Source organism: Haemaphysalis longicornis, unplaced genomic scaffold, assembly GCF_048455015.1.
Source record: "Haemaphysalis longicornis isolate Haplotype H1 unplaced genomic scaffold, Haemaphysalis longicornis Haplotype H1 scaffold_5, whole genome shotgun sequence".
NCBI classification, from domain to species: domain Eukaryota; kingdom Metazoa; phylum Arthropoda; class Arachnida; order Ixodida; family Ixodidae; genus Haemaphysalis; species Haemaphysalis longicornis.
In genome coordinates, this window is record NW_027526385.1 from 50,734,849 (window position 1) to 50,806,937 (window position 72,089).

At 47.7% G+C, this 72,089-nt stretch overlaps 1 protein-coding gene across 1 annotated transcript; it reads left to right on the forward strand.

Moving 5' to 3' along the window:
• Positions 1-4,429: 4,429 nt before the first annotated feature.
• On the forward strand, positions 4,430-59,876 carry LOC144139227 (uncharacterized). The gene is made up of 7 exons (XM_077671649.1): positions 4,430-4,523; positions 10,028-10,190; positions 24,843-24,967; positions 28,207-28,351; positions 41,439-41,609; positions 46,777-46,956; positions 59,484-59,876. The coding sequence occupies exons 2-7, from the start codon at positions 10,107-10,109 to the stop codon at positions 59,673-59,675; spliced, it is 897 nt and encodes a 298-aa protein (XP_077527775.1). The 5' UTR covers positions 4,430-4,523; positions 10,028-10,106; the 3' UTR covers positions 59,676-59,876.
• Positions 59,877-72,089: the final 12,213 nt, after the last annotated feature.

Sequence of the window (72,089 nt, forward strand, 5' to 3'; positions counted from 1 at the left end):
TGGCCTTGCGGTGCGCCAAAACCGATGAAGGGGGTGTCGCGAAGTTCCCCGGAACCTTGCGGATCCCATGGCGCTGGTCAATCAAGCGGTAGATTGTTTTAGCAGCTAAACCGAAGGGTTGAACACTGAGCTTTTGTCACACGCATTTGCATCCGTTGGCCCCATAGGGGCCTTCAGCCTTGTAGACCCACTACTCCACGAGCATTCCCAGCGGAACGTGGAAGCTATCTAGTGGGACGTTTCAATGCTGTGGTGGTTAGATTTTTTAAATGCCACCAGGTACCATGCGAAACTCAGGCGATGGTTTCGTGCAGTTGATGTAGGACTTCATTTGCTATCGCGAAAACCAAGCGTATAGAACTTTTCATTCCAGGAGTACTGCAAATATCACTCATGTATTGATTTTGTGCTTCATATTTGCGTAATTGCTTGTTCTCGTTCAAGAATGTTGACGACTATGAACAATAACACCAGACGTAGACGTTTAGAACGGGCTGTGTGTATATAGTACTATTGCGGCGTTTCTGTTGAACTTTGGCACGGTGGCTGAATTGTGTGGCACGACACAGACTTATAGAAAAACGAAAATTTCTGCATTTAAATAGCCCAAGAAAGACTATCGTTTTTAAAAGGAATATTTCGTGGCACAGTAAAGATTGCGCCCGCTTAGTCAAAATCGCGGGTTACAATGCCGACAGGGTGTTGCGTTTTCTTTTTTTCTGCCATCTAAGTGGTTCGCGAATCTCGTTTTGAATCTAAGACCAAACGTTTTGGTTGAACTATGGAAGTATCACATTCAACGTGAATGCATCATTTTGGTCATAGCCAGGATTTGTTCAGTTTTAAACACGTGCTTTGTACATGTAAAAAGGCATTTGTACCTTCCGATGACGAAATACTGGTGTGTATATTTTGAAAAATTGGTACGCCTTTACCGAGAGTAAAGATAGTTGCCTCCCAATCTACTTAAACAAGACACAAGGTAGACCGGTGGGGGAGGGGGTGATGGAAGGAATATAGGGCGGCGGCCGGCAACCAAACTTCCACATACCCCAACTGGCAGCATTGAGCACGTAAATTATGAACGAATAGCTGTTATAGCGAGAACATGGGCTCCAAGCCATCAGAAGAAAAAGCGATGGTGAAAAAATTTTGTATTTGTCTTTGAACGTTTTTTTGGGGGGCTAGACGAAGTCATGGAGTAGTTTATAAACGCAGGGTCGCGTAGAAGTTTTCCAAAAAGTAGGAGTTGAAGGCAGAAATGAAATGCAGAACGCCGTCTCAAAAAAGCCACTGCGCTGTACGGCGCAACCCTTCTGCTGCTTTTTGTTGTAGTCATAAATTTTTAGAGCTGATGGGAATAACGGAATGGAGCACTAAACTGCCTGTGTACCCGAGTGCATGGATGTCACCACAACACGACCGAGGTCGACGTTGGCGTGAACGGGCACCAATTAAGTAATATAGAAACCGACGTCAATTCTTAACGCATGTACGTGCTCACGCTAAAGCCTTTCGAGGCGATTTTTAATCCTTCGCTCACATACTTCATACCCCTACATGTATTAGAACATGGCGTGGACCCGAACGCGTGGTGAGAGGGTCGTCCTCTTTTCGCGTGATCTTTCGGCGTGGTAACCAAGCGTAAAAGTCTCGCCCCATTCATTCCATCAGCTTTTGCAGCACTGAGCAGAGTGCAGGATTCCTAAGCAAAATGATAAAATATGGCCGATGCTGTGGCGCATTGTCTCGCCATAGCAGATGCGCCCCAACCGGATTTTCTCCCAGACGTCAACAAGAAGCGAGGCATCATGGGCAGTCATGCTCGCTTTGGGAGGAGGTGGACGAAACAAGGGAAAATTGCGGCGCGGGCGAAAATGACACATCTAGATTTCCAATAACTGCGATACCTTTAATTGCAATACAATTTGCAATACTCGTCGCTGAGACGAGGTGATGACTGAGACATTGATTTACATGAATATGATAACACCCATGTATCGGCGAAACCTCTTCTGGTGTCACAAACAACCACTCTCATCCCATTAGGCGTGAATCTCAGTATTCGTCGGCTTTATGCATTCCCTGACGTACAACAATTTCCTCTAAGACGCAATAGATTTGTTGGAGCTCGAGATCTTCAAAAAATTCGAGTCATTAGAATCACGAAGCACGGCAGGGGATCGAAACCAGCATACTACAAGGCATATGGTATGTATATTCAGATGAGTGTTTTGCCACTGGCAGCAGAAACATTCGTCCTTGTATCCGGGTCCGTGCCCTACTGCTCAGTCCCAAGAAAACTCATTCCGGCACTGTTAAAACATAGCTACATTATTTTGCTATCATTTCACTTGATTTTAGACCTTGGTTGTTGTAGCAGGAGCCGAGCCGATTGCTTTCAGGAACAGTCTTTATTCCGAGGCGCACACTGGCAGACTCAATGCAACGATTCCCAGCCGCGTACAATGCATGAGCTTATCTACACATGAAGCACCACTGACGCATGCGCATCAGAACCATTACGTCGGCGCTTCCAGCCATAGCATATTGATAACACGGTGCGACCGCGTGAACGCGACATGACATTCCCTCCCACTTATTTAGGAAAAATCTTAATCCCAACAGTCTGGAGGTCGCCTATTCCGGGCACTCCGTCGTACAGCTTGTGCCCGGTCTCGGGGCTCAACTTTGGTCGCAGGTGTGTCCCCTTCAGGTTGAGCATCCGGCGTGGAAAGCGGGGTTGCCGGGAACAGAACCTCCAATGCATGTGGCAAGTCAATTTCTGGAATAACTTCCTTCTCATGTGGCTGATCTAGGCAAGAACGTCGCAATTGGTCTGGGTGCACATACCGTACTTTGTTGCCAACATACACCAAATACGTGCATAAAAACTTCCTTTACGTCACTTTACAAGGGAACCATTTCACAACTTTCCCCTCACAGAACGCACAAGCACTCGATCACCAACTGCAAACGACCATGGCCCTGCTGTGCGCTTATCGACAGACATTTTCAATCTTTCCGCCTTTTGCGACATAGCGCGCGACACATTTGAGCGTACTAATGATAACCGAGTTCTCAGTTTCCGGCGCAGAAACAGTTCTGCGCGCGTTTTCCCTGTGAACGTATGGGACGTTGTTCGATAACAAAACATGAAATTATCGATCCTATGTTCAAAGACCTCATAGTTGCTTTTTCTTTCTCTTCAAGTAACTGTTTGAGCCTCGCCTTTTTTGTTGTTTGTACAGCGCGCTCGGCGGCCCCATTCAATTGCGGGTGGTAAGGAGGCGTAAGCAGATGATTGGCCCCATTTGCCTTTAAGAAAGTTTCAAATTCTACCACGCGGAACTGAGGCCCGTTATCAGTTACTACAGAAACTGGCAAACCATGTGCTGCAAACAAAGAACGTACAGCTTCAGCAGTTTTTGTGGCTGTTGTGGAGGTCATGATTTTCACTTCTAAACACTTTGAGTAGGCGTCAGTTGCAATAAGCAACATCCGACCTTCCCTCTCTGCAAAAACCAAATGCACCCTCTGCCACGGGTGCTCACACGACTGCCAAGGTGAAAGTGGTGCTGGTTGTGCCACAGAAAGCACACTCTGGCATATTTTGCACTTGCGCACTGTCTGCTCGAGAGCTTCATCCATCTTTGGCCACCACACCATTGAACGGCTAGCGCTTTCATCCTGGTTATTCCCAGGTGTCGTTCGTGCAACAGGTCGAGCACCACATTACGCATACACTCCGGAATCTCAACTCTGTTTGTCCTTACAACATATCCATCATCGACGGAAAGTTCAAACCGTCGAACTCAAAACGGTTTTAGTTTATGTGTCACAGTCTTGGGTTAACGATGCCGTATAGTATCCCGGACCACTCTTAACAGCTTGTCTTTGCCTGTTTCACGATCAATGTCTTTAGCTGTCAGCGGCAGCTCAGAAAGTGGAGAAAAATAAAAATAATGTCTTCCACCTGCTCTTTAGAATCCGCCAGAGGCAGTCGCGAAAAAGCATGAGCATAGCTAAAGGCTGTTACAGGCTTGACTTATCTTGTACTGGTAATTCGCCAGGAATTCCAACCAGCCGGGTATTCTGCCTGTAGCAACAGCGCTGGCTTGAAGCTTTGGATCGAACAGGCTAGTTAGTGGCTCGGGGGTCCGTTAATAATTGAAATGTTTGGCCGCAGAAATAGTTGTGAAATTTGTTTACCGTGAACACAATGCTTAACGCTTCTTTCTCAATCTGAGGCGAAAAGTAAAAATGCCCGTGTGGACGAGATTTCGGCGCACGTTAGAAATCCCCAGGTGGTCAAAATTAATCCGGAGCCCTTCACTACGGCGCGCCTCATCGCCTGCGTTGCGTCGGTGCGTTAAACCCTACAATCAATCAAATTTTTCTCAATCTGCCCGTAGTTTCGCTCCGCCCTCGAAAGGGATCGAGATGCGGACGCAATCGGTTTTTCTTCACTATCTACTCTGTGCGTGAGCACCGCTCCCAGTCCATATTCTGACGCATGACAAGTAAGCTGTATTTCTTTTTTCACATCGTACAGCTGCAGAACACTCTTATTCGCCAGCAACGTTTTGCATTTTTCGAATGCCTCGTCGCAGCGACGTTACCAGTTCCATGCCGTTTCTTTGCGAAGCAACTGATGCAAGGGTTCTAGTACAGTGGCTACATCATTGGGCAAAAAATTTCGCATATAACTTAACTAAGCCCAAACAAATTAGCGCCAATCCACCCTGTGAATGTAGTTGGAAAGCAAAGCTTAAACGGCACCCAAAACGATTACCCATGTGACGTCACTTAACTGCACGCGTGTCGTTCTACAAATAGTCAAAGCAGAGAGAAGGGAAATGCACTTAACCACACCCTCTATTACTTCAAAGAGATATTCTTCGTAAGGTCAAATTAATGCGCGATGCATGAACGGTGGTTGGTTCAGTTCTGTTGATGTAGCACATCAGTGGACACGCTTTTTTTATAAAATTAAAGCCCAAACCCAGTGTTAGACGATCTCACTTCTTCGTCTCTGCCGTGACGGACGGAGGCGACGAGATCGGCGGCAGAGACAGCGGACGAGGAGAAGGTAATACTTATATTCAGATTTCTGAACGGCCCAGAGTGCGGCCGAGGGGAGTGGTTCCTTCTTCACTGTAGCCCATATTCAGCCCGCGCCGCCTGTGCTCTGTCCACCAGCTGAAGCTGGGTAGGCAGAGAGGGGCTGGACAGCAGCATGTCCCATTGTTCTTGTTCGGTAGTTGACGGAATGAGAGGAGGGTACTCAGTGCTAAAGTCGCACACGCCGATTATGTGGCAGATTGTTCCTACTTCTGAGCAAAATTTACATTCAGCGTCGTAACGAATCGGCTGCATTAAGTGAAGACGCGTCGTGTGTGGGAAGGAGCCGGATTATATGCGCCGAAGGGTAGTTTGTTGTTCTATGGAAAGGTCAGGGTAAGGCGGAGGTAGGGTCTGTAGCAAAAAGCAATAATGATGGGTTATGTCCCTGAACGAGACAAGAGGGTGACTGTCATCGTACAGCTCCGTAGCACGGGGGATAAAAGTGCAGGCTTGGTGGGCGTATTCGTTGCCCTCCATGAAAGCGTGAGCGGGTGTCCAGATGATCTGAATGGAACCATCTGCTGAGTGGTTTTTAACACATGCAGTGCAGGTCGGGACACCGAACCCGACTGGTAATTCCGATAGGCTTGATGGGAATCGGTGACTAGCTTACGAACCCCTGCTTGAGTGAGAGCCAAGACGATGGCTGCCACTTCTGCTGCCGTGATGTCTTTGGTCTTGAGTGAGGCACAAGCAAGGAGGTTGGCTCTGGAGGTAGCCACCATGATGGCGTGCTGCTGCCCTTGGTGTTGGGAGCCGTCTGTGTAGATAACTGCATGATCCCCACCGTGGACGGTGTTGAGCGCTTGAGCCCGTGCTTGTTGCGACTCTCTTCGTGTGAGGGTTTCATATTTCAAAGGAAAGGGATCATCTTTATTCTTGTCACCAAAAGTCGAGGAGTAGATCAAGCGGAGTGATATTTTGTGCTGTCTAGCCAATCTGGTGAAGGATGCGCCGACCCGCCGCAGTTATGCTCATTCGGAGCTTCTGGACAGAAAGATGGCCCTCTATCACCTCTTCCACCGTGTTGTAGAGCCCCGTGCTAAAAGTCTCTCTCTGGACGCACTCATGGCAAGACCAATGGCTCGCTGAACCACCTTTCTAATCATCATATAAAGCATCTTTATGTCCTTTTTGCCGAAAAGAAGACAGGGGTTGACGTAAGTGATTCTTGGGAGGACAAAAGCTTGAACTAATCGAAAGGTATCGGATTCATTGAGGCCTCGCTCCTTGGTTGCAAGTCGCCTGATCATATGTATGATTTTATTTATGCTTTGTTTGAGGCGCTGCAAGGATACGTCAGTCTTGGTGTTGGCCTGAACATGCAGGCCCTGGATCTTGATTCTGGATCTCGGAGTGATGGCCGGGCCATCAAGGAGTATTTAAATGTATTCCTTGAGGTGTCGTTTGGCTTGAGGGCAGACGACAAGGAGCTGGGATTTTTAAGTCAATACTGGAAGCTACAGGCTTCCGCACATTGGCGTACTAGAAGTGAGATGCCATGGGTTGGTGTGAGCTTCCTTTATTCGCTATCGCGTGGCATAAAAGTGAGAATGCAGGGGTTTAACCCGTAGATGTGCTTGGTAAGAGCACCACTTGTCTTCCCCGTGTCAGCGTGGGCTTGTAGCTAAATCGGTAAGACAACGGGCTCTGGCTTTGTCACTATATTAGTTCCAGGTTCGATTCCTGGCGGTGCAAATAAATTCTTTTATTTGTTCGTGGAGTTTTCTGTTGACACCAACGGTCGCGACAGAACCCTTGAGGGTAGAGGTAAAAAGCTTTGCTTTAAAAAGCTTTTGGTTGAGTCCTATTTCCTGGCTTTGCCGCGTTCTTGGTAGCCAACACTTTCTCTGAAGTGTGGTGTAAACCATTTTTACCAATTTTTTTCGTGCCCCAAGCACGTTACTTTTCGCTGGAACAGCCTGTATTTTTCGGTGTTCACCATAATACCGTGCGTACTGAGGCGCATCAGCACTTGCTCCGCTCTTTCTTTGCACTCTGTGCGTTTTGCCTGCAATTATCACGTCATCTAGATAGCAGGCTGCACCTGGCATTCCGTGCAGGATCTGATCCATCACGGCCTGGAAAACAGAAAAAGCACTCTCTACACCATAAGGCAATCATCGCAACCTGAAAAGGTGCAGAGGCTTGTTGACAGTCAGCAATTCCTGTGCTCGCTCGTCCAGTTCTAGCTGCAAGAACGCCTGGCATAGGTCATGACTGAGAACACGGTTCCGCCTTGCAGTGGTGCGAAAATATTCTCGGGCACAGGCAGAGCATAATAGTCCAATTCGGTAATCCCGTTCACTGTGCAACTGTAGTCGCCACAAATCCTCAGACCTATGCTGTCTTGTTTAGGTACGATCACAAGTGGTGTGGCCGAAGAACTGTGCATGACGCTATTGATAATTCCCACGTTTTCCAGCTTAGCTAGTTCCTGTTCAACCCATTCGCGGAGAGCGTACGGCACTGGGCGCGCCTTACAGAAGACGGGACACGCTCCTTCTTTGAGTATAATGCTAGCTTTGAATCCTCTCCATACCCCGGTGCAAATATATCCCGATATTTCTCGGTCAGGGGCACTTTAGCGTCAACCGCTTCCACTCGCACCACTTCCTGCCATGCTACCTTTATCTTCTCAAGCCAATTACGCCAGAACAAAGAAGGAATTCAGTTTCTTTTGCAATAAGCAGGGTCAGGCGCAAGCTTTGGTAATGGTACTGCACTGTTACGTCCGCAATACCCTTTATCGGTAGTGTAGGTTACGAGCTTCACATTAGCTTTCCGGATACGTACTTTTGGAAAATGCTTCATGCATTCGGCTTCCGACATCACAGACATAGCTGCGCCAATGTCAAGCTCCATACCTATTTCTTTCTTGTCTATGCATATGGTGACTACAATGGCAGGCCTTCCCAAGGTGCGGTCTGTGTGACCAATCCTTAGCAATTATTTATCAGAGCCCTCGTTTAGCAGCTGGTTCGCTTCTTTCGTTTTACACATTTTTGGAACATGTGCTTTCTTGTCACACCTAAAGCCACTACTGTTCAAAACGGGCAACTTACGGGGGCATGGGGACCTCCACACCGGTGCCATAATTTCTCCCCGGGATGAAAAGTCTTTGGCTTTCCTTTTTTCCGCATGCCGGCTTGGGGGGGGGGGGGGGGGGCATTGCTCGGTTTAACGGTGCTTTACTGGCCGCCGGCCGCGATGTCGTGGCTTGTCGTTCCCTCTGCACTTCGGTGCTGCCAGGTGCATGTCCAGCGATGTTAACAGTGACCATTTCCTTCGTGTCTTGCGCAGCGGTTTTCATGGCTGTAGAAATTCTGCAGGCCCGGCCCCACGCTAGTTCGGCATCCGTCATGGCCAGTAGTCGGCAGCGTATGTAATCCGCCCGTAGCCCGGCATTCAGACGGTCTCGAAGAGCGTCCTCCAGGAACACGCTGAAATCGCATGTGGCCGCCAATTTCTTTAGCTCGACCAGGAACTCCGTCCAGCTCTAATGTGCCTCTTTCTTACGTTTTTTGAACCTGTATCTTTCCGTACCCATGAACATTTTGGAGCGTAGTGCTTTTTAAGCCCGCTGGTAACTTCGAAACTTACCTTTTTTGGCGTTTTTGACAGGAACAGATCGGGGAAGGTAGCGGGAACAGATCGCGGAAGGTGGCTTGGCTTTTTCCCTTATGGCTGCAGGAATAGCTGCAGCTTCTTTACGCGATGTCGTTGGTGGTGACGAACAGCTAGGAACTCTCGAGGTAAACATCGATGTTTCCGCTGTCCGGTTGGAACTCCGGTAGCTTGCCGAAGTCAGAAGCCATTGTCGCGGCCGAAGCTGTGGCCATCTTCACGGCTCGGTAGCGGATCCAATCTATGTCACCAGTTTGCTGTAGCCGGAGCTGAGCCGGTTGCTATCAGGAACAGTATTTAGTTCGTTGCGCACACTGGCAGCCTCAACACAACAATCCCCAGCCTAGTACAATGCATGGGCTTATCACACATGAGCCACCAGTGACGCATGCGCATCAGAACCAGGACGTCGGTGCTTCCAGCCATAACATATACATAACGCGGCGCGAGCGTGTGAAAGCGAAATGACAGTGTAACATGCGTAAAACCGGGTAGCATCGTTGTTGCGGCCACAACACGTACGCTGTACAGGTCTGCCTTCACTCTGCGTGCTGGCTGTCAAGGTACTCGATGTCTGGCAACAACACAGTCCTGTCATCCTCCATTTTTCTACATTTGATGCTCGTGTCGCAAATCTAGTAGAGCCGCTTTATCAAGTTGACACTTTACACGTTGCGTGCCACTACTCAGATTAGTTTGTTAACGACAGAAGTGTCGGCAATTCTTATGAACTATTGTGTATTTGAGGGCCATTTTTTGTGGCTAATGGGAAGGGATCACTTCGCATGGCCTGTATGTATCTGTAAGTATCCACTACGGCTAACCTCTATTTCGTAGTAGGTACGTTATTGCCAAGTTGTCTTTTAAGACCAGGCACGATGTAACAATATGCATTGGTTGATTGCAACTGGCCGCTTTCAAGATGTTTTGGTTTAAGATAAGCATCATCTGTCACATCCTTTGAAGGTCTCTTGTATAGCGGTACATAACAGAGGAGGACGCGCTATAAAATGAGACTTTGGGAAAGTGGTCATGTAAAAGAGAAAGCCGCAGGCGCAACGCGAAACCCTAAATATACGCGTATACGAAAAAAAAAACACAATAAAAATAAAACAACAAACGGGCTATTGGACGGCTAACTGAGCAAAGTGGACTTAGTAGATTATATCTCGTACTTTTGAAGTGTTTCCTTCAGCAACCAGTGGTTCTGCGAGGAGGTCTATTGTTTTATATCAATGATAACATCCCGTTTTTTCCTCCTATCTCTTTGCAGGGTCATACAGTTTGCAGTTGAGGTAGCGCAAGAAACTCTCCGCAAGGCCCTCCGAGAGGATTACGGCGCCCGCCTGTCCATGAGAAACTTCTCAGGCTTCGCCATAATTAACACTCCTCTACGCGAGTCCCGCCTGGCCATGATCAGCAAGGAATTTAGACTTGTGAGCTACACCCCCTCCTCATATCGCCTGCTGCTAAGGCTTTCGATGTCGCCTCTTGCCTGGTTCGGTGTAACATAAAGAAAGGGTTAGGGCTTAACACTGGTAAACCTGGTAATCATGCGCTAAGGATTTGCTTGTAGTGGTTTTAGTGGCTATGCACGCACTGCTCCGCGAAAGTTCGCTTTTTCTTGACACCTCGCCGTGTGCCGTTTAGCTATATCTACTGCTTGATTGGACTCAGCCTGCGGACTGGCTGAAGGGTGTGCACAGATGTCCAAGCTAGTGCGCCATCTGTCGGGAGACTGCACAACCAAACCCTTTCAAAGCAGCCGTTAAACCCTAGTCCGGGCACGTGGTATCACAGCGTCGAAGCTACAAGCCAGCGAAATCGCGACCTTTCTCCGCCGCGTATCACGTGGGGTGACGTCACAGATGCCGTACGTGCGCTCGGGTGGCCTAAAGTTATTGCGATGCGATGAATGAAATTGCGAGACGTTGCGTATTACAGATTTAGCTCCAAGGCAGATGAAAGCTAGGGTTAGCTCGTATTGTAAACTTTTATTTCGCATCCATACGTCGCCGATAAGCTATACCTTCTCGTGTAAATTTTGTCCAACTCCTTTTTTATTCGAATTATCACCGTTACTCTCAGGTGTCCCGTGTTTTTTTACTTTTATATCTTGAAACAGCGGAGAATTCTACCGATTTCCCCAAACGGAGGTGGAGGGGGGTCGGAAATCGATGCCGAGCTTTCGCACGAAGCAGAGTTGAGAAAAAGAGGAGGGTCAGCCAATCGACCAGAAAAGAACTTCTACGAGGGAGCTAGGTGAAGCGGAATGTGTCGCTAAATTTACCCTAGCCCCAAAACGAAACAAAACTTGCGTGATCGCCATCGTACAAAAACTAAAACAAACAAAAATTAGAAATCTTCGCACTATTTACACCGCTGAAAACAACTGGACATAACCAAGACATCAAACTTTAGAGAGACATGAATACAAAGTTCAAGTTGGTACAAAGTGAAGGAACTATAGTGTAGACACTCGCTCAGTTTTATTGCAGCCACAAAACATTTTAATAAGAGAGCAAGAGCAATTAAGAAATATTTTAATATGAGGATACAGTGATGCAATATAGGCCAGGGTGACGTAATAGGGGCGTACCCTACAACATAGATATCAGTGCGTAAACTGCAAGTTAGCATTTAGGTGATGCGATCAAATGGAACTAAATGCCCACTAGAAGCACCCATGCAGTGAAGTTTCGTGGAGGTGACTGAGGTCGGCAGCTGCCATCAGCGAAAACAAGTTCCTGTGATGTCATAGATGTATTGCCGGGAAGGGTGAGGAGCCCTACTTATATTTCGTTCAATATCTCAATTTTGTGTTTGAAGTTTGCGTTGAAATTTTACTAGTGCCGCCGTTAAAAAGCCGTTTTTTAATTAATAACTTGTCTTGATCACATCTTTAACGGAACGGAACTGTCTTCTCTACCAGCTATTGGGAAAAGGTTTAAAATGTCTTTTAAAATGAAAACGAATCTACATGGGAGTGACTGCGAGCCGCGAGTTTTCATAATCGTTTCGATATGTAAGTGCAGAGGCAGCAGCGCTCGTAGTCGTCCGCATATTGATTCCCATTACTACCAGACGGCAGAGGCCCCGGAGTTTTTGAGCATGCATAGATAATTCCTTAGAATCTGAAGTTGACGTTTTTCCTTTTTTATAACGGTAGTCCTAATTAGAAACCAAGCTACTTAAATATGCATCTTGTTTTATATCCTTTCTCGTTTTTACAAAGGTATTATATTACCGATAACCATGCATTGGGTTTGTTAATTTATGGTTTGTTTTTACTGCAGAGCTGTGGCCGGCTGTGCTATCTGTGTCTCAAGTGAAGTTCATGTTCCTAGCTTTATTTTTATGCCGCACAGGTTATCTCATTCTGATGAGGAGAGTGTTTCGCCATAACGTCACTGGCCTGGAATAATCTTCCTTGATCTACAATGTTCTGGATGTAACTCAACGGTTCGAGAAACACTCGCGCCCAACGATAAAAGCCTGCAGAGCAGACACTGTGGTATTCGACTAGCCAACGCGCACCTACCCACGTCACTTTGTTGACTGCTGCTTCGCCACCTGTGCGCTTTTTGAGTTGTTAGGGGAGCACAAGTTTGCTCCAACCAACTTGTTTTTCTTTTAAGACTACTGTGCCTTCTTTGGCCTCGTGACATCTGCTGGAGGTGCTGTGTACGCACCGTTTATGCTCCCGGCTCCTTGAGGAAACCGATAAGCCAGCCCAAGCCGACCAAGCCGCCGACTTCAAGGTTCACGAGTCGAGTCTGGACTTCTACTGCAAAAAAATAAGAGTAGGTAAGCCGCACCCGACAAGATGCTGCACGAGGCCAGTCCCCTCGTCGTCTTGCAACAGCATCCGGAACCACCATCATTCCCCGGATCTCCCGGTGGAGACCCTGAGAACTGGCTGGAGAAAGTGGAGTGCGTCGGGATCTTTAACAGGTGGGATGAAGAAGAAACCTTTCGGCATGTGTTCTTTTAGTTCGAGGTTGCAGCTCGAACCTGGTTCGGGAACAACGAAAGCTCCCTGACTGACTGGACGCTCTTTATGGGCGAGTTTCTGAAAACATTTACCACCGTCGTGCGGAAAAAGCGCGCGAAACAATTGCTATAAACGGGAACGCAACACCCCAACCAAGGGGTAGTGATCTTTGTTGAGGGAATGAAGAGCTTTTTGCACCATTCGGACCCGGAAATGACCGAACAAATTAAGGTTTCTGATGCGGGGAGTAAAGCACGAGCTTTTTAGTTGCCTTGTCCGTAACCTTCCTAAGACGGTGGCCGAATTCATGTCTGATGAGGACGCGATGGAGAAGACGCTTGGAGTTCGAAAGAAGCAGTTGTACGGCTACTTTCAGTCAGTGCGTGGTTTCGGAGACGATGGGTGCCGGGAGTACTAGCTCCGACACACTGCGCGAGAACATTCGTACAGTGCTGAGGGAGAAGCTGCGGAAACTTTTCCCGACGACGCCACAACCCTAAGTTGCTTTATTGTATTATGTGATGCGGGAACTAGTTCAACAGACTTTGGGGCCTTCCACGCCTTCCGAAGCACCTGGCGAGACAGAAGCTACGGCATACTCGGCAGCTGTTCGTAGACCCCGCCCAGCCCCAATAAGTTGTGAAGAGGCACCGCCGTACCGCCGCCCACTGTCGCCCGCCCGAAACCCCGTTGTCCAAAACCGGACGCCGAGGAACATGGACTTATACGCGAACGCCCGATAATCGTCCGCTGAACAACAACTGCGGAGACGCCGACCACATCTACAACCGCTGCCCCTACAAGAGGCTCTGTTTGCGAGGGTTCTCCATCGACGCACCCACCCAGACCCGGCTAGCGGACATCGAAAAAATTATACCTGTCCAACACCACCATGGACCAGCCTGTTTTAACCATTCGCCGTCGCCGTACCCATACCAGTCGGCTAAACGCCGTAGCAATGGTGAATTCGGACTTGGAAGGTCCCCCAGCCCACGCGGGGAAACTAAAAGCAGCAACTTCTGGAGGCCAAGTCGCACAACGGGGGAAAAACAAAAACCCGTCAAATACGCAAGGACGCACCAAACACCGTGATACGCGGCATGACCTTAGCCCGACGACCCTATCGAACCCTGACATGACTCCCGAACACGACGACAGCCACATGGCGCGACACATACCCGACATAACCAAGCCTGCCGCTGAGAAGACGACGATAATGACAACGCATAGTGCTCAACCGGCAAGACGCACAAGCCGAAATACGACAACCCCACGCACCCGGAACTCGAGGAAAGCGGCGTCCCACGTCCAGTTGTCGATCGATGGCTTTAATGTAGTCTACCTCTTAGACACGGGAGCGGACTACTCGGTGATAAGTGGATCATTCTTTTCTAAGCTGAAGAAAGTTAAGACAAGATGGGATTCTCCGCACAAACGTACAGCAGGAGGCTATGTCGTTACGCCTGAGGAACGTGCACATCACGCGTCATCATAAACGGCATGGCGTACCCTGCTAGATTCGTTATTTTGCCTAACTGCTCCCATGACGTAATGAATCGATCTGCAGACCAAGAGGATAACTTTTCCCCCCGATCACTCCATGACGTCGGAACCGAACTCCGAACACCGTGCTGCCGTAAGGTTCGCGAATGATGATGTCACCCTGCTACCTCGCGCAAGCTTGATGATCACGATCTACTGTGAAGATGCGGCTCCTGACGTCGACGCTATCGTAGAGAGCGACCAAAGGTTCCTTCTCGACCGCGGTGTCTCCATCACAAGAGCCATTGCGCGCTTTAGGCAACGCCAATACCACGTTTCGGTCACTAATTTCACAGTATAGTATCACGAATTAAACAAGGGAGCTGAAATAGCGTTCCTCGGAGAAACGCAAGACGCAAGTGACATGATCAGGGTCACCCACTTTCAATGCGCATTCGAACATCTCTTCTAGCTTCCGCATATTATCGCCGTGAACCCGGCGGTACCCTAAAAAAACGAAGAAAATTATTGACTTTTCTGCGTCGCTACAGCGAGTGTTTTTCGTCGAACTCAAAATTGCGGCAGACACCGCTAGCGAAGCATCGAATAATAACCGAAACTGGATCCCGACCTACCCGACAGTCACCTTACCGCGTGTCTTCGCACGCGCAGAAAGCCATTCGGACACATCTGGAAGGCATGCTCAGCGATGACACTATATAGCGCCACTGAAAAACACCTAGGCTGCGCCGGTCGTACTGGTGAAAAAAATTGGACATTAAGGTTTTAGTTGACTTCTGGCGACTGAACAAAATCCCCAAAATAACATATACCGCCTGACCCGAATCGACGACGCCCTCGAAAACCTCTGCCAAGCGAAGTACGTCTCCACGATGGATCGAAACACAGGCTATTAGCAAATACAAGTGGACGAGACAGACCGAGAGAAGACTGCATTCATAACGCCGGACCACCTTTACCAGTTCCAGGTGATGCCGTTCGGGCTGTGCCTGGCACCAGCAGCCTTTCAAAGAGTCATTGACACCGTGCTAGCTGCCCTGAAGTGGCACACCACTCTCGTATATCTCGACGACGTTGTGGTATTCGCACGAAATTTCGATGAACACCTTGCATGATTGGAGGATTGGAGTCTTTACTCGATGCCTTTCTCACGTCGGGGTTAATGCTGAAGCCTGAAAAGGGCATTTTGCGTACGACGAACTCAATTTTGGGCCACGTCGTCAACGCCGCGGGAGTCCTGCTTTACCCAGCGAAGACTTCAGCCATAGCGAACTTCCCAAGACCGACCGACAAGAAGGGCGTCTGGAGATTTTTCCGACTGAGCGCACACTGCGGGTGCTTCGTTTCAAATTTTGCACGTATTGCAGAACCACTAGCACGTTTGACAAAAGATAGCACCCCTTTCAGCCTGGAAAAAATGCCCCAAAAAGCATTCTGTGATCTACAATAACCACTGCAAAACCCGCCCATGCTCGCTTATTTCGACGAAAACGGCGAAACGGAGATGCACACGGACGCCAGGGATGTGGGGTTGACTGCCGTCCTCATCCAAAAGCAAAGCGGTTGCCAAAAAGTAATCACCTTTAGCAGCCGTGGCCTGTCGAAGGAGGAGAAAAACTACTCAATGTACGAGAAACAGTGCCTCGCAATTATATGGGCAATTTAAAATTTTCGACCGTACGTGTATGGTAGACCATTCAACGTTATGACAGACCTCCATGCGCTGTGTTTGCTCGCCAATTTGAAGGACCCCTCTGGACGTCTTGAGTGTTGGAGCTTGCGCCTGCAAGAGTTTGACGTTATTATAGTCATTAAATCAGGCAGGAAACACTCTGACGCCGGTTGCTTGACCCGGCCCCTCCCCCTCCGACCCACCACCACAAGACTCCGATGAAGAGAGCGCGTTCTTAGGAATCGTGACGGAGGGCGACCTTGCCGCCCAGTAGCGTGCCGACCCAAACTTAGGCGTCATAACGGACTACCTCGAAGGACGCAACGTCGTCGTGCCTAAAGCGTTAAAACGCAACTTACCAGCATTGAGCCTGACAAAACTCCGTCCTCATGAAGGAGAATTTCAGCCCGGGAACAAAGACAAATTACATTCTTGTCATCCCCGCGTACCTTCGTGGCGAAATTCTGGAAACGTGCCACGACGACCTGTTTTCCGGACATTTCGGCACACGTCGCACCATTGGCAAAATCAAGGCGGGGTACTACTGGCCCCGCCTTACCACTGACGTCACCCACTACGTCCGGAGCTACCGTGACTGCCAGGAAAAAAAAACGCCGCCGACGAGAATGGCCGGACTTCCGCAGCCAATCACAGTCCCATCGAGGCTTTCCCCGCAGATTGCAATGTACCTTCTGTCGTAGACAGAAGTGGATTGTCGTAGCGACGGACTACATGACGCGCTACGCGTAGACGGCCGCTATTCCAAGGGGGACTGCACAAGAAGTCGCGAAGTTCTTCATAAACGAAGTTTTGCTGGGACATGGAACCCCTGAAGTCCTAATCACGGACCGTAGAATGGCCTTCACTGCGGAGCTTATGCAATGTATGTTACGATACACTAACACAGATCACCGAAGAACGACTGCGTAACACCCCCAAACGGACGAACTAATGGAGCGTTTGAACAAGACGATCGCGGATATGCTGTCGATGTACGTCAACGTTTAACAAAACTTGGGACGAGGTCCTTCCGTATATCACGTTTGCGTACAACACAGCGACCCTAGAAACTACGCAGATGACACCGTTCGACGTCCAAGGCTTTGTTCAATGTTGGGAGGATACCCGCCATCTCGCTCGAGTCCGTATAACTGACCAGCAGGTGGTAGAGGCCGGACACTACAATCTCCAACGCCGAGACGACGATTACCACTCTGGGGATCGTGTGTGGGTGTAGGCTACAATCCGACGACGCGGACCCAGTCAGAAGCTTCTGCGACAGTATTTCGGACCCTACCGGATTTTACGACGTGATGGCCAACTAACCCACGAGGGGGTCCCCGATGGTGATTCCGGTAAATCACTACGACGCACGCTGCCAGAAGTCGTCGACGTGGTTCGCCTCAAACCTTACTGCACAAGATGATGGACGTTTTTTGTTATAGTTTGTTCAGACGGTCATTTTATTTTCGCATCGGGTCGATGCACTCTTAGAGGGGGTGGTAAGGCCGCGAACCATGCATCGGGTTTGTTGTTTTGTGGAAGCGAAAACGCCCGTGTGTACGAGATTTCGGCGCACGTTAAAGATACCCAGGTTGTCAAAATTATTCCGGAGCCCTCCACTACGGCGCGCCTCATCGCCTTCGTTGCGTCGGTGCGTTAAACCCTAAAATCAATCAATTGTTGTTTTATGGTTTGATTTTACTGCCCCGCTGCGCCCGCGCTGTGTTATCTGTGTCCCAAGCAAAGCGCGTGTTCAAATATTTATTTTTATGCCGCACGGGTTACTCATTCGGGTAAGGAGAGCATTCCGTCCTAACGCACTGGCCTGGAATAATCGTTGATCTACAATGTTTTGTACGTAAATCAACGGATCGAGAAACGCTGGCGCCGAAAGATAAAAGCATGCAGACCAGACGCCGCGGTATTCAACCCGCCGACGCTCGCCTACACACGTCACTTTGTTGACTGCGGCTTCACCGCCTGTGTACTTTTTGATTTGGTAGGGGAGCACACGTTCGCTCCAATAAACGTCTTTTTCCTTCAAGACTAGTGTATCATCTTTGACTTCGTGACATCTGGTCGAGGTGCTCTCTACGCGCTGTTAACGCTCCCTGCTCCTGCTCGAAACCGACAAGCTTGCTCGGAAAAGTTTCAGACATAATAAAAATATGCATACGAAACATCAACAAAAATCGAAGAATGAACAAAAAATTGGCGAAGCTTGCAGTAAGCCGCTCAAGGTTTGCACAATATTGACACTGAAGGACACACCTCCACGCAATGCATTAGTTTTAAAATTGCTTATATACATGGTCCATCGTCGCTTCTCAGTGTGGTGGTAGTAATCGTCATATCCATCGACATCCCCGTGTCGCTCATGCATGAATGGCGGGATCGGATCGTTTTGTCATCAGGCTTTCGCATTTCTCGCAAAGTGGAACGCGTCAACACGTGGTAGAACCGGCAAGAACCGGATTTGCGAACTAGGCGTCTGTAGCGCGAGCTGTCTTGCGCTGCCTCTTGGGGCGCGGAAGCACGTAAACTGTTTTCTTGATATTTTAACACGAAAGTGTTTTATTCCGGGATACACAAACATTTGAGTGACGTCAATTTCGTCACGGAAATGCGCGAGTACAACGAAGCAAGCGCCCTTTAAAGGGTGCACTCCTACACACAGGGTCTTCTAACAGGGAAGCAACCTTTAGAACCAAAAAGTACGGTATACTTTAGGTTGTGCGCATTCGGGTTTGAGATTTTGAGACCGCCGCCGAGAGGCAAATCGCGCTCCGCTGCAGATTTCGCAGCACATTCCACTTCCGTGTTTTGCCGATTTCTATGACACAGGAATGGTGGTAAATGGTGGCAGTACGCGGTAAATGGTGGCAGTAACTATAGCCGAGTTTTATTAATGCACCGCACACCGTACACATTATGGCCAGCAACTACAGCTTCGCTGTTACAATAGCGGGAACGGGTGAACCCTCTGACGACCTCCACTACCACAAAAAGGCACATCTGGTAAAAAGTAGTACCTTTACGGTTAATATTGTATAAATAGAGACAATTGTAGGGGAGACTTTTGAAAAAACCGGAAAGTAGAAATAAAATAAAAATTTGACAAAATCTCCAACAAAAACAAAAACATGTCTTATACATTTCCCGCGAAAACCGAAGAAATAGAAAGCCCTTTAAAGAACACAGGAAACACTGTGAAAAATACAGTACACGGGACAACTCTGCCCTACGCATTGCATCTCCGAAAAAAACATAATTAGTGAAGTGAAGGCCCTTATCGCCATCAATGATTCACAAAAAAAGTAAAAAACGTAGGCCAAAATTTTCCAACTTTTTCGCTATCTCATAGCCATATTTGGGTGTAGCAAACTCCAACTCCAGATAAAACGCGTAGAAATGCTCCGTACTAGCTCACCATTCCGTGATTTTCTGCCGATTTTGTGGCCTTTATTTTAATGAGAATGAAGTGCATACGTCTCAACAAACCGTAGGTATCTTGGGAAAAAAAGCATATTAAAGCTGGTCGCTAAGATGACGAGTTCACTTATGGCGGCCGTGAGTTGTCCAATTTTATTTTAATTTTTGTGATTTGTGAAGAGTGAAGTTCAAACGTTACAGCATTTTTTCAGGTGTCAATACATTGAGGTCTACAGAGGGAAGAGGGTTACCAAATATCGATGCAACTCTTCTTCTATCGAAACTGCTGCAATAAAAACAAGGAAAATGACCCCCAGATGACTTCAACATTCCGCCGAGTTCCACATACTTTTTCATACTTGCGTACTTCATAGTGAACTTGTAAATATCTGGAATTCCCGTCGGCTGTGAATGCATGGCGTTCAGCGGGAGGCAAGCAGACTTACTGCGTTTCTCCGCTATAATACAAACTATAGTCCGGCCAAGTATCGTTCCGCTAATTACATAGGAAGAGGAATACGTAAATTCGTCAAGCAAGGGCACCTATTAAAAGCAGCAACAACGTTTCGGGGCTTACTAGGCTCCTTTATCAGGGGTGACTGTGTAAGACAGGAAACAGCAGTTATTTAAGGTGTCTTCTCATTTCATTTTGGGGCGTCGCACTTTGGCGGCCATCTGTGGGCTGAACCTGATCTGCGGAACCGAGTGAAAAATGGCAAGACCAGCGAGAGAAAGAAAAAAAATATTAGCAATGGCTCAGCTCGGCTGTGCCGGGTTATATGTAGCGTGAGCTGAGGTTCAGTAGGTTATTCTTAACTTCCCTGGCTATCTAAGATTAGTTTGATTATTATGCTAACAGCTGCTGCAATGACACAAACTCAGTTTACGCATTATGTGACACATGAATAGATATTTATCAAGCGGCTCCGGCGCAGCGTAACCCATAGCAGCAGAGGTAAGCTGGTTCCACAGGCGCACGCCGGTGTTCCTGCGACGCACGAGCCATCGGGTGCACACCGGGCCACCCTTCGCCTGATCATCAAGTGATTGATTCATTGATTGATTGTGGGGTTTAACGCGCCTACGCAGCGCAGGCGATGAGGCCCGCCGAAGTGGAGGGCTCCAAATTAATTTTGACCACTAGGGACTTTTAACGTGCCCCAAAATCTCGTACACACGGGCGTTATCGCTTTTCGCCTCCACCAGAAAAGCGGCGGCCGCTGCGGGAATCGAACCCGCGACCTCGTGCTCAGCAGCGCAACGCCTTACCCACTGAGCCACCGCGGCGGGTATGAGCATCAAGTGAAGCGGGCCGCCGATTGCAGAACTGAGTCCAGCGAAGACGCTGGACGCGAGCGGTGTGGGTCCACAGGCGCACGCTGGTGTTGCTGTTACGCACGAGTCATCGGTTCCACACCCGGCCAGTCCTCGCATGATCACCAAGTGGACCGGGAGGCCACGTGGAGAACGGAGGTGGGCAAAGGCGCTGGGTTCGTGGGGTGTGTGAGAGACGCCAGGCAGCGAGCAACGTTCTGCGCGCCGTGTGGCGCCACAGCTCCTTACTGATGCGGAGCACCGCTCTCCAGCAGCCACGCGAAACTGCTCAACCTCGGGCAGTGTAGCTCACGCTACAAAAGGGAACGACGAAAGAAGGCAAAGGAGGAGAGTGGCGAAATTGTGAGGGGAGGCTTGTTCGCCCTAACGGCGCGAGCCAGCGCTCTCCCAAAGTGCGCCCGCGCGACGCTGGTGAGAACGTGAGAGCGGCGTGCGCATGGCAGTTTTCCTGAGACGCATTTCCCGCCGCCGATGGACAGGCTCATCATCACTGCCGTCGCGAGAACCAGCGATAGAGAACAGTGCTGCGTCAGTGCACCGATGCTGTGCCCTAAAATTGCATTAGGAGTGCCGCAATCGCCCGCCGATTTTCTTTTCTTTTCACTCGAATCTTGCCCTTGCGCGGCGGAGACCGTGGACATAGATGCTGGGAAGACCTCCCAGGGGTCTATTCCGGTATTCCCGGTTCCCTTGTATGTGCCTTGACTCAAAGAGAATTGATTCTGAGAAATTGATTTTTGTGCCAATCACCTACGCGCCGTCCAAATCAATCTTTTGGTCAGCTTTTTCAGAAAAATCTGTAATCGCCGACGTGAAGACAAATGAATACACGGGCAACTTCATATGGCGTGTCAAAAGTCATCGGTCCGAATCGGGCTGCAACCATAAAAATTACGCTCTGTTGACGTGGCCAGTCAACCCCTCTTTTGCCTTGGCCGTCTGCCCCACCACTCTCTCCGTCCGACGACCCACCCACATTTCCTTCACTTATGTTAAAGAACGAGTTAAAAATTATGCCGCATTCTTCGGCAGGAAGGCAATGTCGTCACCCAAAAGCCAGCGTCGATGCTTAGACGGCTGAGGGCCTGACCGAAAGAGTGTCCGCCCAAAGAAAATCCCAAACGGTTGTCTACAAAATTACTTACGAACAATGCCACGCTAGTTACGTTGGCGTAACCAGGACGCCTACGACAACATAAAATCAACGTTCACAAGTCGGACATTCCGCGCAGAGCATTAGCCGAACGCTTTGATATGGCTAACGCCAAGATTGACCTGGACAGCGCGCAGGTGATTGGCAGCGCCACCAATTACACGGGAGAAATACTCCTCGATCCTGGCAGATAAAAGCGAACTGGCAAGGCCTCAATAGATCCCTAGGAACCATTACCAGTACCTACGCCCGCAACCTCCGATGCGCAAGGGCAAGCTGCAAATAAAACAGGAAAAGAAAAAGAGAAAAAGAAAGAAAAGACACCGTATATAACAGGCGCTTCTTGTCTTACACAGTCACCCCTGATGAAGGAGCAGAGTACGCTCGGAAACGTTGGTACCGCTTTCAATAACGGCCTTGGTTGCTGTATTTGCCTCTACCTCAAGTTTAATCCAACTAGAAAGAGTTCTGTCAGAGATGTTGACATACAAATTACCTAGGAAATATGATCAAATCCCAGTTACATATAATGTATTTCACTCCTAAAATTCTTGGAGTGCTCTCAGTACCACCGGTAATGCTTCTTCCGAGAGAGGAATCGCGCTGCGATTTTTTAAAACGTCAGTCCTGGTTGTACTACATAAACGCCAAAGCACTGGACTGTATCTCTGCGTGTCCCGTGATTGAGCCGCCTTCCTAAAACTTATTAGAATTTTAGAACGAGACGTTTATGCCGGCAGAACATTTCCAGACAATAAAATGAGCCAGCACACGCCCTACCTCTCAACACTGGTCAGCGAAAAGAAAACGTTTGGCATATTTTAGGATAGGTTTAAAGGGTCGTGCAACACGTTTAGATGCGAAGCATCTGATGGTCGGGGCTATGTCCCTCCCTTGTCGTTGTTGTTGCGCCGTCCACATCCTCACTGCGCATGCTCGGCTTGCTGAAAGCCCTGTGGTGTCTTACCCTTTAATGGCTCCTGGAGCGACATTGTTGCCGGTGTCTTCCTGGGCCGGCACGACACGAGCCCGCTTCCCCTTTAAGGGCTCCTGGAGCGACAGTGTTGCCGGTGTTTTCCTGGGCCGGAACGAGACCAGCATGCTTCACGCGCCTTCGACGTTTCATCGTCGTCGGCAGCGGCGTGCGTTGGCGAGCCTCGGCAGGCCGTCATTACAAGCAGCCCACAACCATCCGGGGAACGTGCATCGACCTTATCTTCAGTAACTTTAGGGTTCATCCACTACAACACCCCTTGCTTTACAATTCACAGACCATAATCGGTCATAATCAAAGCGGAACGCCAACTACAGCTCTACGTCACCTACGTTGAGCATGATGATGATAATTATTAAATAAAAAAAACGATACAACGTACAACGTCTCTCTCTTTATCTCTTTAATGCCTCTCCACTCAAACACCCCCCCCTGCCTCCAATAAAATTACACCATCGTCCCGTAGGGGAATCCTGAGTAGTATGCGAAACACCCATGGGGTCAACGCAATTTCCCATTCCCTAGTTCCAGCGAGTGAAAAGTGTGGTAGGTACAATGGAAACCAAACGGTAAATATAACGGTAGCTACGCACCTCAACCTAACGGAAACGACGAACTGAAAACTAATGGGCACTTGAATCTACCCCATGGATGCTTCGCATACTACTAAGGTTGCCATTCGGGAAGACGGTGTAATTTTTTTCAACTTGTTTTGAAATAATAGATGCTTGCAGAACGTAGTCATCCAACACCAGCAGCACGTAGATTAGAGGGTCGAAAAGTACCTAGCCAATGTAGAGTCGCTCAAAAGATTCTTCTGTCTTTCATGGCCTTGACGTTCTTCTACGGCTCGAATTACGTCAGTATGACCACATGGCGCCACATGACCACATGAACGATTTTCTAGTACCTTAAAAAAACGCCATAAAACAAAGCAGAATGGAAGGCGTATCTGGTGCGACAAGCAAATCACACCGTGTCGTTCCGTGCTGGCGATAGTTTTCGCAGCGGTTTATGACGCGAACAAAAGAGTAAAAGCGCTTATCGAAAGTGTTGCAGGCCCCTTTCAATAATTAAATGACACTACCGTTGCTCTATTAGCTAAAAATATTCGCTTCCGGAAGTTCAGTGATAAAACAAAATCACTTTAAAACAATATTCTGACCCCGAAATAACCAAGAGGCCCGCGCTGAACAGTGGAGCTAAGGGCTTGTGCTCCACGCCAAACTGTAATAAAATGTACGAACAGATGGCGTGCCAATGCTGCAAACGCGTAAAATTGAATGCAGTTTAACAAACCACCATTGAGCTTATCTTTTGAGGACGAAGACAGGAGGGGAGCAGCGTGAGAGAAGTCGAGGGTAAAAGAAAAGGCATAGTCATCATTCGACGAAATTTGCAACGAAGCGAGCTGATACACGTCAAGGGTTTTGTGAACTTGCATTTAACACTGCGAAACGCAATGAGAAAGATGAAAAGCGATTCCTACAGGCACTTTTTAACTATATTAAGGGGATGAATTTCATATAAATGCAGCATATACCGACGCAACAAAACCGAAAAATTTGAAGATGCTGTACAGAATAGCGCATCTTGTCGCGGATGATAATGCCATAGTGCGCTCGCAAACCTTCAGTATTACTCATTCATTTTTTCCTGAGTGCGCACTTGGGTAATATTCCAACGAAGCTGTCTTGCGTTAGGTACGCACCGTAAGTCCGTGCGTCTGCACCGTTGTGGAAACTATCGCTGTATATCTTGGAAAAACTCTCCCAGAAATTACTCCATAAGAGAGGGCTATGATTACACCGAGGTGCATTTACTAGTCCTAACTAGTTAGTTCACTGTGATGTAGAAATAGTCACCGAATTCCCTTGTGTGGCCAATGGGGAGGCTATGGTTGCTGAAAACGGTCGTAACCCTTGTTTTATAGAAACTACCAAAATCAAGTTACGATATAAAATTTTAGATTGTTTAATTGATTGATTTATTTATTGCGCAGATATTCCGGCAGCATAAACACGGCGCTCCAGCGCTTCATCCGAGCTGGATATATATGCATACAGCGTCTATATACCTGCCTTTAGGGTCGGCGTCGGAGGATGAAAACGTCAGGGACATATACGGGTAAGTCAACTATCGTGTGTATCAAAAGCATAATGGGTGAGGTGATAACATTTCACGAGCTAGGAAGCTTGCTCGCCCTCAAAAAAACTCATAAATATAACACGCAGCAATTTAGTGCGCATGTCCCTCCCCATTTTACAAAGCGCCTGCGGAACATGCAGAAATACTACCTCTAGTGATTGCTCCAGAAAATCGAAGCATAAACGTCGTTTCAGACGTGTGTGAGGCAAAGAGCGTGACGCATGGTTCTTTTCACTTATTGATTACTGCAGTAGTTGCTATGCGAGACTCAGTCGCACAAATGCTACTTATAAGCATCCCCATGGAACCTTGGAGTATGGAACACATGTAAACACTGTTTATAAACTTCTTCTAACCCCCTTACAGCGCAGAGAGCCCCGTCATAAATGTGCTGCGTATTATCGCAGTGGTTCCACTAGCACGCCCTATGTTGAGTTTTTTTTTAATTTTCCGTGTAGCTATTTAGAACGGGATTGAGGATCTATTCCTCGCGAACCTGCTTCGACAATAAAATTGTATGATTGTACATCCACACACAGAGAGAGCACAACCTGTGGTAAAAGAGCACCGTTCAGTTGCCCAGAAATATTTATTATAATACCGCATACACAGCCGTAGGAAATACAGTAAAAGCCCTTTAATTGAAACTCAGTTAACTCGACTTTCCTGTTAATTCGATCTTGGGCCCTGGTCCCGGAACAGGCCGGTATCCAGAACGGTTATTGCGAACTGGGATCCCTTGGTTTCCATCCTCGCAGAACGAGTTTGTCCAGCGTGGTTACAATGCGTTGCAAATACATACCAAACCAAATTTACTAGAAATTCAACTGCAAAAGCTTATCTCGGCTCGATAGAGGGCGCCAGGCCACCGGCGCCAGTTGTCTGGCGCATGCCATAGTTATTTACAAAACAATATTTACGACACCAGCTGCCACAAACGTGTAGTAGCACCTGATTCGCGATAACGACTCCAGAGGTGGCTACTTTGTGTTCTGCCCTTGCAGTTTTGCGGAATTTCTATTCATCCTAGCCCCACCCGTAATTCGAACTTCACCTAATACGGTCAACTTAATGGTCCCCTTTGAGTTCGAATTAGCGAGCTTTTACTGTAATTACTCTTGGAACATAAGAAATACTGTCATATTTTAACTACTGTGGCAGTGACCGTTGCAATAATTTTTGTCAAACATTTACTGTTTGCCTTGGCATATTTTACACGAGAAATCTATGGATGGCGTTAAGCTGTCCACTGCACGTAAGCACAGATAATTTGCGTGAAGACCCCTAATATATCGCCAAACCCGAAAAGTGACCTCCGTTGTGGTCCGCCTACACCAACGGTTCAAAAATACCCGCCGCTGCGGTCAGAAAACGCCGAAAACCCATTTCGGGTGGAATCTGAACCACCAGGGTTGCCAGGGCGGGAGCTAGGAGCGTTAGCACTGCGCTAACCCAATGTACCGGCCGGAATGAAACAGAAATTAGCCTCATGTACACCCCGTGAGGGCTGAACGTGACGGCGCATGAGTATAACTGGTCATGAGGAGGCGAGCTCTGATGGTAGGGTTAGCTGCTGCGTCAATACCGACCAGTGTTCCTGTCGGAGAAATTCGCAGAAAAACGCAAGAACGAAAGCGAAGAAGTGAACCCAGACACAATGAAGCAGAAAAGAACTCTGGGAACCACTAGGCTTTTCGCTCAAAGCAGGTAACGAGACTCAAGAGTTCGCCAACGTTGCCGATGATGTCGCGAGGGAAAGACGTCCGATGCTTATAGTGAAACGCTTTCGGCAGTCGATGTGCTCCGCCAATGCTTCTTCGATTTTGGAGAACGCAGACTCGTACTGCTGCAAACAATGTTTCGTGCAGGGAATGCTATGCTAGTTGTAGCTACCAAAACGAAAGTGAAAACAAAAATCACCGCTTTTTTTTTCAAAATAGGCAGTTGAGGAAGAAAGAAGCTTTATTAATTGCAATAGATGGATTATTTTGGGTATGGTTAATGGCTACTTTACTGTGTTCGTTTCTCCATGCGGGGATGGGGGAGTTGAGGAGGGGAGAGGGAGGGCGCTACCGCGCAATGCGAACTCGTAACAATAAGCTCGTTATAGGCGGGTTCGGCTATATTGAACCATTGGATATATCGAACAAATCACGGTGCATATTGCAGTTCACTATAAACGGGTTTGACTGTACAGTTTTTGTCGTCTGCTTTAGCGACGGCTGTTTTGCGCCTGTTTTGGCTTAGCTTCGCGTCCATTGCGATCTTCCATCGCACGGCTTGATTAACTTGTTCTACCGCATCTCCAGGGTAACCCGCACCTGACGGAATTAAAAGGTCGCACGGCAAACATACATTGGAGATTGGTTTGCTGTACAGGAAAGCAAAATGCACTGACCACATAAAGGCGTCGGGCCGCTAGCAGAACGCTACTTTTTGGACACTGCTTGCCACTAATGAAACTCCGTTTTCTCATTTGATGAATACAATTTCGGTTTAGTTTTAAGATGCATTACAAAAAGCGAAGGTACCAACTAATTCTGGCAAATAGCGATTATGAAAGTTCCCTCAGCTTTCTCGCTATTCTCAAACTTACAAAACTATCTTCTTTTATTTTGCATACACTATAATCACTGAGCACACATGCTGAATTGTTTCGGTGTAAGCGCTTGTGTCGCCGGGTGGTGTAACGCACAGCTAGCAGATCAGCATGGCTAGGTTTCGCTGTCGCACCGTTCGAAAGACGCTCCTCACCGTTTTCTTGTTCCTGCGGCATCGGCGTCCGCCATTCTACACCGGCCATGGCCGACCTCCTGCGTCAGGGACGCCGCCCCGCGAATTCCAGACAACGGCTGGCAGAATATGTGATTTCGCTCTTTGTTGAGCCACGTGCGTTGAATCAAGTGTCGTCGCATGGGCAATTGTTGTGAATGTCGTTGAAAGCTTTCTTTTCCAACCACCATCACAGCGTGGATTGGCGTCAAAAAATTAAGTTAGTTTTGGGTGGGTAACTTTTTACTTCAGGCAAAAGCAACATCCGCGCAGGCATGCATCCCAGAAGAAAAAGAAAAAAAAAGGTCGCGCTGTTGGCATGTCACCCCGTGAACATGATTCTTATCGTCAATAAAACTGGGACAGACACCGCATTTGCTAGACTGTAGACTGTAGACTGTAGACGGCGTAGACTTCAGCCACTTCCCGCTCATTCTCTCACGCAGAGACGCAGACATCGTGGGCATCAGCACGCACAACAGCACTGACGAGCCCAACTCGCTGCTCTTTTCGTGCGACCCTTACTGCGTGCACAAGCGTGCTTCACCGCCCAACCCTATACATCCCGCCCACCCGCACGTCCGAGGGATGGTAAGAATTCTTGCCTTATTCACGCATGGTCACCTTGCGTAGCCCACACCACTCCGAGTGGCAAAACACGGATTTCATCCTGGTGCGCCACGCTTACAGTCATAGCGAAATAATTGAACAATGCAACGCTACTACGGGAGTCAATAGTTCGGATTCAGAACAGGGACTAGGGTAAACTTCAGAAGTCAGATGATAAGGCCGTATCAGCTACAGTACGGTAGTGTCAATATTTGTGCGTAACATTTTTTGCCGAGCAACATCATTGCCAGGACCGTGCGAAGACCTGCATTTACACAAATATAGATAACTAGCGGTATTCCCCTGCAACGCCCGGGTGGGCCATTGTACTAATAAAAATAATTATTTTAACACCTCTTGAGTTATTTTTAAGGTGTCTTAATTGGCTAGTCCACCTTGAAATTGCGCAAATTTACAAAACCCAGCCTTCTATCAAAACATGGGCCTTTATAGGAGGCGTGTGTTGTGAGAAATGGATGGAACTAGTATGTTTTATTAAAAGTCTGCGGTAACAAACAGTACCATCATGGTGCTTTGAAACGACCACTTACCCATAGGACAACTTACGACCACGATCATAAGACCACATGCGACCACTTACACGTAGTGTTATGTCGGTAGGTATGAAGGATACTCATCACTCACTGCTTCATCATAGAAACAATGGGCTCCTACAGGAGGCACGTGGTTTGAGAAAGTCCCAACTGACGGCGAGCGCTGTGCGAATGCGGGAAAGTCTAACGTAACTCTTCTTCGGGAGGGGTGTTATAAAAAAATCGAGCTTGCCGGTTTTTACTGATCTTAGGACAACATCGGGAAATTAGTTTTTGTAGTTTCATGGCCAGCATGCATTTAGAGGCAAAAACATATCGCATATATCGACGGGCTGAATGGTTACAGAGGAATGTGCATTCTGGCGGTATTCTGGCCAAACCGTCATAGTTTTGTCCTGTGATGAATACATTTTGTAAAATAGTTGTTAAACATGTGTGGAGTACCTACAGGAACAACAACCTGTTAGATGTCTCAACAGGTGTACAATTAATATTTTTTTCGAAAAATCATTCTTGTAATTTTTATTCTCACGTAGGAGTATGTTTTTCTGAAAATTACAGCAACATTTGAAAGCACAGCTTTCTAGCTCCGCCAGCAAATGGTTCTTTCGTGGCGTGCGGGACAACAAACTCTAACGCGGTGGAGGCGGCGTCGGGGGAACAGGGGGCGGGGGGTTCCACTCATCGAGCACACATTGGATGGCGCGGCAAGTTTAGCGCACCGGCGACAGCCTTGGAGGTGTGGCTTTGTCCAGGGCTTTAGCGACGGATTTTTTTTGGCCTGATTTGGCGCAGCTTCGCGTCCATTGCGCGGTGCCTTCGCACGGCTTGATTAACTTGTTTGACCGGACCTCCAGGATAATTCGCATCTGATGGAATGAAGCAGTCCAACGGCAAACATACCTTAGGATTGGTTTACATGGCTGGTAAACAAAATGTACAAACACATACAAACATCTGGCCTCTAGAGAAACGCCACTTTTTTGCGCAATGCTTGCCACGAGTTGGATTATGTTTTCTAAGTTAGTGAATACCTATTCGGTTGCGTTTTAAGAGGTATTAGAAGGGGAAGTAGCTACTGGTTCTCATAAATAGCGATTTTGAAAGTTTCCTCAGCTTTCTCGCAATTCTCAAACTTACTAAACTAACTAGTTTACATCGGTGCAAATGGGAATCACAAAGCGCACATGCCGAATTGCTTCGTTGTCTGCGCTTGTGTCAGGCGGTGGTGTAGCCCCAAGCTAGCACATCAGGATTGCTAGGTTCCGCTGTCTCAGCCCCCGAAAGACGCTCCTCTACGTTTTGTTTCTCCGGACTGACGGCCTGACTACAGCGATAGCGTCCGCCGCTCTAGCTCGGCCGTGGCCGACGCTCCTGCGTTCGGAACGCCGCCCCGGGAATTCCAAATAACGGCTTGTAGAAACTGCGGTTTCATACTCTGTTGAGCCACGTGTGTGCATTCAAGTGACGTCGCATGAGCAGCAATTGTTTTGGGTGTCTTTAAAAGCTTTGCTTTCTAACCAACATTGTGTCGTTTTGTGCACAACGCCAAAGATAACACGCCGGTGCAATGGGGGAAAAGAACCATGTTTATTGCAAACGTACTGCATATATAGTGTTTAGAACGGGGCGGGTACCATGGTTGGCTGGGCACAGGGGGCATTAGTAAAGCTTTTGTGGCTGGCTGTACGCACATGTTTTGCAGATAGAACTCGTCTGGACGAACGATTCTACGTCCGAATGTATTCCCGGCCAAAACACAAGGTGTAGGGATTTCGCTTTGCTCTTGATACTTCCGGGGTGTCCTTGGTGAATCCTTTTCAGTGTCTCACGTTTCATGCTAGTTGGAATAACCAATTTGCAGTCTCTCAGCAATACTCGTTTCCCCTACGATAGCTCTCCAATGTTTTCCATGGTCCCTACAACGGCTTTTCAGCTTAAATCACTCAGAACATGTTTCAGCTGTTCGTTTAGCACCGTTCTTGTCGCAAGCTGCCTCTAAGTGTCCTCACTTACGAGGGAAGAAATTATACTTACCGCATGTACCTCTACATCATTGCTATCGAAGTCGCACGCTGTGGTCTAGGTTATGGCACATGACAGCATGTTGGGCAGGAGGAGCTGCTTACCTGGAAAAAATTTGAGCTCAACGTCATTAAGCACCAATCTCAGAAAAAATCTCGGCAACCTCGGAGGCATGTCGCCAATTTCCTTCTGGGAGATAGCGATCAAAGGGCGGTGGTCTGTATAAGCTGTGAACTGTCGGCCGTAGACGAAGTGATTACACATTTCGTAGCCCAAGACAACGGCCATCACCTCCTTTTCAAATTGAGAGTATCCCTTCTGTGTTTCGGTAAGTACCCGCAACGCATATGCAACAGGCTTCCTTGTGTCGTTGTGACACTGCAACAACGCGGGACCAATCCAGTCCCGTGATGCATCGCAAGACACTTCTGTAGCTTTGGGAGGATCGAATATCGACAGCAACTGCTGTTTGAATAGGCAGCGAAGACCTGTGGTAACTGCGAAGTCCTGTGGTTCTGGTTGTTGTTGTGCTGGTAGGGGGGCACAAGATAAGGCGTCCGCGGCTTTTTTGCTGGTGCCCTTCTTTTATTACTTCTGCAGGTTTACCGCCAAGCGTGCAAAGCTACCGTGAGGGTTCTAGAGCCTTGACAAAGATGACAGCGCTTGGTGGTCAGTCTGTATCGTGAAATCTGCGCCATCCAAGTACATCTTGAACTTTTTGTGGGTGAACACTATGGCAAGACACCATTTTCCTGTCACTGAATATTTCTGTGCGATCGCTGACACAGTGCGGCTGGCGAACGCCGCTATGCTCCTGTACCAAAATGGCCCCTATGCCATATTCACTTGCACAGGTTTGGACAACAAATGGGCGGTTGAGATATTGCAACCGCATACTTGCGGTGTTGGCGATGGCTGTTCATAGTGCCTGAAACACCTGCTCCTCTGAAGCCGTTCATGACCACCTGGCGTCCTTCCTTAGCAGCTGATGGAGGGGCCATGCCAAGTCCGCACTGTTTGGTATGAAGTTCCTGTAGAAGCCGACCATACCCAGCAAGCGCTGCAGACTTTTGACGTTCTCTGCTTTCGGGAACTGCATAATCGCCTTGAGCTTCTATTCGTTTGGCGGACGGAACCTTGATCCACAACGAAGCTCATGAGCTGGATCCTGCTGGCAGCCAGTTGTACCTTGTGAGCGTTTACTGTGAGGCCTGAGTTTTGCATGCGCTGCAACACAGTCTAGGCATCGCGTAACTGAACTTCGCGTCCACCAGCACGATGTCCATCACGCGCTGGAAAGTTGCAGGAGAATTTGACAAATCAAAAGGCAGCCTCACGAATTCAAACAGCCCTCTGGTTTAAGTGAACGCTCTTTCATTGATATCCCTTTCTGTACAAGGATCTGTAGGAAACCTCTACTACAGTCGAGTGTGGTAAAAACCCTTGCTCAGCCAATCGCGTACATCGAATTATCAATGAACGCGCTTGATGGATGGAAAGGGGCACGAGTCTCTCGTGGTTATCGCGTTTAGGCGTCTGTAGTCTGCCCATATACGTACACTACCATCTTTCTTATCCGCCAGCACACTCGGAAATGCCCTAGGGCTTTTGATGGCCTCACCGGTCCTAATTGACCATCTCATGCAGAACACCATCCAGCTGTGGATGTTTGTTGATGCTCAAATGCCTGGGGTTGAACTACAGTGGACGCGCATCTACCGTCTAGATGTGGTGTTCCAAAATGTTCACTGTACCCGGGGCTTCCGTGAACATTGCTGCAAGGGGTTGAAGTGCAGATGCGAGCCGTGCTTGTTGCTCCAGTGGTCCTGCAAACGACAGAAAGATTGTTTGCAAACCGTTTTCACCCTTTCCGGTGATTGTGTCCCCTGTCAGCAACTCTGAAAGCGATTCTGATGGTCTTGCTGCAAATCTGTTTAGCGCGTTCCAGGGCAATGGTGGTAGTTTCTGGCCTTCATGTCAAGCATAATCCTTGTCCTGGCCATAAAATCGCTCCCCAGAATGGCTGGACAGGAAAGATCGGGAAGGGAGAAAACGCGGTTAATATGTTTGCGGCCATCAGTGATTACTTTCAGCCTCGCTGCCGATGTTATCGGCACCACCATGTCAGAAGTTGTTCTGATACTGTTGCCCACAATCCGGAATTTGATCTTCCTCGGAGAGCACCATTCTCTCACAGTCTCCATACACAAAAACTGTTGCTAAAGTATCTAGTAAGGCAGGTATAATCAGGCACGCTTCCTTAACGTTAGCGAAGGGTGCATTGTCCATACTTGTAGCTTGTCCTCGAAGGGCCCAGGGCCAACAGCTCACCCTGTGCTGATCGTTCCTTGCTGCACGCCCTTCGTGTGCCTTCTGCACCTAGTTCCCAGCTTCCAATTCGGCCTTGTAGGGTGCGGCATGCTCGAAGGCAGTTGGTGTATTTTGGCTCTGCTCCTGCACCCGCCATCCTCGCTGAGCTTTCCACAGGCGTTTCGGCCGCTTTGGCAGCAGTGGATCTTCACATCGCTGCGTCTGCAGGTTTGTGCCCTACTGTGAGCAAGCGCTGCAACTATTTCCCAGGTGGGCGCCCAACCGCTGGGGTGAGTCAGCGCTTCAACCATTTCCCAAAGGGGGGCGCCGCACCGCTGAGGTGAGTCAGCGCTGCAACCATTCCCCACGGGGGTGGCGCATCGCTGGGGTGAGTCAGCACTGTAACATTTCCCTCGGGGGTGTGGTAGTTGGTAGGGTTAAGTAGCCATCGGGGAAGCTTGTATGGCTGTGGCCTCCTTGGCGAGGTCATCAAAGTCGGATAACTGCCGAGGCCGCAAGTATGTCCGGAACCTCGGGTGGCATTTTCGGATGGCCCGGAAAAACTTTTCCGCCTCGGGTGCCGCCAGTTCAGCTCTCTCATACAGGCTCTCCAGAGAACGCACATATCCACGAAGGATTCCTTCCTCTCCCGGTGTTTGCGCACGGAGCTCGTCTTTGATTCGGTACACATACCACGGTGGCAGAAACTCCAGTTTAAATCGTTTCTTGAAGTCCGCCATGTCCTCAAATGGCTTCTGGTGACGTCTCCAAGCACTGGCTGCTGCCCGCAGAGAACTGGCAAGGTCCTGCTAATCAGCACGCTATCTGAAATTGCCATGGCTTGTTGGTAGTCCGACAATTCATAAAGAAAGTCGAAAACAGACATCTTGTCGGTGTAACCTGTGTACGTTGGCACGGCTAAGTTTAACTGCAACGACGCGCTGCAGTGACAGTTTCATTGAGTATCTTGTGGCGCCCCATCACCCAATAATTTCTCAGTGTTAAGCTTGCTAGCCTGAAGCGCCAACAGTAGCTTTTCAAACTCGTCCTTCGATTGTATCAGTTGGACTATCAAGTCAAGAATTGGCTTTGTGTTGCCTGATAGCGTATCAATCTTGCAGTACTATTCGAGAGAAGTACGGATGCATTTTCGCTTAACGCAGCAAGAGCCTTCTCGACCGTCGACATAGTTGTAGCTGCAAATTACTGTCCACCCGGTGAAGAAATAAAAAAAAGTGCTTCGAAATGGGCACGCACGGTCAATGAGCGGTTACACTTTGTCGATAAGCGCAAATTTTATGCCGAATCACTCGCAGAATTTGTTGCGCAGCTTTCGGCTGCTCCTTTCCACGCCAGCTACTAGGTTGAGCGTTGGCTTGTGGTCGACGATTGGAAGCATTGTCCGCCGGCTGAGTGATGCTCGCAAGTAGGCACGGCCGGCTTTTGGGGTGCGTAATTCGGCGGTCACTGCTGCCTAAAAAAGGTTAGCGACCCGTACAAAGCATACTGTCATGTGGTAAAAAGAACTCATACCCGAAGGGGGACTGGCCCGAGAAGAAGACTAGGGAAGAAAAGACAAAGAGAAAGAAGAATCACAATACGAGATGCGAGAAGGATTTGGAAGGGGCCAATGAAGAACATACACGGAGCGATTAGGGAGAAGAGGAGGTTATCTGACCAGCAAATGGGAGCCTAACACGATAGAATGCGAGGCGAAGAGGAGGACGGCGAAGATGGAGTGGGCAGAGTGGAACGAGGTCTTGGAGGAACGGTGGCAAGTTCGGGCCGTGCCCCACAACGCACCAGCAGCATCGCACCGTTTGGCAGCGGGCAGCTCGAATTCACCTATTACCAGCAACTTCGCTCTGCTGGCCTCCTGCTGACCGGCGGCATCTCACCGCCGGCGACCCGTCGGGCCGTGCCCCACGACGCACCAGCGGCATCGCAACGTCTGGCAGCGGGCAGCTCGGGACCACCAATGACCAGCATCTTCGGACAGGAACGCAAGGCGAGATCGCTCAAGACGGCTTGGACACTAACACTGTTACCGAGGCCTCCATTTCTCAATTAAAGGGGAAAACACAACTATACCGTATTTTTGCGATTCTAAACAACATCTACTACTTTCAGGGAAGGAATTGGGAAAAACTTTGCATGCGAATCTAAGCACCGAATTTTCTAAGCAACCATCGCAAGGTGGATATCAGACGCGTGAAAGCGGGCCCGAGTTGGCATTGTGCCAAGGAATTTAGTAAGGTTTCTATTACTTACCACTTTTAAGGAACAGAAAACGACCTGATGGGGGATGCTGAGAGCTATGGCACAAGAGGCACAACGGGCTCCAATGGCAGTGAGGGTGACTGAGTATCAGACGTCAGCGGTGGGTACACTGTCTCCCACTCACTTTGGGCCTCGCGATTGTGAAAAAGGGGGTGCCTAGAATCGAGTAAATGCGGTCGGTAGGGGAAACATATTGCGTGTTTATCGGTATATAAAGAAGAGCCACTATATTACATTCCTAGGGGACTCGATATTGCATGACCCACGGGCTTTAAAATATTCGTGTTGCGACACGAAAAGCTTTAAAGCTTCATGATCAGGCTCGTCATGGCCGAAGTTCCTCATTCCATAAGTATATCGTTTCTGTACTGAACTAAATAAGTAAAATAATCGTTCGATATACACGAGCTCCACATAGTTCAAGCTGGGTAACGAGAATATGTTTTTACGGTTATTTTTGTTCATAAATGATATATTTCTCAAAAAAGCGGACCAGGCCATTCAGGATCTTTTCATGAACCTTTAAATGTGCTGGTATTCGTGCACGACAGTTTTGAGGCCCGTGGGACATGAATGAAAACGTTCCATAGTCTCCTGGAATTTCCCGTGAACTCAGAATATTTTTTTGTGTAGATGAAACGTGTGCAATGCGTGATGGGTGCCGGCATAGCTTTTACAAAACAGCGTGTATTTTGCCTCTAACTTTTAAAAGATTACCCCTAAACTACCCTTTCTAATATTGCACAGATGAGGTCGAGGCTGCCAAGAAAAAAAAAACCTTTGAAGTTTTAACGTAGCGTGAACATCCGAAAGCGATCGAGGTATTTGGGATCCGAATGCAAGAACATGGTGTGTGTTGAACTGAGCACAACCACACAATTTTTCTCGTTATTATTTATTTCCTTATTGCTTCTGGTAACAGAATATAGCTACCTGTTTTATGATACCTTGTAAGCTGTGTTCAATGTTATCCCCTTCGCAGCCGTCACCGCCAATACGCTATCGTCTGCTGTGATGTTACAAGAAGTTTATGCCGTGGCAACCCTAAAAGAAGGCCGTCAGTATCTCTTCTCGCACTAAATAACAGAGAGTTTTATTATGTCGTACGGAGGACTACGTTAGGGTATCGCGGAGGCTGTTTTCTTGCATCGCTGCACTGCGCATGCCCAGAAAGCCACGTTATTTTTGCGCTTAGCGTACGTTCGCTATACGTACATTATTTGCGAAAAATAACGAGCGTACGTTGAGGCGCTTGCATGCCGTTTTCGCGAGATCACCGAGAGCGATACCCACTTCAAAACGCAACATGACGTCGGAAGCGGAGCAAGCGCAGCGCCTTCGAGTTTGGACAGACGACGAAGTGAACTTTTTGACAGAGGTGTGAAGCGCAAAACTTTCTACGACACCATCGAAGTGGCCAACGATTTGCGCACACGTACAGGTGGCGACAAAGAAACCGTTCATCAAGCGCGGTCTGCGCGGGTGTGTTGAGGTGTAGCCGCGCGCCAAGTGCTTCGCCTTTTTTATTGCAGATGGCGCCACGATACTTAACGAGCTGTTGCGAAGCGTGCAAGTTCCCTTTTACTAAAACTTCTAAAACTCCTTTCGCGCATAGCGCCGCTGAGTTCCACTATTTGCTTACGTTACGTGTACGGTAACGCCCGTACGCTATAGGTACCGGGAGGTGGACGGGTAACACCCACCACCTGGCGCTCCGCTCGTTAGTACAAGGAGCCGGTCCAATGCAATAGTGGAACTCAGCCTCCGTGGCATTTGGTGTTTGCTTCGGTGCTTTGAATGTTTTGCTGGTGCTGTGAGCGGATATGTTGTGCAAGGAAACGAAGTCTAGAAATAAGTGTTGGGTTCAATAACCGCTACATAAACTCGTCGGACGCTTCTAAAGTTGCGTATGGGCTGCAATGACATGAGCGGTTTTTGCAGCGATCTGCGCTTGGTTCCACTCGATCTGAGTACGAATAAAACTACTATTATAAGTATTCACTTTTCATAAATGCACTAATGGCAACGTAAACTTATCGGATGCTTCTAAGGTCTGGAATGCGCTACATTGACGTAAGCGTTTTTTCCAGCACCCTACGCCTGGCTCCCAGCGGAGTGGGAATAGAACTAATATTTTTAGTACTCATTTCTGCCACTTTAAATTATCTTCACTGGTTTCAATGAGTACGGTTTCGAATCCAGCCATAACGATAGGATACCTCGATGCATATGCTTTGAAGAGAAAGGACCATATGTACGAGATCGATTACCGACATTAAACACTTTTAGCATACCGGTACCGTGTTTGCGTTACCGTTTCCCGTGTGAGTGCACAGCGCGAGAGTTACTGCGATAGGTAACTTACCGGCACAGGCTTCACCGTCGCCAGCGGCTTCCGTTAACACGGTAAACGGTAACGCAAACACCGTAACAATATGCTAAAACTGCCTATTACCGAGATTACCGTGAGGTTCGTGCCTTCAGTTTTAGTGACTGACACTGACAGCATGGGGGTGTGAGAGACGAAGCTGAACTCTCGCGTTTCTAGTGGTAATATTATCAAGAGCCAAAGTTATTCAATCCCCAAGCAGCCCAATCTACGAACCAGCCCCCTCCGCTTGACATTTTAACACCTGCTTGGAATAAAGGCTGGCACCGATAGTTAAAAGTGCGGCAGTGTTAATGTCAGCGTGTGGTTTTTAATGCTTAAGCATTCTTTGCCGAGTATCTAAAAATTGTGTAATGGCTTGTGAAGAAACCGAAAACGCGCGACTAGTTATCTCAAAAAGGGTGCATCTGCCCGCGTTCTCCAGCACAGACGCATGTCCGGCACGCTGGGAGAGGTTAGGACTTGGAGAGGAGGTAGAGAATAAGCGTGTTTCTGTGAAATTAAACATGTTTCTACATTAGTAAAGAAGTTACGGAGCGTCGTTCATCACAGTTTCTGTTTGGGGTAAATCTTAGAAGGCACCCCCACTTTGTCTTTCGCTTGTGCACGACGCCGTTTCGTCATCAACTGCCAAAAGTCTGCGCCGCAGCATTCCTGGATCGGCTGTACACACAGGCTTTGTAGGAGTATTTAGCTGCATTATATTCATCGATAAGCCAAACTTCTTGGAGGCAGGAAAAATTTGCACAAAGGAACAGACTCGCACTTCGGGCTTGACTTCGAGCTTGACAAATTGATCGTCGTCTGCTATTTGTAATAACAAGGTATGGGCGTAAATAACATACATGGCATACTTCGTAAAGTTTGCCTCTGCTTTCAAGATTTACTGATCTGAAAATTGTCTGTGTGGTTATCTACGCTTTCCAAGCCGCACCACAGCAGAACGAGCGAAAGCCATGCACAAGTGCGCTGCGCTTACCGCCACCGGCATTCCACTAACGAGTGGTTCGCCATGGGCGGCTCTGTTCTTTAAAGCGACGGTGCGGCCATAGAACGGCCTCCGGTCCCTATACTAAAACTCTCTAACGATAGCCAAGCGTACGCATGATAATCAAAAATCACACTGATTCCTTATTGACTGATTAACTTAGTTTGAACTCCACCAGCGGAATAATTGGCAAAACATTAATTAAACATTGAATTTTTTATTGTTTTTGATCTATTTGTAAATCAGAGGATTCCTTGTCAGACGAATAGCTACTATTATATGTTAGTTCGCTAAAATTAAACGCGGTCGTTAATTTTATGCTGCGTTAATTGTGACCTAAAGGTAGTGAAAACTATTATTTCTGTAACGAGCAAATAGTTGTAAACTGCACCTTATGCGAAACTGCGCCTGTGTGAAATTCCAGAAACTTTCATGACGTCCAAGAAACGTGAAATCTTTTGCTAGATTTCGAGGCGATCGCAACCGCCATTTGCAACCTCTTACGAGAAACCAAGTGACTTTGAGGCCGCCTTAATTTACCTGTTTGTGAAGTTCACGTTGCCGCCAACTGTTCCTAAAATGTCCCTTCTTTTCTACCGAGCAAGACCCTTCAAGCCATATTTTCGTTGTATAGCAGAAACACACATCCGCTGCCATTTGTTAATGAACGTGTAATCTAGTTGTCTCATCGACTGTTATTGGTAGCACTTCAAGTTAAACGCCGGCGACGATGGTTCGCATATGAGCAACCCCAGATCATACTTAGTTTGAACGGGAAATAGATTCCCATTGTCAATCGAGCACGCATCCTCGGCTTGCCTATACAGCGAAATTGGGAAAGCGGATACAGAGTTCAACGAATCACACAATCGGCAGCCCAAATAATGAGACTGATTGGCCGAATTACAGACAATCATGTCGTGTGTCACGTCCTGCATTTCCACAAGAATGCAGATTTGGCGGAAGTTGCACCTGTAATCGTTATAATAGCAAAATGGATACGATGGATGGAACAGAATTTTTCGCATCTCTTCGCTCGCTGGGAGCATCGCCGCTGCGGTGCCACATAATAGGCAATGGGGAAACGACTGCTTCGCCTACGCTTTACGCTTGCTCAGTGTAGGCGGCGCCATCTTTGTGGGTGCTGCTCCGCAAGTGAACCACGTTACTATGCGACGATTTAAAGGCTCGTTCGCCGCCACTTGGTCCCTTGGTCTCGCCAAAGATAAGGTGGTGACTGGGCTGTCTGTCGTTTCCCTAAGCCAAGAGAAAGTCCGAATCCAATCATCCAGTAGATAAAGGTTGTACTCACTGGCGAGGCATTCATGCCGGCAACAATGAGTGATGCATTGTCACTGGTACGTCAGGCTCCGCAGGATGGCGGTACGTGTTCGTTCTAAGCACATGACGTGTTGTACATTCCAAATTCTATCGCACAGAGCGCGAAGTAATGCTTCGACTACAATCTGAGTTCGATTATTAACATCTCTGCTGACCCCGTCGTTGAGAATCTCGTTGAAACGACGCAGAAGACGCAATCCGGTGTTTTTTCTGCTGCGGGCGGGCGCTGTGGCACTAGGCTCGCCATGTCCGTTGCCGTTTCCAGTTTTGCCAAGCGAGAAAATTGACAGCAAATTTTTGAGTGAATATCATCTATGGCTAGATGGCAGGCTGTGAAATAGCGAGTGCAGGAAAACTTTAAGGGAATATGGTTCGTATATTCATTGGTCCTGCTCGTCATAACTAGTTTCAGAAGGGTTTAACCCGAACCACTTTCGATAATGGTGTTTGGGATGGCTTTTACTTTAAGATGCCCTAACCGCATGTTTGGAAATTGATGCGGAAAGCAAAAAATATTGATACCAGGTAAAGCAGTATTTAAAAGGGTATATCAGCCATACTCTTTTCGAGGCCGGTTAATTTATACAGGGGTGTTTCAACCATATTCTTGTAGAGGCTAGTTAGTATACAACACTTGGTGGAAGCATTTCGAAACATGAAACATGAAAGGAAGCACTTAGAGTGACAATCTACACCCAAAAACCGCACGCCGAAAAGCTGGAACAATCGGCCCGAAAGCAATTCCCACAAGTGTGCCACAGTGCAGAAAGGCGTGGTACAAATGAGCCCGAATTCCGCGCTCTTTTATGGAACTTGAGCGTCGTCACCCAGAAGAGACACAACTCACACCGCTGCGAATAGGCAGCGACCCACACGCTTGCCGCACCTGTCTCAATTGCTGTGGCTATGGGTGGTTCAGTACATCTACGGTGCGGAGCAGCAGCTTCTGCCCTGCTCCCATGCGATGGGAAAACTGCGTATCCGCCTGTACCACCAGCATACATTCCGATACGAAGAACGTTGCCCGCGGCTTAAAATATTTAATATATTTATAGTACATAGCTGGTGAGGCCATCAATGCCACAGATGAAGGGGTGAAGCTGCTTTGAAACACGCATTCAATTTTTGTGACTGCTCGCAGTGCCAGTCTTATCATTTCTTTTCTCCTCCCTTGTCACTCAGCTCGACATAGTGCGCGAGATTCCCCGCTGGAAGAAGGTTTTGGGCAAAACTCGCATGTGCGTGTCGGTGACGTCAGCCATCAACTTCGCCACAAGCAAGGCCGCTGAAATTGATTTTGTGCATGACATCGGTGGACTGCCGGAGGCAGTTCAGCGCTACACACGGCGTCGGGTGAGTGCGGCGACACTTTTATTCTTCTTCTTCTCCTTCTTCTTATTCTTCTTCTTCATGATCAGCATCATTATAATAATTGGTCTGGTTGTGTCCACTGCAGGACACACTGGAAGCCTTTCCCAAAGACATACAGCCACACCTGTGAAGTGCTAGCTGAGGTCATGCTTTCCCTGAACATTTTTCAGCTCTACGCCCCATCGAGTCCTCGGGCGACCCCTATTGCGTTTGCGGTATATTGGCAGCGCTATCTATTGCAGCGCAACCGTCGTATCCCAGGTCTCCTCTGGGCTCTGGACCGAGAACAGAGGCGACTCGGGCTCCGCCGGCGGCGCCTGTCACCGGGCTTTCCGTTTAGGAGATTGTTAGGGGGGTACAGTTTCAGTACCGCAGGACCCGCCCGTATGGCCAGAGCCCTGAGAACCGTATGGATGTACTTGTTGAAACAGAGCAGTGTTGATTACCGGCTCGATTCGTCGGGGGTAAAATTGTCGGTCTGCATGGGGGAAACTGCCTGGGGTGTGTTTTACATTGGACCAGGATGCGTAGGGTTGACAAAGCTGGCTGTATAAGGTAGGGTGCATTCGGTTGTACAGTGCTGGGGAAATGATGGTGTTTGTCTCGGTTGGACATAACAAGCTTAGTATCGAGTGGGTGAGGCGTTCGGATGTGGGTAAATGCGTTTAGTGTCTTTGTAGTTGGTTACGTTATCTTAAAAAAAAGGTTGAGTGCTTAGAGAGGAAGAGTGGCAGGGTGACCTGATGCGTGGTTAGTGAGCTCGCAGGCCATTTCATGAGCTACTTCGTTCTCCTCCAGGGGCGCGTGGGTGGCGTTCCAAAGGAGACGTATGGGCGGTTAGCGCGGCGTCTCGGGTTGGTACGTAGTATGCCTGCAGTTGGGGGCTAAACTTGTCGTTAGGGATGTTACGCTGTGCTTTTTCAGCTTGAGTTTCATCCACGCCTGGCGTCGCTCAAGTCGGCGTAGGAAATGGGAGAGAATAAAAATGACAGGTCAAGAAGTGCGAGGGGCAGTGATGAGAAGGCAAGGAGTTGGGAGGGCGAGCCTTAAGAAAAAACTTTTCCGTCGTTGAAAGAAAACCTAAGTCTCTCGCGTTACGAAACAGCCGCGTCCCCAATCGCACTATCGTCACATTCGGAGTGCTCAGCGTTCTCTTTGGGTGTGTGGCGCAGGAGTTCTTTTCGGACGTTGGCTGAGTTGAAGTCGACTCTGCCTTCTGGATTGGGCAGTTCGACTTTTAGACATCAGGAAAGTGAATTGTGCACTTTGGTTTCACTCAGCTGTCATGAAGAAAGCTTCGCTTTTTAAAGAGAAGCCGTTTAATCGTGAAGTGCGGCCGTGCCGAGAATCGCTCAAAACTCGTCGCAGTAATGTGTAAAGGAGAAAAATGATAGCGTAAGAAGTGTAAGGGGAAGAAGGGTAGAGGCAGGAAGACGACGAGCAACTGGAAACACTGTGAATTGGCTTTGAATTGGATGATACTCTGAATTGGTTGAATACTGTGAATTGGCTGTGAATACTGAGGACGTAAGCTCTGACGTGCAGGTTTTCTCCTAGTTGACATAGACTATATACACTCGCGGAATCAGTGTCCGGTAAACGGTAAAACGGATTAGCCAAGTTATAGGTAGTGGAGACCACCCGTTTCGCTGTTCCCTCAGTCTTCGCATCTCAATTGCGAAAGTGGCCCAATTTTTGCCCTTCGTCACACACCGGGCCGTTTCCGAAGAGAGAGATAACCTACAAGCTTTCGACATCCTCAAGCCTACGTTCATGCGAAAATACGCCGAAATATTCACCCACTACCAGCAGAGACCTGGAAAATACCTAGCACTCAACCGATGCTTATCCAGAACCGAAACTAAAACATTCCGACGACTTCAACCTCTTACCCCTATGTCCTACCCCATGCAATGTAACCCACCCTCTACCCGGCCTCTTGCAAATACTACTCCCAACCTGGCACCCTATACCATCTTGTATGGGGGTGTCAACAAATCCCATCCCTTGTTGGTATCCCCAACTGACATAGGAGCACTGCTGACCCGCTACGACCTCTCCTCCCTTCGTAGCCTGGTGGAAAAGGCCTGGGAGACCAGCGCACGCCAGGGTATCTCGAGCTAGAGGAAACCCCCCAACCAGGCGCGTGGCCCGACATCAACACCTATTGCTCGCCTAAATCAAGTTTTTGGCTCCTTATCCTCGTCGTCAGGTTCCCACTAGCCAACAACACGCGGGGGAGGGACACGCATAAAGCATACATTTTGTCCTGCTTTATGGTATTTTCGACACAAACGGAAGGATTCAGTGTAACGTATCCGAGCGGAAAAGGCACAAGGGGAACGTAAACCCTCAACGAACTGCAGACAGTCGACGTGGGCATTGAAAGAGCTGCAGCTTTTACCACAACATTCTATCTTGAGCTACATCAACACCAAAATTTTGGTCTGTCTGTCCGTCCATCTGTGTGTCTGAACATTGACTCAACTACTTGAGCAAAGGGTAAATGAGTTATTGAATGAGAAGTTTTATAAGTAAAGCACTTGCTAACCAGAAATCATGGTACCCTGCTGCATCCATGTCGGCATTGTCGACCACAAGTAAAATATTAGGCATACTTAAGGGAAAGCATGAATTCATAGCTGGCGGTGGTCAGTGATCTTTTAATTTATGTTATATGTGGGCTTAATATTTTAGATAGCCAATAAGATAGGCTTTAGGACTATATTTTGACCCTGAACCTACGCAAAGGTGTTCAGATAGGCCCTGTTCTTTGTGGTGGCATTCCAAGCTCTACAATGACGAATGGCAACGCGTTAATGTGGGCTAGTTGGTTTGAACTGTGAAACATGGTTAAGTAGCGTGGTAAGGACGGGACAAAAGTAGAAACCACCCAGGACTAGCGCTAGAGATTTAGCACTAGTCCTGTGTGGTATCTTGTCCCATCCTTACCGCGCTACTTAACCATGTTTCACAATGACGAACGGTTCCAGTAGATGACACTAAGCGGTGGTACACTTAAACGCTGTCGAGGCGACAAAAGTAAGATTAGGTTGAGATGGGAATGTTTCCTAGGACCGCTACCACCTGTAACTGAAAAAATAATTTTTTCGCGCCTAAGAAGTTTTTTGTGGCTGCGCTACGTGCGGCGCCTGTATAAAGGAAGAATATAAAACCTAGGCATAATAGATTTTGGTAAGATGACTCGTCATCCCCCCGCCACAAAGGGGACACCAATAGCAATAATCATCATCACAAACAGAAATTTTAATTACCTTCCACTGGTCCAACGTGTTTGTTCTGGAAGGAGCGAGGTGGTAGGAGAAAGTGCGAGGAAGAACGCCTGACCGCCGAGCCGACCTTTTCGCGTTTGCTTAGCCCAAACGGCCCTAACGCTCGTTTTGTCATGGAGTCCGCAAAATGTATTATCAAGTTTCATTATAGCGCTTCTTGCCTCTGCGTACGCTAACCAGTAAATTTTTGCCTCACGCTATGTCAACACTGTGACTGGAATTTTAAAGTCTCGTCAATTTTTCATAGCGACACGCTGACGCTTACGGCCGCGCCTCTTGTACGGATTGAGAAGACTCCCCCAGGTCGATCTCCCATCGGAGTGCTGGACTGTTGCCGCTACCCCAACGAGTGCAAACAAATGCTCTTCCGTTAGTAGTCAATGTAAAACGTCCATACATAGAAATCTCCTCTTACATGAGCACACCACATGAAGGAAGCGTTGAAGCCCTGTGGCATTTCTGTTGTGCAATCCCACGTAACGTCCGCAATAAAAAGACAGAGTTTGACGCATACATTTTATACAAACTCAGAACAATCCATAGATGCGTTTTGAACTAGCACAATGCCGCGAGATGCATTGTAAGTCTGAATTGCGATTAGCAGACGATGGATTTCCTCCTGCACGTCGTAGATTCGGTACAGAGCTCTATAAATATGCTGGAACAAACGGCAAGTCCCTTCACTCTGGCGCGCAAGCCGAGAAGGCTTTTAACCACGCACACTGTACATACCCGATGCGAAGTTGAGTCGCACGTCGCTACAGAAAGATAATCCCGTGCATGGTAAAGCACACTCCACCGCATAAGGGATGTCGCATTTCTTCGCGTAACGAACGCGTCCCCCCCACACACGCACACACGTGCGCGCACGCGCGCACGAACGCATGCACGTACGCACGCACGCACGCAGCTTCGGCCACCGGCCTGCTTGCAAAGCTTCGTTCGGACAGTCAGCGATGTAACGATGCGAAGGCGATCCTCCAGGGAGAGTTGCAAACTACGCAATGCATTTAAAAACACCTGAGCAAATATTGTGTTCCACAAGGGGCAAATTACTGTCTACAGAAGAGCGTAACCATGGATATTCGTCATTATCAGTCCCTATGTTTTCAGCAAAGAGATACGACACGTACGGCCGCTATTTGCTGAAATATCAGGAAGTTGTAGCAGACCATTTTTGACGGTCCGCTCCGCTCCGATAGCAAGCGGGAGCGCCATTGCGCATGCGTCGCGCGCTTGGCTACGAACGGCACTGGCTCCGGTTCCGCTAATCGGGTTAGTGATAACGCCTGGCGGCTAAGCGGGCATGATCGGAAATTCTCGGCAGAAAACGGCCGTACCTACATATCAAAACGTTCCAAAAAAGCAATTGTTAACATTTTCTCGCTGAGATATGTCTATCACTGCCCCCGTTTCATTTAGTTTCTATTCGTCACTTGACGCTTATGCTACAAACCTTAAATAAACCCGTTGGTGTTAATACTTGGGCATCGAAGGTAGGAATATGGTTAACAAAAACAGCTGACACACGATATTTATCAAACCTCCCACAACGAGTTTTGGGCGCTAAGATGACCCTATCAGTACGGCATGATCCGTTACTCTGTCACAATCTGGAGTTGGTTTACTGTGTATATGTTTCTAGGTTTTTCAAAACTTTTTTTATATTTGCGTCGCATGTGGACGAACTTTGCTGGCCACCACCTTCACAGAGTGGACGGGTCTGTTAGTTGTTAATCCTGCAGGTTTGGTATTAATCGCGCCTCTCTGCCTAATGAAGTTCTCCCGACTCATGTATCGTGAAAAGCAGCCTCCTCTATGTGCCTTGATTTCCTCCCTCTCCGCGCATGCGCCAGTTCATGAGCAAGTCTAGAGATCGCCGCAATCCGCCCTTTCCGACGTATCCTGTGGACACGTGGAACACCGTGTACCACTGGGACAACACCACGCGGACGCACTTCTGGAGCAATTACAGTGACGCCGGGAAATTGCTGACGTTCTTCGCCTACGACAAGGCGGACTCGCTGGGACCTAAGGTGAGCAGTCTGCATCTTCGACCCGTCCTGAAAAATACAACCGAAACCACAAAGCTCTCTTTCCGGTAAAGCCACCAACACAGAGTCGCCTTCGAATATTCCGGTGCGGAACGTACCATAGCACACACGAACCTCATTCTTAGTGTCCTCCTCCTCCTCATCCTGTTCCTCCACCACCATCTCCACCACCACCACCACCACCCCACCACCACGCCATAATCACCGTCGTCGTTGTCGCAGTCGTCATAATAAAATCTGAAAGGGTTCACCTTTCATTTGAGACAAATCCCGGACCCGCTTCTTTTTCGCATGGCTGAGAAGCTCCTCTTAGTGAGGCATATTTGAAGTACTCTAGCAACAAATCTCCAATTCTAATTGCGTGCACCCCTCCCCGCGCCCTTCATAAAAAATGAGAAAAGAATGTGGTGAAGAAGACTTGATCCAGTTAGGTTGAGACGAATTTAATGCCAGTACAAATTAAGCACACTGCGCAAAAAGACCAATAATAAATTAAGAAAAAAAAACAATTCGAAGAAGAAGAAATGCGTAGTTGCAGGATATCAAAGCAAGGTTTAAAAATTAACTGCGTGACAATGAATAGAAAATATGGTAAAAGAAGGAAAATCTGCAAGCCAGTTTGACTCGGAAATTAGCCAGAAAAGCCAATCCAGTCTAGGAAACAACAACCAAAACCTACCTGGATACACCCTTCACTTAATGGGCACTAATAAAACTCTAATGAAAAAGGCACGTGTAAGCTTGAATACCTCGGGCACCGACAAAGGTATAAGGAGAAAGAAAATCTTTTGCCACTGAGGTAGTCACGTCAATGACATAACGTTACACGCAACTACCCAGTAAAACAATGGTTATATGACATCCAATAACTACACAGAAATGAAGGCGAGCTCATAGTCATTCTTTGGACATAGCAGTTAACCCTGCGTATTGTTCTAAGATGTTAATATACGATTTGAGCACTCGCACCACTCCACTGTAAGCGTGACAATACCAATGGCGCAAAGTAAGCCACTTGCTTACGCTCATGGAAGCTAGATGCTAGGAAGTAAAAGATCCACGCACCAGGGATAGTAGGACCTTTCCCTCTTACTTTCAATACCGAAGCACCGCAAAGGCTATTGCTACAAGGTTCCGTGCGTTTTTTACATCAGTGTGCAAAAACGTCTTGCAGCAAAGCCAACTTTATCGGGAGTGCTCTCCAGAAAGCAGCTGTAAGTCTTTTTTATCAGAAGTTTGGCAAAAGAATAGTAATGTAATACCATTGTCTACTAATGCGTAGCATTCTTACGCCGCCTGTATACACCAAAACCTTTGAAGCCAGATTCTCCTATAGGTAGCGAAGTATGTTTGCTTTCTTTGTCATTTTTTCCTTTCGTTTACTTTCGACATTGATGTAGAATAATGCCTCTGCTTTGCACATTTGCTTTACTTTGCTCATCATGTATATTTCCGTAGATGCAGGAGGAAGGGAATGTTGGTCCATTGCGGCAATTTGTTTAGTCATATTTTTGTCCTTCTTTTCCTGGGTTTTTTAATCTTAGTTTTTGGAGGTGTATACCATGCAGGTGTTTTATTTTGCTAATTATTTTTGTAAAAATTGCTTTTTGTATTTCTTGTTAGAAATTCAATTTGGTGAATCATATCCATTTATTCAATTGCAAGGAACAAACGTGTTCCGCTAATGAAGCATTTTTGTAGAAATTCAGGTAGTTCCAGGCTTGGTTGCCAACCTTTGTATTTGGATTCGAAAATTTAGGCTTCATTTATTAAAGCAGATTTTTAAGAGACATTTTTATTTGGGGAGTGTATTTTTGAGCATTTTTGTTTCTTCAATTTTTCGAGTTCATGCATTGGTAAAAATCACGTTTGAAAGTGACTTTTATTTACGCTGTGTCAAGTAATAATTTTGGTACTTCGGCCTATTCAACATTTATGTGCAGGGCGTATTATTGTCCTGGCTCTGGTGGCACTCGGCAAAGTATGCTACGCCCTAAGAGTATAATACAATCAATCGCAAACATGTCTGTATTTTCACTGTGCAATTTATTTACTTGGTATAGTTAACTAGTTCTTACTCTCCGGACCTCGCTTGGTAGCTTGGGCACGGCGCGCTCTCATGGCACTTGGAGCTCGACTGCTGGGCGAGTGATCACCATCCCATTTATATTAGGCTTGCTGCAGGACCGGTGCCGCGGCTTCGTCGACGCTGCCGGGTCATCGATTGGGATGAGTTCAGATCACAGCTCTCCCCACTCGAACAAGAGACGCATGACCCGATTTCTATCCTACAAAGCGCACTGCACGCATCAACGCACATCTCGTGGGTAGATGAAGCCCGACCTATGCCTGACCTTCACCGGCTCTGATGGTGGGCCGCCCGCCGTCGCGCGGAACTGACGGCGGCCTGCCAACCGTCATCTAAGAGTGCCAAGATCCACCTTAATCACCTGACAGCCCAAGCGCGAAGACATGAACGACGCCTTTCCAGGGCTCACTGGATGAATTGGTGTGCTTCACTCGTTCCCTCAACAAACGCATCCTCGATATGGCGCACGTTTCAGGCAATGGAACGAGGCCGCAAGCCGCAGAATCCCTTGGACAATACTTACCTTGCATCGGGTCGCTCCTTGCAAGAATTTGCGGAGGAGGCAATGAAGGCTTTTTTCTCAAATTATGACACGCCTCCTCCGTCCTTTGGGGGACCTTCACCCCTTCCCCCTGAGGCAGACCGACCCCTTACCATGGAAGAGGCAGCTGGTCTTCTTTTCCCCTTCACCATGGCGGAACTGTTGGCAGCTATCGACTCGGCAGGAACACATAAGCCATCGGGCCCCGATGGCATACAGTACCAAGTGTAAAAGAACTGCACAGAGAAGTATCTTGAGGTCATACTGACCACTATAAACGAAGGTTGGGTTTCTGGATGCGTACCCACTTTATGGAAGCACGCAGAAATCATAGGCGTCCCGAAAGCAGGAAAACCACCGGATAGGCCCAGCAATCTACGTCCGATTGCTCTGACGTGTACCTTATAGAAGCGGGATGAGCGTATGCTAGCATGAAGGCTTACATCGTGGCTTGAGGGCATGGGTTGGTACCATCCCTCTCAGATCGGCTTTCGGCCCCACATCGGCGCAGAGGACGGCCTTCAAGCGTTCTCTACTTCCGTACTCATAGGAGGACGCACGTTTCGTATTCGTTCTATTCCTGCCCTAGATGTGAAGAAAGTGTACGACAATGTGAGCCATCAAGCAATCTTACAGATACTGCGCGGGCTTGGGTGCCCGGTGCCTGTGGTGTCCTTTATAGCGTCGTTTTTAACACACCGCACATTTTGAATTAGAGTTTCAGGACAGGCGGTTGGCTCCTTTTCAACATGCCGCGGGGTACCACAAGGCTCGGTCCTGGCACCCATACTGTTCAACCTTGCCCTTCTCCCGCTCGCTTGGACCGTAGGGGCATTGAAAGGTCTCAAATGTCTCATCTATGCGGATGATATCACGCTCTGGTCGACAATTCCAGACATTGCGGATCAAGAACACGCTTTGCAGAGTACTTTAAATACGGTTGACTCGTGGTGAAAACGCTTGGGACTCATGCTACCCCAGATAAGACCATGTTACTTATCGTCGGCAATCTAAGGGCTCGACAAATACTGCAAAACCGACCCGTTTTACGAAATCTTGATGGCGAGCCAGTGACGGAAGTTACTTGTCACCGCATCTTTGTCCTCGACATTGCTGCCTCCGGCTCAGCTACGCCATGTCTCCGAGAAGCCCGCTGGCGCCCTTCAACTGCTACATCTAGTTCACCGAATTTCCATGAAATCGGGAGGAGCTCGCACAAAGATGGCTCGGCTTCTTGTACGTGCAATCCTGCAGCCACATATCACGTACCAGGCTCAGTTTCAGTACATGACAAGGGCGGAATGGGATCGTCTAGAGGCCTTACATAGAGAAGCCATGAGAACTACTACCCGCCTTCCTCGCCTAACGCACATCTCTTCACTAGAGGAAGAAGCTGGCCTTAACACGATCGATGAGTTTGCTCACCAGCGGCGATAGGCGCGATCTCCTAAAGCCCAAGTGTACACATCTATGGCTGCTTTAGGGTGGTATATGGGCCCCCAAACTAACACGCCGCCAGATCCCTCTCCAGAACCCCCTCCTTGGACCCGAATATAAATTACTGACTGCAAGCCTCTGGGTCGGCCAAGCCGTGTTGCGCGGAAACTCTCATCCAGTGCTGGCCAAGACACGTTTTACGTCGACGCCAGTATGTCAGGAAGCCTTATTACCACAGCCTTCTTAAACCTAGCCATGCAGTTTATTGAAAACTGCCATTATTACGCCCCTAGGAGGCCCCCGTCAACACTTGCTGAGTTCAAAGTGATTTTCGACGCCTTGACGGCTATAGAGCTGCTGAGCCCAGACCAATCACTACCTGTCAACATCTTTACAGATGCAATGCAAGCAGTCCGACACCTCAAAAGAGTACTTCATCAAGTGCCCATGTCCCAAACCATCCACGCGAACACTGCGGCCCTAAGTTTCAGAGTGAAGATTACTTGGGCTCAGAGGACGTCGACAACTGGACAGCACCAGGCGGATGCGGCGCCTCGTATACCTCCAACGACGCATCCACTGCCCTTACTTTCAGTTGACGCAATGTCAAAGTTGGCCACCGACAAAGAAGACCTTCGGCGCTCCACACGCGCACTAATTCCACTGTGCGGATAAAACCTTCCTGGTGGGCTCACCCGCCGTGAGGAGGTGGCGCTACGAAGGATTCGCGTCGGGGCTGCTCTTACACCAGCTGTCACCCACACCTGGGCCCCGGATCGACGGGCTCCGTTTGACCTGGCACGTCCATTTTGTACCACGTCGGCATCGACCGCAGACATTTACCATCTTCTGTGGGCTTGCCGTGGTCTCCAACGTTCCCGACAGCAAGTACTACAAAGTGTGGGACTGAATCCAGGCCGGCCTCCCGAGTACAGACACTGGCTCTTTGGGCCGTATCACCGGAGCGTTTTAGACTTTCTTAGTGAAACCGTCCTGTTTACGTACATTTAAACACACTCGCCTTCACCGTTTTATGCTGCAGAGCAATCTTTCGCAATTAAAATAAAAACTAGTACACACTGAAAAAAATGGCTGTAACTCTGGTTTTGTCGGAACTATCTAGCAACAAAGTATGTTTCAACTGGACGATAGGACCTTTGCATCATTACGCTGAGTTTGTTTTGTAATAATTAATTTATGAGGAAGCCGTGAGGCTGTAGAGCGCAGAGAATTTCCGCGGCTGTCAAAACAAGAAGGGACTCATTGCTGTATGTTTGAGTATGAGGAGTGTTTTTGTTTTTGACCATTTGTCTTTCATGTAATTTATACACATTCGCTCTTCATCCACTTTGGGAATATGGAAGAGCTCGTAATTTTAACCATTGGTCGGTCGTTTATTTTATACAGATTCGCTGTTCCCCCACTTTCGGTGTATAGAATAGCTAGTAATTTTAACCATTTGTCGGTCGTTTATTTTATACAGATTCGCTGTTCCTCCACTTTCGGTATATAGAATAGCTAGTAATTTTAACGATTCGTCTGTCGTCTAGTTTACGCAGATTCGCTGTTCCTCCACTTTCAGAATATTTAATAGCTCGTAGTTCTTTCACGTCGAGCTTTGCTTATTTTGCGGATTATCCTCAAGCAGCTAAAAGGTATTTTTGGTGCCAGAATGAAAAGTAGCTGTCCAAAAGCATGCAATTCGACTTGTGTAACGTCACCCAAGCCAACAAAGCATTCTAAATATCTGCAGCGCGAGCAGAAACAAGGACACAGAAAAGCGACGGGTTGAGCGCTGTTTCTGTGTCCTTGTTTCTATTGGCAGTGCAGGTATTTTAAAATGAACTACCAACACACCCGGTAGTACATCTTGTGAACTTCAAAGAATTCCAGAAGGAAGGGGTGAAGGGAAAACAGTGTTTTGTGCGTATTCGTATGTGAGCCATATGATGTGCGTAGAAAATATTCGCTACAAATAACACGGTGATCATGATCATTTTAATGGTCGTCATTTGTACATGCGCACCAATAGTTAAGCTGTGATTAAAACGACTGAGACAACAAAAAATACGGAAGAAAATCGAAAGTTTCCATACCAAGTTACTAAAATAAAGTGGAAAGACAATAGAAAACGGCGATAAATGCAGTTTAACCAAATCTGGCGCAAATTCTTTTATTTTTCAGCGAAAAAACATTTTTATGTTGCGGAGAAGGTATAAGAAACCGCCCCAATAACCTTTCAAATGCGTGTATAACAGGAATGACATATTTAAATGCGAGCGATTCCTTGCCGAGTACACGCACAGACGCAACAGTGCTGCGGCCGGTATATACAAAACACTTAAGTGGCGTAGATAGTACATTTTATCGTTATTATGGCCTCCTGCGACATCATAGGTCACATTACTCTTTTGAGAAAGGAAAAGCAAGAAAACCTAAAACTATAACAGCCAACAGAAGTCAGAGCATGAAAATGATAATGTGTCGAACGCAACTTTGAAAAAGCGACGTGGAAAAAAAAGCCAAATTCAAAAGTAGGCACCTTAAAGGCGGCACCCCAAAAGACGGAGAAAAAAACAAGAGATACCGAAACAGAACGATGGAACCACGCAAAAATATCAAAAGGAAAGACCAAATCTCAAGGCCTTGCATTTGCGGAAAATGTGTAATTGACAGGTATAAAACGTTTCAATTTTATGTTAGCATAACAAAGATAACAAGTTTAACGGAATTTTACAGAGCAGAAACACGAAAAGAAAATTCTGAAACTGAATTCACGTAACAACAAATGTAAATATCTTAAAAACGAATACAACACCGCCCCCAGCAACGAATGCAAAACCAAAAATATCGGAGAAACAGACGTAAAGATGAATAAAAAACGCGAAAGCAGAAGAACCTTCTACCTCGCTGCATTCACTCTAAAATGGCTAATTAGAGTAATAATTGCATTTTTTTGTTGTAGAGCCAAAATTGCTCGACCAGAAATTTATTTTACCAAAAATTCAAACCGTAGTAAATATTCAGGAATTATTATTGTGAACTAATGAAATAAAAAATATGGATCTTGGAAAACCCCTGAAACAAAACGGAGAAAAAATACAGAAAAGTAACAAAGAAACCACAAATAAAAATTGTGGAAACACAGCGTTTGTGCACTACGACTTGCGACAAAGTAACATAGTCTGTAAAGTAAAAGCTCGTAATAATTAAAAGAGCGCTGGGAAAATGGGAGCGAAACTATTATTGCGATTAGATACGAGGGCTGTCAGCGGAGACCCGAAGGGCGTGCTGCTCTCTTCACCTCTCGAGGAACCCAAGCAGTTCATTGAGGTGACAGCTGGCCAGCTTTTACTCCCCCCGGTCTGAAGTTGGATATCGTATGGCTTCCATGTTTTCTATTCCCTTTTCTTCCCACGTCTAGGAATTATAAAAATATAAAGCCGTTCCACTCCATGTGAAAGTGGTCGGGAGTGCAGAGTTGCGATTTGCCATAATAGGCTGTGGCGCCGTTATCCGCTCACGGCTACCACCCGTCGCGCTCTTCGCCGCCCTCTCTCACTCCTCTCTTGTTGAATGGAACGGAGGTTTGTCCAATGCAATTCAAGTTTACCCCCTTCCCAGTGCACGCGCGACCCCTGCCAGTAACTGCGCCATCGGGAGTTCCTTTTCTTTAAGTGCAGAGCACTGTAGGAGATCGCCTTCGCGGTAGTTGGTGCTGGGCATGAATTTTCGCTCTTCGCTGCCCTGTTTCATTCTTCTCCTGGTGAATTTAACGTAGGTTTGTCCTACGCATTTGAAATTTCCCGCTTTCATAGTGCTCCATCGCCCCTGCCTGAAACTGCGCCATCAACCGTTCTGTTCTTTTTGTGGTTGCTTTTTCCTCATACGTGGTGGCGTTGCACTGCCACTTTTTGTGGCTTACTACCGTAAAAACCGACCCAACGAGCGTTCCCAACTAAGTGAACGCGGGCGCTCCTGATTTCTTAGTACGTATATTTTGCCCAGACTGTGCCTGCACTTTGCGCTGTACAAGGGGGACATTAAAGCCAAGTGCCAGCGTGTCAGCAGTTTCGAATGCTTATGACTATATAAACAGCTTGTCTTCCTATGCCTCTGTTGGACGTCGCGACGACAGCCGCTACGACGGAAGGCCGTCTGGCTCCACTTGGGTCCAGCGAGCGAGCTACGAATACCAGGCCAGCCCCTAAAATGCTCTGGAGTTATAACGTTCAGGGCTCTCCACAATGAGCGCAACTGAAGGCTTTCAACCTGTGGTATATAGTCTGAAGTGTTGTAGTCTGAGGGAGCGTATTGGTCAGTACCTGCCTTAGCAGCTGCCTCAGTGTGATTTCTTGTTCTTTTGGGCCGGAATTTAGGTGTACTGGGTACATCCGTCGGTAAAGCCTGTAGTACTGAGTTATCTATTTGTATACGTGACAAACCACTGGCTAAGCCTCCACTAGGATTCCTGTGGAGCATTGAACGCAAATTATCCAGCAATTTTGTGAGCGACAAGGTTACGTGATGACTGGACCACCGAGGTCTGCAGACGACGAGCACATTTGTTGTCAAACGGGTTTGCTTAGACATTAGCCTACAGGATTGGGAAATTCTTCCGTGAATGCAATTTGTGGTGCCTGAGAGCACTGTACTATTTTTAGTTTGAATGATGGCTCGAGGAATAGCGGTTTCTTCCATTTAAATTGTATTAATACGTGCAAGTGTCAACGTTGTGAGTGTTTCCACTATGTCAGTGACCCCTTCCGTCATTGCACACCCCTGACAACAACCGTCTGTATTTTCCCTTGTGTCCGGTCTAGTTTTTTGGATCTGGCCACTCTTCAACCTTCATGATAGTGAACGTGCAGATATTGTCGTAGGGGGCATTCCTTATGCAGTGTCTGATTCCTTAGGGAATGTTTCTTCTAGAGGTTAAAATTTCCCACCGACTCCCCCAGACAGCATTAAGATGGCGGCCCGTTGGAATGGTGGAGAGTCATTGCTGTTGCGGGATCAGGACGGCTTCAATCAGGTCGTCCCCAGTATTGTGGAGTTTGAGCTCATACAGCGGCTCGGTGAATGGGCTCATTGGTAGGGTGAGAGCTTTCTTGCATGCCTTCATGATTAGTGTGTCTAGTTTCAAGTGTTGAGGACTTTAGGGGCTGGCCTGGTCGTCGTTGCTTGGTGGCTGGACCCAAGTGGAGCCACACGGCATTCCGCCATAGCGGCTGTCGTGGCGGCGTCCCACAGAGGCTTCGAGAGCCAAGTGGTTTATACCGTAATCATTGTTCGAAACACTTGCCGCTAGCGCTTGCCATACATTTCCCGTTGTTTAGCGCAAAGAAAACTACAGGTATATGCGAGGCAAAATATGCCTGAATAACGGGTAGCCCCCGAGTCATTTTAGTTAGGAGCGCTCGTTGGGTTGGTTTTACTGACGATAGTCTTTCTTGTTCTACCTAAACCCAAAAATTTTGGTCTGTCTGTATGTCTGTATGTCTGTATGTCTGTCTGTCTGTCTGTGACTCGATTCAGCCACCCGGCCAAAGTAAAGCAAGGCCTGGGCATTAGTCTTATATAGTCACAGCTAAATATGCCTGTCTAAGTCTGGTGTAATGTTCATACTTGCAAACTTTTTTGAAGAACAAGGCATTACGCAATCATAAGACAACAAATTATTACAGAAGTGATATTTGTAGCGTTCCTTAGAAAAAATCATACATATTTGATTTGTGCCAAATTAAATACTTGATCAACTGCAGAAAAAAATTCACTCCGCCGTCGCTTGCTCTCACCCGCGCCACTATAACTTTTGGCGGCATTTTAAGAAATCAAGTGGCAACAGTCACGAAAGGTTCCACTAGATATGTTCCACGTTCTGCTTTGAACGCACGTGGACTCGGAAAACGCGGTAGTATAAACATTGAAGTAGGGCGCCTCAATTCACGCTCGTCTCCGCTGCATGGCAGCGCTGGCATCGATGCACCCGGCCTGGAGCAGCGGAACGCGGTAAATTGAAATAGGCTTAAGCAAACCTTTAGCGTGTTTCCCTTGGAAGGAGCGCGACACAAGAGGAACGACATGAGCTGAGTGGAAAAGTGAATAGAGGCATTTACTTGGCAAATGTCGACAAAGACTATCGTCTTTTGTCGACATTTGCAGCGAAAGGAGCAGATACGCGGCCAATTTTTTACAATGGTAAGCGAAAAAAAGTGGCGGTTCAACGCTGGCACATGCGAGAGGAGAAGCAAGCATAAAAAGAACAGAACTCCCTCTGGCGAAGTTTCAGGCAGGCGGCGCTCGAGCACTGCGAAGGCGGGAAATCTGAAATGCGTTGGAGAAACCTCCGTTGAATTCATCAGGAGAGGAATGAGACAGGAGAGCGAAGAGTGTGATGGGTGTTAATATTAAGTGTATAACGGCACCACAACCCTTTATGGCGAATCACTGCTCTGCCCTTCCGACAGATTTCACGTTGAGTGGCATGGCTTTAATATTTTTATTTCTGAAGATTTGTGTATCGGGCATGGAAGGATTTAATCAATTCATCATACAAGAACAATATATAGGGGAGGAATCGTGTATAGTTCCTTTATTGAGTGTTATCGTGTGCGATTGCTCGTAACATGTTGTTGATTTGACTGATAACACTGTCAAATTTTCGGATCACTTGTGAGTTAGAAGGCTTTTCTGGAGAGACCATGCCCAGTACATTATTAGAAAATAAGTCTTTCATCGGGACCCCGTCTAGTTATAATTTCTACGGTTGATTAATTAGCTTTATTGAGGAACACTCACTTCTGTACGAGTAAACGTTTTGACTTCTACCTAAATGTTCAGCCGTTATCAAAATCTCGTCGGCCAAGCCTGAAACGCACAGGCTGCGAAAAATGCAATCTCCAAGCTCACGTCCAGAGCGAGGCTGAAACTTTTTATGCAGGAAAGGTAAAGAAAACGCCTTTCTTTCTCACTGCTTTAAAATATTTTTGTCATATTGAAAGGTAAAGCCTATTCTTTAAATTCTTTGTTGTCGAGAAGGCAGAGCATTGGCACACATTATTTTGACAAAGGGTATACGTGACTGCAGAACAAAACAGTAGAAATATATAAACCAATATTATAACACAACCAATTGTTAAAATATATTTCATTTACAGATACTCCTGGACCTGCTTGGGCTCATGCAGCAGTGAACGCAAAGAAATGCATCGAGAGAAACGCAACATACAACACGACAATACATCAGTGTTGCTTGGCGTAATTTTAGAACGCGCAACACACATAGGGGGGGGGGGTGAATATGGGTATGGATAAGAACACAATGATAATGTATTATAATTCCTAAACAACACTTCTGCCAAAACGTAAATTGCCGATACATTGAGAAGACACTTCTAACGACACCGAGTTCACTGCTCTTCAGGTAGCATCTTCCAGTATGAAAGTGTGTGAGGAAATATAGAACATTTATGCATCATAATGTGGCTGATCGGTTGCTTAATAGTATTACTGTTATGTGTTCTCGCTGAACGTATGAAAGGCTCTTGGCCGTGAATGCGGAGGATGAATACTACATATTCCCGCAACAATATGAAGTGACCGTAGTAAAGGTGATAAACGCGTTTAGGCAAGATTTAACCATACGCTGCTCGCGTTTTTGGTGGTTCGCCCTATTATGTGAAGTGGTTAAGCTAGAGTACCACGAATAAACAATGATTGAAGCGAAAAGCTTCATTCTATACTCTTTCAATTTTAGTAATCAAGTACTGTTGGTAAGGGTTCCAAATAACATCTGCATACTCCAAGTTAGGTCGCACTAGGGCATTGTAAGCGTTTAATATTTTATAGCAGGATGGGCATTACGGCACTTTCTTTTCAATAATGCCAATCTCTGTAGTGCACCCTGACAGACGTTGTCAGGATGCGTTTCCCAACTGAGGTTACTTGTAAGTGTTACACCTAGATATTTAACCTTTTCAGTTCTGTTGTCAGAATTACCTAAAGAATAAGCAAAACAAAGGGCCTCTTTTTGTTCCTGAAAGTAGCAGAAGTTGCCTTAGTAGCATTAAGTCTTAATCACCAATTTGCACACCATGACTCAATTGTGTAGAAACCATTGTTTAATTTTGTTTGGTCATTTCGGGTATTACCAGCTGTGTATACAAATCGGCCGACCGCAAATAAATTAATATGGATAAGTGGTTCAACACTAGGATAAATGTCATTTATATATATAAGAAAGAGAGTGCCCAGAACAGAGCTCGGCCCAAATGTGGTTATGTAAACTCTCATCAAGTGTAGCGGCGTAAGAAAGCTGCACATTACTGACAAATCTTTTCTTTCTTCCCATATTTTTCCATTCTCGAAAGTTTAGTAGCTGCATGTGAAACGGTTTGGGGAATAATGTCGCTAAGAAAATGTGCGCCTTCCGCTTCACAGGTGAAAGACCTTCTCAACGCCTATCCGGACGACAGGTGTCTGGTGTTCGACGACCTCGGCGATGACAGCTTTAAGGGAACGATCAAGACGCGCACCGGGGAAATCACGTTTGACAGTTTCGAGCTCCTGAAGGCCATCGCAGCCCAAATGACGGCGAAATACGGCCCTGCATTTCCTCCCGAATATTACTAAGACTACGAGGGTCGGGAAGATTCATCAATTTCAACTTTAAGTTTATTTTTATATTAGCTTGAAATGAAACCAACGCCATCAGTTTGTGACCATACTATATTTTGTAATAACGTAGTGCACACTATTTTGTCGAAAACTTTTTGTTATTATCACGATGATCTATAATAATAAATAATGGCGTCCATCACGATCATGTATATTAATAAAGATAATTGGCGCCAAAAAACCCGATTTCAGTTATAGCATTTTTTGCCTTCTTCGTTTCTTCTTGCTTTTGCTTTTTTATCTTCATTTTGCTTTTGCTACTTCTTCTTTTGGATTGCTGTGGTGGCAGCGGTATCGTCTGCTTTCTCCTCTTGCTGCTGCTGCTGCTGCTGCTTGATGGGGCCCAATTACCGACTCCGCGAATTCACCGTGAACTGTCAATCCGCCTGAAGCGTGTCATTGGCTTGCAGATTTGGTCACGAGCTTCCGGCTCTCCAACCGGCGGAGTATGCTTTCGATATTTGGACGTTTCATTCCGTTTACTAGCCCCAGTATAAAAGTTTTACTTATTTCTCTGTACTAAAAGCACAAATTTCTTGGTCGGCAATGAAAAGCTAGACAGAATGTAGCGGACAGGCAGTCGTGTTTTTGATATTCAACAACAGAATGGCCTGTGGGTGACGCCCTTTCTGTGACTGGCTGAGGAGACCTCACTCAAAATAAACAGTCGGCGGGAGTATTTACGTCATGTTTGCAACTTCACCCCTCACAAAAGTGACATGCTGTTATGTAACCATAGCAGCTCTTAAACGGTGAATGCCGTCACCGTGAAATAGGGTAGAAACTTTTACCGACCTTCGGCTCAGTTAAATCCCCGGGAATTCGCAGCAGGTGCAGTTCAGCACGACGCGCAGCTTAAAACTGTTTTCTGAGGCTGGGTTGAGACTGTTCATGCCACTGTCGTAATATATTTAAAGAATGGCGTAAGTTCATTCAGGCGAAGCATGGCGCTCCCCTTACAGCGGAAGAAACCGATTGTCGCTGCCGTCTTTTTTGTGTGGCAAGTCTATAAACTTGTAACATAACAGCAGACGATATCGTGGTGGCTTCGACAGTCGGGAATGTGATAATGCACGAAAACGTGAACTGTACAGAGCTCAACTATATCCCTAGAAAGGATTGAAAAAGTAATAAATTGAACCCTTTGCTCGTTTTTATAACTTTCGGATTATCGTCACTTGGTTTCTTTGCGGTGCTGATAACAATATTAATATTGAAAATTTGCTTCTCTTTCCAGCCTCAGCTTGTGTGCTAAATTTTTGCCGCACTGTGCGACGTTGATATCAGTGTTAGTAACGCGCCTTATATCTTTAACGCATTCAAACTAGTACGTCGTCAGCGGCGTGCGTTGGCGACTCAGCGGCGTTATAGCGGCTTGATAACTGCGTGGTGTACACGTGATACTACAAACCCGCTAGTTCTGCATTCTCTCACGTGACTGCGCCTACTCTCCCTTCACTCCGGTCGGCGCTTCGCAGCTGCGGTGCGCTGCGGTGCGGTGCGCTCCTCCTCTCGAACATATACGTTAATTCACCAAGATTTCCGCAGAGGGACAAACGAGGCGTGTTAAGCCGAACGTGATCACGAGGGGGTGTTAATGTAACTAACGGGCAAAATGCCACCAAACTTCAACAAACTCCCCCTCATAGCATCACCCCGTGCTTCGCACTTCCTTATACTCCCCTTCGGGGAAATGCGGGGGATTTTTGTCATTTTGAAGGGTTTGTCATTTTTGAATATTAACGTTTGTTATCCCTCATATAATATATTTATGACGTATTTATGCATTATATAACAGAGTTCGGGTATTTTTGTTGCTTTTTGGTCCCTTTTAGCTACTGCGTCTAGTACATTTTAGCTGGTTTCCCTTTTTTATTCCTGGTTTCGGATATTTCTCCTAAATATTTGTCTACACTGTGGTGTTTCACATTGCAGGCCCTTTTTTGCTATTATTTATTTCAGTTCGGGTGGTTTTGTAGGCGTCAGGTACGTTTATGGTGCAATATAACCCCCATAAGCAAGCTCAGGTGACAGCTGGCTTTACTGACTAGGAAACGCGTATACGCGGCACGCATCAGGACCATTAGTGTTGCATTATTGCACCGTGCCGGTTTTGCGCTGTGTTTGCAGGACAGAGGTGCTGCACTGGTATGCCCGATTCCAGTCTCACACAAACCCAATTTGTTTTCTCTTTAAAGCAGCGGCCATTTTTGTTTCATACGTGTTGTCGCCGCGTCAACGACGGCGACGTCAACGGCGACTACGGCCACTTTTCCAGCTGAATGAGACATTGAACGGTTTTTTTTATTTTTTCTTGGGCTACTTCCACGCAGACATTTTGGTCTGTATGTCTCTGTGTGTCTGTCTGTGTGCGAAGGATAGATTTACTGTCGAAAATTCCTGGTACAATGATACAATGGAAACACCAGGAACAATAAACACGGCGACGATGACGGTGACAGCGGCCAGTTTTTTGCTGGAATAGACATCCAATGGTTTCTAAGAGTCTTTCTTGGGCTACTTAAACAGAGAAATTTTGGTGTGTCTGTACGTCTGTCTGTCTATCTGGAAATAATTTATTATCAAAAATGTCTGGTAACAATGATACAATGGAAAAACCAGGAGCAATAAAACAAGTGCAGCTCCTGTTGCAAAAAAATCGCAGATCCAACATTCGGCCGGTTGCACTCACGTACAGAAACACGCAGAGTTAAAGTTGATTGCAGACAAAAAGATCAACATAACAATTTAGAGCTGCATACAACGCAAAGATTAACATACGACACAAACAAGGATACAAAAAAATGGCCGCGTATATACTCCTCTAGTAGAAAAGGTCGTCAAAAGACGATAGTCTTTATGGAACTTTGCCAAGTAAATGCCTCCGTTCTCTTTCCCGATCACCTCTCATGCTCCTCTTGCGTCGCGCTCCTCCCAAGGTAAAGATGCCAAAGGTGTGCTGAAATCATTTTAAATTTCCCGCGTTCTATGGCTTCAAACCGGGTGTCTCGATGCCAACGCTGCCAAACGGCGAAGACGCGCGTGAATCGAGGCGCCCTGCTTCGACGTTTATAGAACCTCGTTTCCGTACTCCACGTGCGTTGCAAGCAAAACGTGGAACCTATCTAGTAGAACATTTCGTAACTGTTGCGGTTTGATTTCTTAAAAGGGCGCCAGAAGCTGTAGTGGCGCGGGCGGGAGCAGGCGATGGCAGTCTGAATTTTTTTTCTAGAGTTGATTTAGTATTTATTTCGCAAAAGTAAAGCATGTTTGATTTTTTATAAAGGAACACTGCAATATCACTTCTGTATTATTTTTGTTGTTCTATTTTTGTGTAATGTCTTGTTCTTCTTGAAGAATGGTGACAAGTATGAGCATTACACCGGACTTAGACGGGTAGATTTAGCTGTGACTATAAGACTATTGCGCAGGCATTGTTTTATTTTGGCCGGGCGGCTGAATCGAGTGTCTGATGAGTGTTGCATCTGGGTCGGAGTAGCGTACAGCCACGCTGTTTCTCCAGATGCTATGTAGTCCATACAGCGTAATTGTGTCAAGCGGCACGCCGTCCTCGTTTTCAAAAACCTAATACCGTAAGCATCCACAGGGAAATCTTTTTTGAGTGTTCGCTGTAGGATGTCCCAAAAGAACACCGCTCCCCAACAGTCCAAGAACACGTGCTCAATTGTTTCTGGCTTTCGAAACTGAAAACAGTCCACACCCCATGGCACAAACCATCCCTTTTCCTCCATCCAGGTCTTTACTTCCAGTGTTACAGTAGAGAGTTTAAAAACGGAAGATTTAACTCCACCTGGGACCGTCATTCTTTTCACTCGCTTAAGTAAATCTCTCTCAGGACTTAGAGTACACTTGCTGCGGTATATTGGCACTGGCAATACACTCTCGACGATATCTTCGTACAGTTTCTTCCGACTCACCCCGCTTAAGTACTCTAAAGAAAAACGCACTGAAAGAAAACGGTATGACCACACCACCTCCTTAAAAAAATCCACGTACAGTTCCCATCATGTACTCAGAGCCAAGCAAAAGTGTTTCACAGTTTGTACTACCTCGAGAATGCTTTCTTTAGTAGGGCAGAATACTGCAATGTCATCCGCATACGCTAGTAGTCGAACTTCCGTCATTTGCAACCTAAAAGCTTAAATGTTACTGCGTTTAATGACACTTAAGCAAAACATCTCAATATATATGCACAAAAGGAGTGGGGATATCGGGCATCCTTGCCTCACCGATCGCTGCACCTGAACTTGTTTTCCAACAGCCTTATTAACTATAAGACGGGTTGTGCATTTACTGTACGCCATACGCACTCCATTTCGAATAACTTTGGCGACATTAATGTACTCTAAAATCTGTAATAAGATATCGTGCGACACACGATCGAAAGCCTTCTCCAAGTCAATTTGGAGCATTGCGGCCCCAGATTGTGTGGCATCAGAACACTCTAGAATACAACGCGCCTTATGTACATTCGTGAATATAGTCCGCCCTCTGATCCCACAAGTCTGGTGTGAACCTACAATATCTTGCATTACTGTTTGGAGCCTACTAGCTAATACTTTCATTACAATTTTATAGTCTACATTTGTTAAGCATATAGGCCGGTAAGATTTTACATCGCTGAGTTTGACGGCATCGTCCGTGTTGGGTATCAGTACAGTGTGTGACGTAGAGAAGGTGGGGGGTAGTACGTCGAGATCGTATTCCTCAATAAAACCATTTGCAGCACTAGCGCAATTTCATTTTTCAATTCCTGATAAGAAGCAGCCGTAAAACCATCTGGTCCAGGGGATTTTCCGGGATTCAGATTCCCTATAGCTTTCACGACTTCATCAAAAGAAATGGTGATTTCCAAGTATTCTTTTGTTTTTTTATCTAATCTGGGCATACTCTTCAGAAAATCACGCTTAAAATTTTCATAATTCAATTCATGTTTTGTGAAGAGCTCACTATAGTACTGAAAAAAGACAGTTTCTATAATTTTTGTATCACGAGTAGTTGTTCCATTATTTTCTATTTCCACAATGTCATTGTGCCGCGTATGATATTTTTCAAGGACTAAGGCTCGTTTGGATGGCATCTCGCCCGCAGTTATCTTTTCAGCCCTTGCCCTTACAAGCGCGCCACGATAACGCTCTGTGTCTATCACTTCAAGTTTTTGGTTTACTGTTCGCATGCCATTCTTGTACTCACCAGGTTTAATGCATTCTTCGGCTAACAAGGCTTCTAAGTTTGCCCGCAATAAGGCCTCTTGCTTTTTCGCCTCATGTTTTAGTAGGCTCGATCTTTCAATTCCTCTGATTTTTACACTCTGTTGGAAGAGTTCCCATCCTTCCCAATGGCAGCTGCCCTCATTTTTCAAACCTTCCAGCAACGTAAGCGTATTAGCTACGAACACGTCATCGTCTAAAAGCTTCCCATTTAGTTTCCACGCTTCCCAACTAAAGGTATTATTATTTTTTGTTTCAACAGGTTCTTTTGTTCAGATATAGAAACTCCAGCCTTCTAAACCTGAGTGGCTACCCACAATTAAAGTATTGCTGGTAATGAAAGCATATTGAAATCACCCCGCTTGCCCAAGAAGGGCTCCAGTTCTAGTGTTTGTATTGAGTATTGAGTGTACAAATTATCAGTTACGTGTGTTTTTGTTTTGTAATGCTGTCAAAAAAGGGAATAAAGAAAAAAAAAGGTGGCTCAATAGAGTCACAGACATACAGACAGACAGACAGACAGACAGACCGACCAAATTTCTGGGTTTAAGTAGTCCAAGAAAGACTATCGTCTTTAAAGCATACGCTTCAAGAATGCGGAAATATACGGAACAAGGTTTTTGTTAATGTCACAACGAGTACAGTAGCGGAATAACTCCCGATTCTGACACCAAAATCAATAGTAACAACGAAGATCCGTAAAAACGCAGGTCTGGATAGCTGGCATAAATTATAACCCTTTTGTTCGACCCCTCTTTAAACCAGGTAGACCAATGTCGAGAAGCTCTTCCTTACCCAACAGACGCAACTCGTCTTTTAGAAATGTAGCGAGATTTTATTACAACAAGCAAAGCAAGGGCACTGCATACGTAGCCTGCGATTCTGTGCAACGGCGCTGCAGCGATTACGCCACAGTACATAATCGCCACTTCCTACAAATAGTTTGCCTAGAGAAGTGCCAGCGTACTTTTTTCTCATTGGATACCATGCAAGCCCCAAACTTGGAACGGCATCGTGTATGATGCGCCAAAATCTACGCGCTACAGTGCAGCTTGATAAAGTGTGTGCCGTGTATTCTGGTTGACCGCACTTGGGACAGGAAGAGTTCTGTTACTCCCCAGCGTAATCTGACTTTTATGGGAAGAATTCGCCAAATTTTTTGCCACTGGAAGTTTTTGACTTTCTCGGGCAGGCTACCCGAAGTCAGGCGTAACTAGGGAAAATCAGCTGCATTCACTCGCCTGCGGGACCTCGCCGTAAGTATTTTTTTATACAGCCCAGCAGGTTGTTCATTCACAAAATCTAGATCAGCATCCAGTGTACGAATTTGCTTAGTTAAAGTAATGACGGCCTTGAAGAGTCTGGACGGAAGAGCTGCACTTGGGTATAGGTTGCTGGCCATAGTTGGACAAAGAACCCGTCTAGAATAGCCTAAAAATAGAGTATCAAAGGTCTGCCCTGATCTTCTTTGTCACTGAGAAGTGAAGAGACTACTCTGAGGGCCAGTAACTGGCTCCTGAGGTCGATGTAAGGAAGACCGTAATCCCCCAGTTGCGTGGGAGGCGCACGGAATCTTTGGCTAACCGCTCAGGGCAGCGCCGCCTGCATACACATAGCCTAACGCGTCGCGCGCTGTTCAATAGGAAGGGTAGAGACGCTTAGTTCAGGCACTCATCCGCTACGTGGCGCGTGCCGGCGGACATCCCGACTTACGTCACTGCTCGCTAGTTGCGAACGCTGCACACACTTCTACGACGCGTGCCTGTCAGCTTGCCTGTTAGGTTTCAAGAGCGGTTTCGCTCCCATCTTAGCCATGACGCAGTGCTAGTTCTGGTGCGCACTGGGGATCTCGTGCAACGTGTCGCTCGCTTGATATCTTCTTCATTTTTCGAAAGATGACTGACGTAGTCCTAACTGAAATATTGTAAGAACATTTATATTGTCGCGTAGACAAATAGCGAACAGAAAACGATATTTTTGGATGGTACAGCCACTATTTTGCTGATAGTTGTCTCTCTGGAGGATTTAGGAAACAAAAAATTGTGTGCACTGTTTTTGCTCACTCGCTCACTTCTACCATTATTTCATAATACGGCGTGTAAATTTGAGAAGGTTATGGAAAACAAAATAAGCAGCTGACGGCCCAGGCAGTCTGTCTGGGCGCTTCTAAAGAACAGTCCTGAATTTTAGAAGGTCGTACCGATGAGGAGAGCGAACAGCAGAGACAAAACAGGGCCGAAATGCGGAGGGCACAAAAAGGGGATACCTCACTCAGAAAATGTCGGGGCCCGTGATCTAAGTAGGTAAGCGCGCAAAGCCGGCATCAGCCTGCGGCAACACAAGTGATTTGGTGTCCGCGGCAAAGCCGTTTTATCAGCGACAGTCCAAGATAAACAGGCATGGTGAAAAAAAAGCCGCCCGGAACTCGAGTAAATGCGTCGCATAGGGGTGGTTGTATTGCGTGAAATTTGCGTAATTGGGTAGTTTGTGGTTACCGCTGGGATGTGGGGAGGGTTTTGAATGCTTAACTTGTTGACGGTACTGAACTGCTTCCGTCGCTTATACTTTATCTGGAGCCAAACGAAAGGCAAGGAAAGACGCACTTGACTGAATTTCGAACGCGCGCTCCGCCGCTTATATACACTGCGCGCGCTGTGGAGGGAGAGGATTACGGGGGAGAGACGCGCATGCTCGCACTTCCGTACACAAGCGCGCGACCTTTCCACGCCCCCCACAAAGCTGTTGTCACGCAGCTGTCATTCCGCTAGCACGCCGCTATCACGTGTACACCTGCCGCTGTTGGGGCTGAGCGCGACGAAGCGCACGGGGTAACTACTCCGCATGCGCGCGCAGACGCCTTCCCCCCCCGCACCGCCGCAGCTGTTGTTGAGAGCAACGAGGCGCGCAGACGCGCCTTTGCCGCACCGCCGCAGCGGTTGTTGAGAGCGAGGAGGGTACGTGGGAGAGGCGCGCACCTGCGCCTCGACGTGACCTCATGAGCTGCGAACGCCTATGTACGGAGGAGTCGGCGAGCCTAAGAAATGCTCCGCATTTAAAACAAGAAAGCGTTGGAGCGCCGCCTGGGGAAGGCCAAACAAACAGTCAAGAATTTTGCATAGTTTCCGTAAAGCGGCGCTGGCCGACGGGCTTGAAAGCACACAGGAAGGCTAAGGAGCGGGAAGGGGTAGGAGAGAGCAACAGGATAGTGGCTGTTCGGCCATTTTTTGCTCACGCGCGTTAGGCAATCATTATACAGGCGGCGTTGCTCAGGGCTTCCATCTCAAAACAAAGAAAAAAATGTCGCGGGACACTTTGTGCGTTACAGGATTGGGAGGAAGCATAATACTGGAGACCAAAAAAATTAGTAAGAAAAACAGAATTAGTCCGACTCGATTTCTCCAAAAAGGACCAGTTGGTAGACATAGCCGGGGAAACATTTATTTGAATATCATCAACTAGCTCCGGCCACATTTCTGGTGCTACACCATGTTAGGGGAGTTTGACGCCGAGAATGTTCAGCTTTCGAACAATTTTTAAGTGATTTGGGCCGAGTGTAACGTTTGACACAGGGAGGACAGCATTTTTATGACGTTGAAATCGCCACCTGAAAGTCGGGTGTAAGGCTCGAAGTCCCATAAAATCGCCATGAGGCTATCTTTTTTGAATTGCGATAGTATGCCCTTTTGCATAAATACTATGCTACAAGTATACGTTAACTCCCGTTTCGCGATGAAACTCAAGGAAGGAGCGGTGGTGGGGTCCCCATATCCACCGATGAAGGCCAGGTGGTCTGCCAGGGTGGAGGCCTGTGCCTCCAAGGTGTCGTGTTCTGCCCGCTTGAAATGAAGGCCACGTCCCCAGCAAATGTTCTGTGTCAGCATCTTCGCCAGGAGCCGTGCAAAAGGGGCAGTTCTGGTCGAACGGCGCGTGGTAGCGTGGTGGCCGCTCTCAGGTAACAACGGGAGAGAGACCAACACCAACACGAACACTTCGCAGCAAGACCTCCTCCCTGCGAGCGAGTCCTCTAGGAAGGTCCGTTCCACACGGTGGAATTAGAGCTCGTGTCGCGCGACGAAGATCTTCTCTCCTTTGCAAAACCTGTTCTGGGGTATCTAGTGTCAGTAAAGGCAGTGGTCGTGGAACAAATGCCGTTTTGCAGGAACCATCCGCCGCAATGTGAGCGGAAAGCATATTTCGCCGCACGCACGAGAGCCTCAGAAGGCAGGGATTCGTATCTAGTGTGTCATAAATGTCCCTCTAGATAGCCGAGTTGTTATTCACTCGACGTAAATCACATATGGCTGCCATGAAGTCTGCAAAAATTTGTAAAGTAGTATCTCCAGGGGCTTGATGAAGAGCATGAGTTAGTGCTTGCAAGCCGTCCCGTGTGGCCGTTACCTCAGCCAGCATACACGGCAGGGTGCGGTGTGTTTCGTAGAAGCACGTTTGACAGGCCTCTGGGTGGGAAGGACATTGTAGTGTTGTCAACACGTCGTCCTTGGCCCCATTGACCATAAATTCCAGCAGCACCCGGGGTTGATACTCACCCGCGTGTTCTTGTGCCACCGCGAAAAGCGTATAAGTACGTCCGTTGCATCGATAATAAAGTCGCATTAGTGGCCTGTTGTCGGTCACCTGGTGGTATAGCCAAGGTGGCCTGGTTACGACGCAGGCTAAAGATGTGGGTAGTGAACGACCCATGTGGTTTCCTAACGACGCTGCCTCAGCAACAAATGTGAGTTTATGCATGCGGGCGGGCCGACACTGATAGACAAGCTCATCCAAGTTGTTAACTTGAGCTTCAGCCTGAAGAGCAGAGATCGATGTTATCATAGGGAGGTAGGTAATTGCCCGCACTGCGGCTGTGTCCGGGATAAAACAGTAATGTCCTTTGCGTATGCAGAAACTTTAACGGAGCCTTGGCTGGGCAAGGGAACACCCATAATTTTGGGGGTGTCGCCGAGTTTTCTGGTGAAGAGGTCTAGACATAAGACAAAACAACCGGCGACAATAGGCATCCGTGTCTGACGCCTTGCAATTTTATCCTGTACCACACTATTACCTAACAGGTCACTAGATAAATTGTCATACAATGCTCGGAGAAGCAGAAAAATTCAGAAGGAAAGCCGTATGCGTGAAAAAGAAAAGTTTGTTGGGCTAGAAATACGCCTGCTACGGCGACTGCGAACAACAAACTACGCCGCAGCAGCGGCCACCACGAGCTTCCCGATTTGAATTCGGCCGTGCAAAACCATTCGCGTGTCTCCTCCGAGTTCTAATGTCGGCGAAACACACCCTGCCCATTTGTGAGCGCGGCCTGGCGATTGACGCCCCACCCAAGCACGGCGTCGACTTTGCGGTTTGGGTAGCGTCGTAGACAAGAAGCCACTGTAGGCGGCCGATGAGGCGGTGCGGCAGGGCCTACATTTATTTAGAGTTGCGTGGGGACGACAACATGGACCGAGAATCAGGGAGCAGCCCGTGGAGTGCGGCCCAGCAGCGCGGAGGCCATGATGTTCTGTGGCGCGTGGCTCGTCGTGTGTCGAGGCCATGCGCTGCTGACGGTGGAGGCAGCGGCCGATGATGATGATGGTGGGCGCTTGCTGTTGATGGCAAAGTAGCCGCTACAGTGCTCCCCCCTAGCGCGGAGCTCGACAAAAGAAAAGAATAGGAACAACTAACTAGTAATGAAAGCTATGTACAGGGTGTGTCCGTGGTCAGAGCTCCTTAAGTAGTCCAAGTGAAAAGGGATCTAAGATCATACAGTCGTTCTGGTCAGGCCCGAAATAGCGTCCGCTGACAGTCCAAGTCGTCGTCATGAGGGCTTCCGGTGCACATTATAACCTCCGGTGGCCTGGGCTGAGAGCGGAGTACCGGTCGAGCTTGAGCATGCATCGGCTGGTCCGATGTCAGGCTGTCGTGGGTGCCCACATTCACGCAGGTGATGGGACGGGTCTGGAAGGGCGGGCGCAGTAAGTGTAGCGTCCCGCGACGTGAGTGTGCCCGTGTAGTAGCCGCACGCCTGATTCGTCGAAGTTGAGGTGGGGAGGATACAGTCGGGCGAAGCAGAGACAGGCACGCTTTATTCGGGACCGGGAGGTGACGCGGATGATGTCTGCGGCGTTTGCGTGTTGCGGAAGTCGAAAGCAGGTTTTGATGAGCGTGACAACCACGATGGATCCAGCGCATGCGTGTCCATAGTTTGCATCGCTGAAGCAGGCGGTTGACGTAAAATTCTTGCTGTTGTGCCAACGCAGAAGACCACCTTCGTGGTCGGCGCTTGCGACGTCGGCGGCGACGCTTAAGCACGACGGCGCTCATGCGAGCTGGTGGGTGCCGCTTCAAGACAGGAGAGGGTTCGTTTTCGTCAGGTGGATCTTGTGGCTCACCCTGTGGACGTGCGGGAGTTGTGTCTCGCAAGCTCGGCGGCAACTTAACATTGCTTGGAAAGGCAAAGCTGCCCCCAACCCAGGCCGCACAGAAAGTGTGCCCCAAGACCGGCCCGTCTATGGCCGCTTTCTGGCATGTCCGGCCAGCATTCAGGTTCTGGCAGCCACTGATCATGCGTTGAACGGCGAACATTCGGCAACCAGCGCTTCGGTATTTTTCCGTCCGCCCGTGTCCGGACGCACAACGGCACCTAACCGGCTGCCAGATATTCAGTTCTCTTACGGCTGCCGATGTTGATAAAGAGAACGGACGAAGTACGGCCCTAGGGCATCCGTTTTTTTTTTCGGGAAGCGGTAACAGGTCGAAGCACGGCTAGCGACCGGCCACAGAATATGCGTATTCTTGCGGCAGTTGGTGTTCGAAAGGAGACCGGCCGGAGCGCGGCTGCCGTGCATTCGTTGTTTCAACGGTGAACCGCGCGTCCGGCGGTAGAATATTCGTTTCCTTCGGGCAACCAGTGTTATGAAGGATACCGGCCGACGTACGGCCCCAGAATATACGTTTTTCATTCGGTTAGCTGCCCTCGGCCGAATTACGGCAAGCGAATGGCCACCGAATATATGGCAACCGGTGTTCAAGAGAAGACCGGCCTACGTAAGGTATCTGGTTATACGTCGTTTTTTCGGCAAACGGCATACAGCCGAACAACGGCACGCGCCTGGGCGCCGAGAATTCATGCAAAGACGTG

Excerpts from the sequence above, each read along its gene's own strand:
- LOC144139227 (XM_077671649.1), top strand. The coding sequence starts at position 10,107 with ATGAGAAACTTCTCAGGCTTCGCCATAATTAACACTCCTCTACGCGAG. Across the intron at positions 24,968-28,206 it reads AACGTCAGGGACATATACGG|AGACGCAGACATCGTGGGCA; the intron begins GTAAGTCAACTA and ends TCTCTCACGCAG. Across the intron at positions 41,610-46,776 it reads AGCGCTACACACGGCGTCGG|TTCATGAGCAAGTCTAGAGA; the intron begins GTGAGTGCGGCG and ends CGCATGCGCCAG.